The sequence below is a fragment of the Typopeltis vanoorti genome, chromosome 14, assembly GCF_054136105.1.
Source record: "Typopeltis vanoorti isolate ZY-2024b chromosome 14, IOZ_Tvanoo_1.0, whole genome shotgun sequence".
In the NCBI taxonomy this organism is placed as follows: domain Eukaryota; kingdom Metazoa; phylum Arthropoda; class Arachnida; order Uropygi; family Thelyphonidae; genus Typopeltis; species Typopeltis vanoorti.
The window spans coordinates 9,736,040-9,808,128 of record NC_143562.1 but is presented as its reverse complement, the minus strand read 5'-3'; the positions used below and the strand labels follow the sequence as shown (position 1 = coordinate 9,808,128).

Sequence of the window (72,089 nt, the reverse complement as noted above, 5' to 3'; positions counted from 1 at the left end):
CCACAATTACATCAACGCCTGTGCATGAATTTAGTTATTGTCATGCATGATGGAAATCTACCACACATCTGTCGATTGGTGCAGGAGTTTGTTCGAGAAAATTTCACGGAAGCGAGAGTGATCAGTCGTTGCGTTTCCCACTTCACGATCGCCTCGTTTTTCTGATCTGACCCTGTGTGACTTCCGGCCCTGGAGATTTCTCAATGATAGGGTTTATTGTGATCATGCTGATAACTTGCCAATATTGAAAGAAAGTACAACGCATCATGGGCATAACATCCGTCTCGACCAACTGCGTTCTGCCGTCGAACACACTGTGCAAAGGATGCAGTTTGTGGCGTACCGAAAAGGACATCACAATAAACAGTACAGCCCAGAAATTTTTATTTTTTTTTAATTTTTTTATTATCTCATGGTATCATTACACCAGATCATAGAGGTAAAGTTCATGTATTTTATATAGCACCTTTTCTGGGCTGTTATAGAATTCACATTTGGAAATATTCATACAGTTTAGCAAATGCATTGGTGATGCTTCCTCGATGTTACAGATTTTGCAGGTGGGGAAGACTTTTATGCCATTGCTAAACTTGATTGGTCGTGTGTGGCCAGTCTTGAGGCGAGAGATCATGGTAGTGGCACTTCGATTAAACTTGTAGTTGATGGTAGCTCCTGGATTTTCTGCTAAGTACCAGTGGTGAGTCATGCCCTGAATAATTGTTCTTTTCATGTTTTCTTTTTGGGTGGTTTTAAAAAGATCGAAATCTGTGGTATCACTTGATGTTGCAGCCATTTTTGCTACTTCATCTGCAGTTTCGTTGCCCTTTAATTCCACATGGGATGTGATCCATTGGAAGATTATTTCGGAATCCTTATGTAGTTTGTTCATGTTTTTGGTATGTCTCTAAGTAATTCTTGATGGCTAGTGTAGCAGTTCTTAATAGCTTGAAGGGCTGCTAAGGAATCTATGAAAAATACAAACTCCATCGGGTTTTGTTCCAAATATTGCAGTGCTGTGTTAATGGCTATTAATTCTGCATGGTATGAGTTGCGTCCAATAGTGTTAGTTGTTTTTAGTTCTATATTATGAGAGCCATAGATGAGTACGCCACTCCTAGAATTGCCATTTGGATTTTTGGAGCCATCTGTGTAGCTCTTTATTGAGTCAGGTCCATATTACATTATTTGTGAAAGGGCTAATGATCTCAAGATTTCAGGGTTTTCTAGGCTTTTTTCCCTAATGTTTCCCTATTTCAGAGTTGATAACTATATTTTTCCTGTCTTGATTTGGAGGAAATACTGGGTAGTCGGCTATTTTATTTGGACAATCCAATGCAATTTTATTTTCTGTGATTTCATGCATTGTTGATTTTTTCTTTCTGTTTGTTGGTTTCCAGTTTTTAAAAGTTCACTTGTTCTATGATGTGCAAGGTTAGCTTTTTTTTCTACAAATTTGGTAAGATTTTCTTGCCACCTAATTTTTAAAGGAACAAGGTTGGATTCGAATTCAGTTATTTTTCCAGGAGTTGTATTCCTTAGTCCACATATGATTTTAGCTGCATTTTTCTGAATTTTTATAAGCTTATCTGAACTGGTTTGTGATGTTTGCATCCAGACAGGTGAAGCATATTCCATTATGGAACTGATAATAGAGGTATATGTGACTTTTAAGGTTTTAGCATCGGCTCTCCAATCTTTACCTCAGATACTTTTCATGATATTTAGTCTTCTTTTTGCTCTGACTGCAACATTGTTGATATGTTTATTGAAGCTTAGCGATGGATCCAGAGTAACGCCAAGGTATTTGGGGTTTTCATTAAATGTAATTAGTTGACTGTTTAGCTTAATCTTTGGTCTCCATTTTCTGAGGTGGTTATTAATAGTAAAAACACAGATTTCTGATTTAGTAGGGTTAATTTTGATTTTTTGGTTTTCATATTATGTAGCTAAACTTACAATGCCTTTGTTTAAGTGACCTTCTGCTGTTTCTAGGTTATTGTGAGCTGAGAATAGGACCAAATCATCAGCAAACATAGCTATCTTTGTTTCTTTATTTATATTTTTATCTAAGTCATTTAAGTAAATGGGAAAAAGGAGTGGGCTCAAAATGCTACCTTGAGTGAGTCCCTATCTTATTTTCACTTTCTTGGAAAAGATATTATTAATTTTAACTCGAATTGTTCTATTTCATAGAAAGTCAAAGATCCAGTTAAGAACTTTACCTTCTCTTCTAATATGGCAAAGTTTGGAAAAGAGTTTCTGCATCCACACCTTGTCAAAGGCATTGCTAAAATCTATAAAAGCTGCAATGGTGGATTTGGTAGCTTTGGTCTCGAAGTTATCTTGAATTGACTGGGTTAAGTAGAAATGTTGATCAGTTGTTGAGTGATTTCTTCTAAAGGCAGCCTAAAAATGTGGTAGTATACTATTTTTGTTTAGATAGTAATTCAAACGTTGGAGTATCATTTTTTCCATTAATTTGCCTGGAGAAGTCAGTGAAATTGGTCTATAACTTCCTGGTTAGTCTTGCGGTTTGTTAGGGTTTAAGATTGGTATGATTGTGGCTGTCTTCCAGTCTTTTGGAACTTTTCCTTGTTTTAGGCTATTGTTGTATAGGCGAAGTAGCCAATCTAGGGCTAGGGAAGGAAGATGTTTGATCATAATTCCTTGTATGTTATCTGGTCCACATGATTTATTTATATCTAGTCTCTCGAAGGCGTCTCCCAATTTAGAGATTGTAAATGGATCCCAGAATAGTTTGTTTTGATGTTTTTTCAGGAAGTTTGCAGCATTTTTCTACTGTCGAGCCTGTTTTGATATTTGATGGTCTTTCCTAGTATTCATCTCTAATTTGCTTATATTTTGAAAATGAAAGACCAAGGTATTTGAGATCTCCCTATCTCCAATTTTGATATTTCCATCTGGATCTTTCAGTGTGTTAGTCTCACTTGCCTTTGGTAGGTCTCTTTGTAAATTAGCAGTCACTTTCCAAAGTTTGGTATCCGAAATGTTTGGATTTAAGTTGTGGCAAAATTCTTGCCACCTAGTTCTTTGTAATGTATTATATATATTTTTTTAATTTCAGGCATTTATCTTGTTGTACTCGGTCCTGGTTTCTGGAGAGCTTCCAATTTTTAAGATGTTAAATTACTCATTTCGTTTAGTTATTTTACTGGAAAGTTCCTGGTGAACCTTTGTGTAGTTTGAAATAACTTTTCTCCTGTAGCCCTTTGGGATACTTTTCTTTGCTGCATTTAGGATAGTATTCTTCCAAGTTATATAGTCTTTGTCCAAGTCATCATGGTATGTGTGATCTTTCAGCATTTTACTTACTTCAGCCTTGTATTTCTCCCAATTTGCCTTCTGGTAGTTCCAATGATATTTTCTTTTTTGGGTTGGTCTAGTCATTTTTGGGTTCGGATTGATTAAAATTGGAGTATGATCGCTTCCTACTGGTTCCAAAACAGACCAAATAGCTTTGTCGTGAAGATCAGGAGACACTGCAGTGATATGTAGGGCATCTTTTGTACCATAAAAATGAGACAGATAAGCAGGTTCTCCACTGTTTAGAGTTATTAGTCCTGTTTCATCTAAAAAATTACTGAGGTTTTCTCCTCTTGGGTTTATTTCCCCAGAACCCCATAACAGGTGTTTGGTATTCATGTCTCCTAAGATAATGGAGTTTTCTTCAATGAGATGGAATAGGTTGAAAAGATTCGGTCCAGGTTTGTCAGGAGGATGATAACAATTGAATATGTTTAATGGCTTTTTACTTGGTTCCAGTGTTTGGATTCCTTGTATTTCAGTTCCTTCTGATACTATGTCTAACTCAACAACTTTATATGACAAGTTTCGGATTAGTGTCAGAAGTTCCCCTCCATTTTGGTCCGTAGGCCTTCCTGGTCTTATGATTTCATAGTTTTTAATGTTTAGTCTGTTGGTTTGTCGAAGTTTGGTTGCAGATAATATCAGCATCATGTTTGCCAGCTCATAGTAATAGTTAATTTAGTTTTTCTTTGCTTGCTTGGGTAACGATACCATTTAAATTACATTGGATAATATTAATATTTTTTGTAATGGGTGCAATGATTTGCTCATTTCTCAACTCTGACATCATTTCCAAATCAAGAGTCGCGTCGGCTTCCCCGTACGCAGTAGCATAAGTATAATCACTGAAATTTGTCTCCATAACGGGAAAAAGAAGAATGCTGCTGTCGTTAGATCATCCATAGAGCACCACGAGGAGGGGACAGTCAGACTTTGTCCTCCACAGCCCAGGAATGCATAATGGAAGTGAATAAAATGTTATTTATGTTATTTCCTACACACACACACACACACACACACACACACACACACACACACACACACACACACACACACACACACACACACACACACACACACACTCACACACACACACACACACACACACACACACACACACACACACACACACACACACACACACACACACACCGAAATATTACGATATTTACATTCCAAACATCATACAGCGTCCAGGATGGGGAATCTTGGAACTCCAGTTTTCTCGGCCATGACTTCCCATGACACACATTGTATTCCTGCAAACGTTCGCAGCATTTGGATCAGAGGGTGATGCTCCACAAGGTCTAAACATGGATATTTTGATTTTTATCACCATGTACGTTAATTACCTTTGTGATCACAAACGTTTTACCATAGTGATTTCTTTCGCTGATGTAACTGCATTAATAAATACAGAAACGACAATTGAGGATTTAAAGAATCGGATTCACCATGATATGTTTAAATTATATTCGAATAATAAATAGGGTAGGGGTCAAATGGATGTGTAATCTTATTAAGCAACAGATTCGTAAGAAAAGGATGATGTAGAAGGAAAACCTTAAACATTAGGAGGACGTCCTTTATGAATGTTATAAGCAGCTGGCTAGAATAGTCACAACTGCTCTACGGATAGCAAAGTCTGAGTATCAAAAGAAACTGGCTCTGCGTGCTAAAGACAACCCACAAGAATTCTATCTTATGCTGCAAGTAAAATGAAACAATGAATATGAAAGTGTAACTCTTCTAAATCCAGATGACGTGACGGTTCGAGAAACAGAAATGGTTGTTCAGCTCATGAGTGCCCATTTTGTTAAAGCTATTAACCTTGTTTACGCAACTTTGAGCTCAGTACTACCTCTTTCAGAAATCATTCAGAAATGGATTGACAATGAATCTCTACTTTGAAATGATCAGCATGGGTTACTAAGGGAAAGTCATGTTTTAGCAACTTGCTCGCATTCTATGACAATGCTAGCATTGAACAAGACAAGGGGAAAGGATACACCATAATACTGTTGAATTTTGCTAAGGCTTTTGACAGAATACAGCATGGTATAAATTTACATAAATTGTTGAAATATGGGTTTAGGTTATAGAATATAAGCATGGATAAGAGGATCTGCAATCCCCTTATCCATGACAGATATCGAAAAGTGGTATACGGGGGATGTGCGTCTGCAAGATTTAAGATAATAAGTGGTGCATAACATAATAAGTGGTGCTTGGTCCGCTGTTATTCAATCTGTACATTAATGATATTGGGAAGGGTTTGACAAGCGACATATAGCAATTTTCTAATGATGCAAAGATAGGTAAGGTAGTCTGGACTGCTGGTGATATGCAATACTTGTTGAATGATTTGAATACGCTGGACTTGTGGGTCTGGGAAAATAGGTGTCAGTTTAATGTCAGTAAATGTGAAGTCATTAACTTCGGCGTGATTAGATATCCAATGTCGTATTATATTGGTGGGATTATGCTTGAAGAAGGTGGTGAGGCTAGGGATCTTGGAGTGTTATTAGATATGAAGTTGAGGTGTAGGGTCCAAGTGGCAAAGATTGCAAATACAACTCAAAAGATAATTGCAATGCAGAAACGAACGTTCATATGTAAAGATACGGATGCCATTTTCCCTCTTTACAATGTCTTCATACACCTCACTTGGACTCTTGTGCACAGGACTGGTTTCCTGGTTTCCGTTGTGATTCTGATATATTGGAGAGTGTGGAAAGGAGAGTGCTAAAAATGTTATCAGGATTGTGGAAAACTGATTATGAAGACAGAGTGAGAATTTGTAGATTGCAGATACTAGCAAACAGGAGAAAGATGGGGTGATATGATTGAAACTTACAAACTTTTGAAAGGGTCATACAGGATTTCATTTTATGGAATTTTTCAATTTATGGAGAGTGGTGATAGGACATTCTTGGAACCTGAGAATGAAGTCCGTTAAGAACGTGGTGAGTGCTAGATTTTTCTCTGAAAGTGTATTGTTAGGGATGGATTGCCTTTGGAAGTGGTGAGTGCAAGCAGCGTGAATGAATTCAAGAATAATTATGAAAGCTGGTGTGTTTAGTATGTGACCTCCCTCGATTAGTCTTTAACTCCATGGAGATCTCTCTTAATAATAATAATAATAATAATAATAATAATAATAATAATAATAATAATAATAATAATAATAATATTTGTTTAGTATTAATGGTTTTGAAATCAATACTGATGAAACTAAATGTGTAGAGTTTAACTTAACACGTCAGCTCAATCACAATGCCGCTGTTTAATTGCATGAAACAAATTATGATGCTATTTAAAATTCTAGCTATTCAATCAAAAGAAAAATATCGTAATGTATTTGGGTCTCGATATGTCAGCCAGAAATGAAACTGCTATATTTCATTTTTGGCAACTAAGCTGAAATTCGGAATTAATGGAATATATTAAACTGGTGATGGTATTCTTGGATAAATTCTTTACTTCAATATGGTACGCCTATTAATGAAGATCAGTTCAACAATCTTCTTGCTTTGACACGAACACAAAATAGAGTAAGCAGTTATAAACATTACGGATTTTTTCGCATATTCAACTAGTGACCTGTTTGCATTTCTTAACATTTTCCATTATAGAAACTATTTATATAATAGTACAGTATGCTATACAATAGGAAAGAATAACATACTAAATTTCTTTGTATATAAGGTAGTTCTATACAAAGGTTATATAAATACTATATGAAAAGTTCTATATATATATATACCGGGTTAACATAGAAGGTTTTCAGAAAGCTTTTGAGTAGTTACGACCGATACCTATAGCAAGCACGAAACAGTGTGTAACTTCAAACATACTTCTAGAAAAATAATGAGAGACTACCTGACGACACTAATCAAAGTTGACTTTTATTTTGCGCGTATATCATCAGATGCCACTCGAAACGTTATATATTTTTCTCAAGTATATGCTGTTTGTTACGTGTGCGTGCCCACATAAAGAAAAAGTTTAATTATGCAGTGACTGCCAACATTTGTATTTTTATGGTAACCATTATGGCACCAGCTCTTGGTTACACATATTGCTCACTATCTTTTAGCCTATTTCCGTTTTCCTTTCTTCATTTGTAAGCCTTTTCATTAACCTGTCAATCTCTACAGGACCACTGAAGTGTGATTATAATATTATTTATAATATATGTAATATTACTTTTACTATCTGCTATTGTCTTTTATTGTTATATTCATCATGTGTAATCACCACTCTTGTACTCATTTGTACTACTTGTTCAGCTCAAATAAACTTTCAACTTCAGAAATGATAGTCGTTAGTGCGACTTATTTGTGAAAGAAAGTTGTAGTAAGTGATCTGATGTGAAGATATATTGCATTTCCAGAAAGGATGCAGAGAAAATAGAAAAGGCCATATATACCAAAATTAGAGACTTCACAGGACAGCAGTGTATGGTGGGTGTGGTGCTATTGAGACTTTCGTATGTGAGATAAACGTGAATGTGGCAAAAGATATAAACTTGAGTGCCAGCACCAGGTGAGAACGAAGTAGGGGTAGTAGATTGCTTTAGCATTTTAGCACAAATGAGCACATGGCGTTAAATTATCATGTAAGACTTTACGTATGATGATATAGACGAGAAAGACGGAAGATCATGTGGAGAAAGATTGTAAAATAGAATTTATGCAACTGAAATCGAATGTGTAGCGTAATTGGAAGAACTGCATAATATTAGTTCTTTGAGAGAAAATAATTGGCGTTGATTTTCATTTTAACGAGAGGAATGTTTTAGCGAGTTTTCTGAAGTGAGGTGATTTTTCAATCTTATAGAGAAGTAGCATTTATTTATGTGTTTTTTTTCTTCTATATTCTTTTAAATTCCGCATACAGAGAGATTCTGACCTAGTGCCAGATAATATTACTGCCAGCAGATGGTACAGTTGTTGAAATGTGGTATGGTTCGATGGAGGTTTAAGTAGTGGAAAATGCGTACATTGAAATTCCCTACCGTATAGTGTCTCTTGGACTAGAGGTGTTACCTTGTAATAAAAAGTATTTAATAGAGAACGTTTTGGAGAGGACTGGTTTGAGTGCTATGACCTGTAAGCTTTATTTATGAAGGGTTCCACATAAGAATATCCAACAAATCAGAATAAAAAGAATTTGAATTGCAAATGGAATCTTATAAGAATGCATTCATAAAAATTTGCATAGTCTTCTGTTTTACATTTTCATAAACAAAGCGTTTTATAAATAAATCTAAGGTTTAATATTTATAGCTTATACTAAATTATAAATTTGTATTCATTACTAAAGTGACGACGGTGTGAAAATGAACACAATTACTGATCGTTCTCATTAAAATCCAGAGATTCTTTTGCTTAAACACTGTAATGAATTGAAAACAAATCATTTATGCAGATTTTGAATAACCGAATATCGTAATTAAGCTTGAATGGTCATTTTAATTAATACATTGGACTTGTTTAATTATGATATGTAAAACGTTATGTGTTTGAACTTTGTGTAAAAGGAACAATATTCCAAAGCCCATTTTGGTAAAAGTAATTTTTGTGTGCATTATAACTATTTATTGTAATTTTTTGTGGGAAAAAATAAACAAATTGAACGGTCTCTGATACCGGCAAAGAAAAAACGCTGTAGGTGCTCTCCTTCTGACAATACCAGTGTACAAATTATTTTACAAATTCCTCTTATTGTGAAAAACTTTATATGAAAAACTAGTCACAATAACTTACGCAAAATTAATTGTGTAAAAAATATCCATTGCAGATCATATGGTAATAATTCATTTCAAGAACTACAAAAACAAATTTTTTAATGCATGCTGAAGAAAACATTATGTTTTCTTCACCTACGTATGGATTCATTAGCTTTGGTAGCTAATGAATCCATACGTAGGTTGTGCAGCAAGAATGACGTAGGATTTTTTGTATCTGTGGACTGTGTTTGACGAAAGGAAAGATTTGTATTATTCTGATGTGTTCCACCTAAGCATTTTGGTGTTAGGTGTCTAGAGAAAGCTTTGTTCACTGAGCATGCTGAAGCACAAATTCATCAAAATATAAGCAATTATGATTGAAGCAAGTGAGTTTGTGTGAAGGTACCAATGAGGCAAGTGAGTGTTAGAATTACTAAGTGTGCAATCCAGTTTCTAAAGCAAAAATATTGAATAGGTTATTCAATTCATAAAGTTACAGTGAGTGGGGCCTAAAGGTATGCCGCATTTTTATGTATACTATTACCAGAGGTATCAGAAACAACTCGGAGGAGTTTTATGCCATTAGTTAGAGAAAAGTCTTGCCGAACGTTAAAGGCATGAGTGAGACTTGGCTAACAACAGATGATGTACTTACAGGAACATAAATTGAAGGATTTAATGTTTTTAGGGAAGGTAGGATTGGATTGGATAAGATCGAACAACAATTTAACGAATGGCAATTCATCGAAATGTCAATGTCTAGAATTAACAGTTCGTCAAACGGCAGTTCATCGCACGTCAATTCGTCGCGAATGCAATTGATCGAAAATACGATTTGATAATTTTTCGTTCACTTCTGTGATAATTCAATGAAAAGTAATTTACTTGCGAAATATTGCTTATAAGTATTCTATAATAAAACCTAATGTTACTTAAGATACAGACAACCTATGTAATTAGCCAGTGAAACGTAATACTTATTTTGTATTTGAGGAGAAAATTTCTTAAGTATACATACTGCTTCATCGTGTTCGTAGTGATTTATCTCTAAACTTCGTTCTACCCAATTTTTTTCACAGCAACAATCGTCAAATTGAAACTAAAAGTGTCAAATTTCAATATAAATCTGAACTATAAAATTTCATTAAATTTCTTTCAGCCAGAGTAGAATTGCCAATCTCATTTCGAAACGTTTTCACGAAAATATTATAATAAAAGTGATCCAATTGGAACTAAAAGTGAACCGTTCAGACAACTTCTACAGACGTCTTCGAATTCCACTAAGTCAGAGAATTTGGATGCATTGTCCCTTTGTAATCCCGAATAGAGCTGAACTAAAAAGCAGAACGGTTTGACAAATTTTTATAAAAATTTTAAATACGATGCCTGAGTAAAATTCATCCGTATAACTGGTGTATGTGTGTGCGTGCGTTATTAATATTATTATTAATAATAATATTAATAATAATTAATGTCTTGGTAGTTCAATTGGTATAAACGAAGTGCTTTAGTTGAAAGTCTTGGATTCGAATTCCGTCTATGTCACGAATAACTATTACAGTCCTTTTCAACCGAAGGTGAGTAAGCAGGCCTCATACAGAGTATGGTAGGTTTTTCTCCTGGGGAAACAGGCAAACCAGTCCCAGAAACACCCATATTTACAGAGAGGAAACAATTCTCAGACATGTAAGACAAGAGGAAACATTATTACTCACTAGAAATGTAATACTGCTATCCCACACCAACCGTCAGGTTGATGAGAGAGTATTATGAGGTGATAATAATAACCATTATTATTATTATTACTACTAATAACAATAATAATTCACCTACTATTAATATTAGTAGTAAATAGAAGTAATAGGTGCCTCTAATTAGGAACGTAAGAACTGCATGAGATAAATAATGTTCATATAAGGATTTTTTACATAATCTTATCCAAATTGCGTTAAACACACTTAAAATACACGAAACGCATATACTGACAGAAGGGAATTTATCTCAGAGAAAAAAGAAGAGAAATTCCACACACATCGAATATATATAAAGGGAATATCATGCTAAACTTCAACTGTTTTTGAATTGTGTTTTCGATAAATTATCTTTCGATGTATCAATTTTGGTGAATTTTCTGGATATCAAGAGAACATGTACAGTATTTGTGTAAAAGAGCAAATGGGGATGGTTCTTTAAAGTCATTAATGTCATTTCAAATATTTCTCAGTAACGAGTATGAAATCGTAATTTATTCTTCTGAAAACAATTTTTAAATTGCATACACATGTTCTCACTTGAGTGAGTCTGTTACATTCTGTTTTATTCTGATTCTATTCTGTTACATTCTGATCTATTTTATTGATAATTAAACTGATCAATAAAATATTACTTTCACTGTATAAGAATAAAAATATTATGAATATCTAATTAAAATCTAAATAATTAAACGCCTCCATAGCGCAATTTGAAGAACGACGGTAAATTGCGCCCTTCGATTGGAATATGCCTAAGTTCGAGTCTCGTCGCGACGGGAGGAATCTTTATGTGGACGATTTTCAATCGAAAGTGAGTTAACCGATCTCATACGGAGGTAGCAGGGTTTTTCTCCCGGAAACTCGGTTTTTCATCCCGCATAACAGACAAATCGTCCCTTTAGAACACACGCAGTTAACAGACAAAAAAATACTAATTGTGGTGGGCGGTAGATGGCGTTGATGGAGATGATTGGAAGTAGAGGTTCGGCGTAACGGTTGAGACAGTTGTATGGTAGTGGGTGTCCTCCCGCGATGAGTCTTCGGACTCCTTGGAAGTGTCACGAATAATAATAATAATAATAATAATAATAATAATAATAATAATAATAAATAATACAGAGATCTTTCTCTCTTTTACTTTTACGGTGTTCAGGTATATATTCCTTATAACTGCAACCGTTATACGAAGATCAGGTGGTTTGCACTATGCCTCCCAGTGTATTCTGTGTCTGTAGAAGCGTTATGTTCTCAACGCTGGTTGCCTGCTTGCGGGAGAAAAAACACCAGATAAACTGGGCAGAAAATCCCTGCAGTCCTCGCCCAAGACCGGCTAACGTGGCTGTGTCTGAAAAAGATCCTAAGCCCCTCACATCAGCGATGGGAATCGAACCGAGGACACTTCTTTCCCAGGTATATGGTTTCGAAGCAACCAGCCACTCGTCTAAACGCGCGGACTAAATAGATACATAATAACATTATTTTTATGAAATTTATCTTGCGCTGCATTTACTTTTAATATATCGGTACCAATGCAATATCATTAAATTTTCAGCGAATTTTTTCCGCGATCAATAGTTTGCGCGATGAATTTCCATTGCGATGATGTTTCCTCTCTATGAATTTTCCACTCGATGAATTTTCCCTCAATGAATTGTCCGTGAACTAGTCCAGAGCAGGGTTCATGTATAATGGACTGCCCTTATATGCAATGAAAAAACAGCCGACGTTCCCTCTGATTTTGCTTCCGTCAGTATATATATGGAATTCTTCACTTTCAGAGCTTTCCTTCTTCTTAATATATGACATCTTTTCTGGGTGAGGCCACCTACTGTACTGAAGCGGGCGTTCGTAGCAATTTGGATCAATGTTGTAATTTTCGTTATATCTTCTGCAAGTGACTTCATACATGAGAGAGGCTTCTTGTATTTTTAGGCAGATTGGTGTTAGAGCTGTAATAACACAAGCTGACTGAAAAGATATCGTCCTGTACCCTTTACTTGTTCTAGATATCTAGGGAATTAGTTAGACAGACTGTTAAATCAAACAACAAAGCGAATAAGAATAGTAGAAAATATTCAATAGGAGAACATTAATAGAGACGTGGAAAAATGCATCAGAAATATGAAATATAAAAAGACAGCTGAAGTAGATGATATTCAACCAGGAATGTCCATATATCTTCTGCTGCTTCTTTTCACTATTGAGCATAAATGCTTTGTCTTCGTTTTCAAAGACCATTTCACCATCTTTTCCTTGGTCTTCCTCTGTTTCTTTTCCCCTTTGGTATTCAGTTCTTTCCTTTCTTTTCCCATTTGTTATTCTGCATTCTTTCTATTTCCTTTTCCCATTCTTCTTTCGGTTTCTTGGATCCCATTATTTATTGGCTGTATTTTATAATTTTCTCTGATTTGTGAGTTCCGAATTTTGTTCAATATTTTTAAATCTTCGATCTTTCTTGACATTTTCATTTCGGCCACTACAAAAACGAGAACAGGTTGTCCGGCTGACTACTTCTTAATGCCCAAATCTTAAGTGTGCCTTATCGTGGTATGGAGTTTAAAGGATGATGTAGGCGAAACACACCGTAAGTGAATACTTCCAGAATGGCCACCCTAGGTATGAAGGTACATCAGTATACCTGGCTAAGAGAGGGTGCATTTCTGCACGGTTAGCAGCTCGCCAGAACATTAAACCGAGTTGCAAAAAGGAACCAAAATTTCAAAATTTCTCGAAAACTAAAAAATTTCAAAAACTAAACAGTAAATACTGAGAACTGGCACTTGGAATGTACGATCCTTGACAGGAAAAGAGAATTAACTGAAGAACTTGAAATTCTTTAAGATATGAGAATCATCAGTGGCAAATATAAATGTCAAGGGTATAAACCGATTGGAACTACATATCAACATATAGTGGAGAGAAAAACATTAAAGGACACAAAATGAGTTGGAATAATGATAGGTAAAGATATGAGAGAACAATTACAAGAACACAGAATAAAGGGGAAAATTCTTGAATATTATTCGTGTATATAGTCCAGAAGAAGGGAAACCAGAACGAGAAATAGAAGAATTTTTATGCCCAAATATGGTGATATAAAACCTTTATGGTGGCTGCAATTCATGTAAAATATGCACTCTATGCAAAATAATGTTATACAATAAAATAAATTCTGCATAGGTTTGGGGGATTCTTTTACTAAATTGATATTTTTTCAATTTATATTTTTATAAATATTTCCTAAATATTTTCATTTTAAGATGATTCTACCAATGACGCCATTTATTGTTTTCCCGAATTTTTCTCACAACTCATCTGTGGCTTCAGTACAATGACAGCCTTTGCTAATTCTATTTTCAGTGACCATATTTAATCTTCCACCTTCACAAAAATTTGTGTCTAAATAGCTGAAATCTTTAACATGTTATATCGTTTACTTTAATAACAAGAAACGTGGTGTATTTAATGTTTAAACCTATCTTCGTGTGTTATCATTTTCTTGCTGATTTCAATATCGAGTTAGTTATCGCAGTTATTAGTGGTTATGAAAAAATGGTTATCAACCCAATACTATCAAAAAATCCTCCACACACCTCCTACAAGCATCTCACAGAAACAAGATTTCAAAAACGCCATCACGCTTCCATATATCAAGAATGTTACAGGCAAGATGACTAAATTACTAAACAAACACATCATTAAAGTAGCCTTTCTGCAGCTGGAAAAAATTTCAAGATTTCTATATCCCCCGAAACCTCCACATCATCCTTTAAAAAAAAAAAACCATGTGTTTATAAAATTTATTGTTCTTGCGGCATCTGCTACATATGAACAGACAGGAAGATCTGGGGAAATACGCATGAACGAACACCAGAAGGATATACAAAACAGAAGAGAACACAAATCAGGTCTAGCTTTCCAAACCACTTCCATTGGCCACAATGTATTCTGGCAGAAAACAAACATGTCTTATATAGAAAAAAACTGTTACAAAAGGAAATTTAAAGAAGCTGCAAACATGCTTAGAATTCCAACACAATGCAATGAAATCCAAGGCTTAATTCTACACCAAGTTTGGTCAGCTTTGATAAAAAATATACCTCAGTCAGACCTCGGACATTATGATCATGAACAACAGAACGTGGCATCATCCAGCATTGTTTAAACTTAGCACTGCTTTGAATCTGCATTCTGATTTTTTTAATTTTATGACCAGTCAGACAGCTACAACTGTATAGTATGAACCATTAATTTCTATTTTTTGTTGTTTTAACTTTCAGTTACCTTTTACCCCTGAAGATGTAAGTTAAACGACTTACGAAACTTGTCGGGTTTTATTTCTTTATTGTGCTGTTAGCTTAATAAAAAAATGTGGTCAAATTACCGGAATATGCCTTATGAACTTCTAAACCACAGAAACCTCCACTTACATCATCCATGTTTAAGACCTTGTGGCTTCATAAATTGATCGAAATGCTTCAGAACGTTACAGGAATATGTTGGGCGTCACACTGAAGCGACATGTGAGAAAGAAAAAAAAAATATAGTTCCAAATTTCCACCGCCAAGGGCATTGAAATCATCAAATACATGGAATTTGCATATCACTTAACTCAGCAGGTGCGAGGAGGATTTAAAACGATGGACACCGGATTTTCCCCCTTGATTCTGGTTAATACTCTCCCCAGTGATGGCACTAACCTGTCCCAACGTGCTTTGCTCGTGAAGTTGAACTACCCAACAACTGTAATGCTGCTGATGCACTCCACAAATTTCGTCGCCTGAACAATGTCGACGAGATCCACTAAATCCCTCTTCTCTGCGACGAACGATTAGTCGTTTTGATGAAACTGGATCGTTGGGACTTTGACCTGGGAGAGGTCACAAGCAAACTGTTCACAACCAGAGAATGAAGTTTGCTGCTGCAGTTGGAGTCGGCCAAGAAAAACAATGTTGGTTTTCAGTGCACGAACAAAATTTTGATGTGGATTTGCCTTACACAACTGTGTGGAAAATTCTAGGAAAGATTCTGCATTTCTACCCATTTAAGGTAGCAGCGACACAGAAGTTGCGCCCGCAGGACTGAAAGTTGACTGACATTCTCTTTAACATTCCTTGCTCGAGTGGACGATGCGTTGTCGCAGGTGATATTGTAGGGAAATAAGGCTCACTTTTCCCTAAACGGAGTTGTGAATACCCACAACGTCTGGGTGTGGGCAACGCAAAACCAGCATGCAATCCTAAAAATTCTTTTGCATTCAAAGTTACTATCTAGTGAGGATTTACAGCTTCGTTAATCATCGGACCATATTTCTTTGAGAATATTCGCCAGTCATATCTTGTAACCTGCTCAATTGCTACTGAGAGGTATTGCGATACGATGAACAAGTTTGCTGCGTCACAACTGCAGCAGCGCCTGTGCATGATTTTTGTTATTACTGTCAGGTAGGATGCGGACCTACCACACATCTGTCGATTGGTGTAGGAGGTCCTTCCAGAAAATTTCACGGAAGCCAGAGTGATCAGCCGTATGTTTCCCGCTGCATGGACGCCTCATTCATCTGATCTGACCCGCTGTGACTTCTGGCTCTGGGGATTTCTCAAAGATAGGGTTTATCGGGATCATCCAGATAACTTTTCAACATTGAAAGAAATTATAACGCATCATGTGTGCAAAATTAGTCCCGACCAGCTGTGTTCTACCCCCCCCCCCCCCAACACACTGTCCAAAGTTGCAGCTTGTAGCATGCCGGGAAGGACATCACGCTAAACAGTACAGCCCGTGAACAGACGCATGACGCACAATGTATTCCTGCAAAGTTTAGCATCATTTGGATCCCTGGGTCCATTCCACTCTACAATTCCTAAACAGAGATATTTTAATTTTGCTGGTGTTAATTTTTAATTATACTGGTATTTAAAATTGCTCCCGTTTCTTATTCAAAAGAGAAAAATAAATCAGTAATGTATTTTTGGTTCTCCATATCGACAGCCACCCTTATCTCATTTTCGACAACTAAGGTGAAATTCGCAATTAGCAGAATGTATTAAAATACTGTCCGCACGGTTAGCCTAGTGGCTTTGCGCTTCGCAACCATATGCCTGGGGAAGGAGTGTCCCAGGTTCGATTCCCGTCGAAGACATGAGGAGCTTAAGGATCTTCCTCAGCCATAGCCAAGTTAGCTGGTCTTGGGCAGCAGGGTTTTCCCCCCAGTTTATCCTGGGTTTTTCATCCCCCAAACAGGCAAACCGGGCCAGTGAACACACGGATCTACAGCCATTAAAAAAAAAAAAAAATACTTAATCCTCCATGAGGGGGTTCAACTCTCCCCAATAGGGACGGGGGAGAAAAGGGAGGGAACTCCATACTAATAAATAAATAAATTAAAATGCTAATACTATTCTTGGGTAAATTCTTTACTTCAATAGGGTATGCCTGTTAATGAAGATTACTACAACAATCTTCTTTCTTTGATACAAACACAAAATAGAATAATCAGAGTTATAGCCATTAAAAATGTATTCACATATTCAACTAGTGACCTGTTTGCCATTCTTAACATTTTGCTATTATAGAAACTAATTATACAATAGTACAGTATACTATACCAGTGCTTCCCAAACTTCTGGATGCCAAACCTTTGAAAAAAATTAAAATATTTCACTGCCCCCTCGAAAAAAAATCGTAATAGATTAATCGTAATAAATATTATAATATTTATTGTATTTATATTCAATACAAAACATACACAGCGAATATTGCAAAAATCAAATGCATATATTACATTTTTAGCATCTTACATACACATTTGACATGGCACATTATCTCATATTTTTATATAGATAGATATGTTATTATTGTACATTTGCAAGCACATGAAACGTAAAACGATTAGTAATAAAGAAAGAATTAAAAACATAAAAGAAGTTTAATAACAATTTAATGTGATGGATGTGTTTCAATACTGCTACACCAATATCAGGTGAAATATTTAAACTGCAATTCTTAGATTTCTGCTTTGAAATGAAACTTATATGAATAAGCAGATATTTACTAATATTCATTAAGCGCTGAAATACGCAGTAAGCAAAATTTGTGAACCAACACCAATGTGTGATTCTTTTCCATTAAAATATAAAAAATAGAAAAAGAAATAATAAATAAAAATTAAATATGTTTCTTTTAAGATAAAAAATTCTACTTAGTCTTAAAACATTTTAAATTTGTTTTCATTATTTCATGCCCCCCCCTCAACAAAACTTATGGCCCCAAAGGGGGCCTCGGCCCACAGTTTGGGAAGCGCTGTACTATACCATAATAGTGTTATATAGGAAAGAATAACATGATAAATATCGTTGTATATAACGTAGTTCTCAAGTTTTCACAAAACGTTTGAGTAGTTAGGACAAAGTACTTATAGCAATCAAGAAATAGTGTGTAAATTCAGAACATACTTTTAGGAAAAGATCGAGAGACTATCTAGCGGCACTAAATCAAGTTGACTTTTATTTTAAACGTATATTATAAGATACCACACGAAAGGTAATATATTTTTCTCAAGTATGTGCTGTTTGTTACGCGTGCGCACCCTCCTAAAGAAAAAGTTTAATTTTATAGTGACTGCCTACATTTGTATTTGTATAGTAACTAGTATTGCATACTTCCCTGTAATCTATTTCCATTTTTTTTCTTCATTCGTAAGTCTTTTCTTTACCTTTCAATCTCTATGTTACCACTGAAATGTAACTGTAGTATTTTTTTTAAATATATGTAGTTAATTTTATTATCTGCTATATTCACTTTTATTTTTATATTCATCATGTATAATTATCACTCTTGTATTCATTTCTACTATTTCTTCAGAACAAATAAACTTTCAACTTAAGATATTATAGCCGTTAGTGCGACTTGTTTGGCAAACGAAGTTGTCGTAAGAGGGATCTCGTGTGAACAATATTGCATTTTTATATAGGATGCAGAGAAGATGCAAATAGAAGATATGACATGTACAAATTCAGAAGCTTAACATGACAACAATGTATGGTTGTGTGCAGGGCGAGGCCTTGCTCCATCGCCCCAACCTGAATCGTAATGACTGTATATCTATATCAAAAATCTGGGAAAGTCTAATCAAGATTACTCATTAATTATTTTTTTTATATTTTTTTTTTAAATAGCAAATTCAATCATGTTTGTACTTCAAAATATTCCGTTTCATACTTAGTGATTTAACATCACGCGGCGTGTTCTAATTTTAACGATCTATTGTTAGTATTCTAGCTTGTATTTTTAAACTGTTCTTGTATTACCACTGACGATGGTCTGCTATTTCCAGACCGAAATATTTGGTTAAATAAATATCTTTCTTGTGATTACGTGATTATATCATTCAATATCACACGGAAGTAGTGTGCGTGGTAGGGATGGGGGAGAATGAAAAAATTGTGACATTTTGCGAGAATGAAATATTATTCATCATGAAATGATATTAAACAAATCAAAGTATTTTTTAGAAATGTCATAGATTTTTCCGATTATGAAAAGAATGCTATTTGAACTGATTTATAATTTTTATGTTTAGACTATTTCTATTTAGTTTACCAACCTCGTTGTCATAGTAGAATTATGCAACATGTGGTCTCATTTTGTGTAGTTTACTAGGACTAATTTTGTCTATTTTTAATGTTCGTATATAACTACACTACTCTCATTAGGCAGATTTTAATAAAAGCATTAAGGATCTTTGCTTACATTAAACGAATAATATTTATCCGCATTTTTAACTAAAATTTCCAAGCCATTTCAGTTTTTGTTTATATCTAATAGCTATAGCAACTCAATATCTGAAATTATATATTAATACGCAGAGAGCGTTAAGTTACTGCGATCCTTGTATGACGTCACTCTGTAAAATGACGTCCTTCACCATCGGTGCCATTGAAGGTTTTGAATATTATTTTAATACAGAATTTGTGCGACGGAATTTTCTAGCATATCTTAGATACATAATATAGAAGAATCACATAGCTTGATGAAATATTAATATTAATACGAATTAATTAATATTAATTATTAGAATCAATTAATATTAATATTAATTAATAACGAGATAATAAACTGTGCAATTAATTCAAAATAGCAGACGATTTCAACTTAACTCTATTTTTCCTTACGTTTTGGGGGTGGGGGGGGGGGGGGGTGGGGGGGGGGGGGGGTGGGGGGGGGGGGGGGTGGGGGGGGGGGGGGGTGGGGGGGGGGGGGGGTGGGGGGGGGGGGGGGTGGGGGGGGGGGGGGGTGGGGGGGGGGGGGGGTGGGGGGGGGGGGGGGTGGGGGGGGGGGGGGGTGGGGGGGGGGGGGGGTGGGGGGGGGGGGGGGTGGGGGGGGGGGGGGGTGGGGGGGGGGGGGGGTGGGGGGGGGGGGGGGTGGGGGGGGGGGGGGGTGGGGGGGGGGGGGGGTGGGGGGGGGGGGGGGTGGGGGGGGGGGGGGGTGGGGGGGGGGGGGGGTGGGGGGGGGGGGGGGTGGGGGGGGGGGGGGGTGGGGGGGGGGGGGGGTGGGGGGGGGGGGGGGTGGGGGGGGGGGGGGGTGGGGGGGGGGGGGGGTGGGGGGGGGGGGGGGTGGGGGGGGGGGGGGGTGGGGGGGGGGGGGGGTGGGGGGGGGGGGGGGTGGGGGGGGGGGGGGAAATATTTTGTTGATATATAGTTAATATTATCTGTAATAATCTTGTTGTCACGCATCTTCATATAATGTATCGAGGTGGATATCAACTACCTGATGCTGACTATGGGGGGGGGGGGGTCCAGTTGCTCTACCGTTTGCAAAAGGTTACGGTAAAAGAGCTCCACCTATTTCCTTTGAAGCTTACCCAAAAATCTTTTTGCTCCCAAATGAAACAAAAAACGAACAACAATAGTGCTTCCAACAATGGAGACTTGTGAAGAATTTTTAAAGTTCTTTACATGCACAAATTTTCAAGTGTAAATATTACATCCTGTGACATCACAAATATTTCAACAAAGAAGGGGAACTATAAAAATAGGCATCGGTGGCTGATTTATACGCGGTTGACTGGTGGATCTTGAAGGGCATTGTAAAGACATCGTGTTGAATAGATCGCGAAAGTTACCACTAGAGTGCACTGTTGTTGGTTTTTCCGCTTCAGCACTTCTCTACTGGGATCCAAATAAATATTTAAGGATCGGTGAATTCGATTTATCCGATTCTTCCATTGCTCAAGAGTCGGTTTTTTTTTGTTTTTTTTTTGTAATTGTACTTGTCACAGCGTTGACCTCTGACAAGTACGTCTGAGGCAGGATTAATTAATCAGGATGCAAGTAATATTTGACATGCTTCTCGAGAAGCCCGGATAGACTCAGAGCGCAATCTCTATATAGTTCTCTAATGTTATGAACAGGGTATAACTCTAAACTCTACAGACGGCGAAAGATGGGCATCTCCGTAGCACAGTCGTAAGATTAACCCTTCAATTTCAAAGACAATAATCTAGTATCCTCTACTTAGATTGCGAGGACCTTGATAAGGGTTTTACACATTTCGTAAAACACAAACCTGTCGGCATACACATGAATTTATAACAAAATACACTGACATTATAATAGTCTTAGCTGCTACTTTGGCCGTAATTCCAACTCATCCCGTGGGTATTGTGGGGGATACTCCTTGGCATTAGAGAAGGCGGTGGAGCAGCTATATTAGATCATCCAGTCACTGGTGGTGGTGGCGTAACTAAGGACGGCTCGTGTCTATCGCGAATGCAAAAATTACTTGCATACTGTAGTACAAAGGGTACGACGGTGGGATGAGCGTTAATAAGATGAGGCTGGGTATCTTTAAATGTGTGTTCGTCGTGAGCAAGGATGCAAGTAATATTTGACATGCTTCTTGGGAAGTCCGGATACACAGAGCGCAATCTAGATAGTTCTCTAATGTTATAAACAGGGTATCCCTGTAAATACGACAGGAGGAAGATGAGCATCTCTGTAGAGCAGTCAAGATCGCGTCCCAAGATTAAATCTTTATTTTGAAAGAAAACCGAACATTGTCCCATTTAGGATGATTGCCTTTATAAGAGCTTTACAAGTGAAGATGATTAACCGGTTTCATATGTAATTGCAGGGTTACCCCCCCCCCCCGAATCTCTGTTTTTAATCCTGCAAAATACGCAAACCGGACGGCACACACATGCATTGCCAACATAATACACTGCTGTTATTATTATCATTATTCTATGAAGAACTCCATGGAGTACAAAGATTCATCGCGGAACACATTTAGGTATTTATTTATTCGTGTCAGAAGCAACACAGTGTACGGAGAAGTTGCTTCATACCTCTCCTTGAACCCATAACCAGAAAAAGCACTCACAGCTGACTCTGGCAACCCATTCCACTCATTCACTGCAAGCAAAAATCTAGTCCTCACACCCCTACTAATCACACCTTTATTCAACTTACAGGGATGACCCCTAGCTCCGGACTCTCTAGCCAAGTGCTGAAACATTACCCCTGCATCTATCCTATAAAATCCTTGAAGCCACTCAAATGTTTCTATCGCATCCCCACTTTTTCTCCTATCATCCAACTCCTGCAATCCACACACCCTCAATCTGTCTTCATAAGGAATATTCCACAGACCACTCACCAGTTTGGTCGCTCTCTTCTGAACTTCTCCACCAATTCGTCATTCTCAAGAAACCCAGGAAAACAGGATTTGCTAATTTTTTTTTTTTTATGGTCGATCTTTATTATTCCTTCGGATCACCTATTTCATTCTTTTTCAACCCTGCTTAACTCTCGCCGCTTCTGCTATTTTTCAGTTTTGCGTTTTGTCGTATGAAGAATAACATTCAAGCGCGCTATTTCTTTAATCCCATTTGTTTTTCATCTTTTTCCACGGCAGCGCATTCGACATTAATTCCAATATTTTCCATCCTACCGTCGACATAGCCCACTCTACTAACATTTGCTGCGTTCTCGTCACCAATAAGAGACTCACTTTTGAAACATTTCACACACACACACATACAGTGCACTGCACAGTATCCAGCAAATTCAAATCACCCCCACAACGTGGTTTTTACCGCATTGTTCTACCATGCATTAGCACCATCATACCGGCAATATCGCATGTAAACAACAACAACAACAAAAATATATATATATATATATACAAGGTTTACTTTCAAACTAAATAACTCAATCACTCACCTGTTTATAAAAAACTACAATCAGTTAACCTAATATTATCAACAACATCATAATCATACGTATCAAGGATTTAGGCCTAGTATGGCTGTTCCGGCCTTAGAAGTCATCGTTGAATCGTTTAAGAGGACGTCCTGGTTTTCTTTTTCCTAATGGCTTGTACTTTAAGGCTTGTTTTGGTAATCTTTCTGTTTTCATTCTTTGAACGTGTTCCATCCATCTATGTTTATATTTTTTAATTTTTTCTATTACTGGTTCTTGGTTTAATTCTTTCATAATTTCTTCGTTTCTTTTGTGATCAAATAGGGTATACTTTGCAGTTTTTCTCATAAACTTCATTTCTGCTGTTGTTAATCTTTGTTTGTCTTTTTGTTTTATTGTCCAGATTTCGCTTCCATACATTAAGACCGGTAGAGCTAATGTATTGTATACTTTAGCCTGGTTTGTTTTTGAACTAGGTTTGGTTTAAATATAGAGTTAATTACTCCTGTTATTTTTAAATATTTTGCATTTTTATGTTTATATCTTTTTCATTTTCATAAGTGATCATACATCCTAGGTAGTTAAATGAATTCACCTGTTCTAAGATCTTGTTATCTAATACTATTTTAGTTCTTGCTGGATCTTGTCCTTTAAAGTTTATCAACAACAAAGTTAGTAATCCTTCCTTAGTGTTAATAACCACACAATACGCCACTTGACGGGCCGAGAGTTATAGCAGTTACTTTGGCCGTAATTCCAACTCATCCCCTGGGTACTGTGGGGGATACTCCATGGCATTAGAGAAGGTGGTGGAGCAGCTATATTAGATCGTCCAGTTACTGGTGGAGACGGCGTAACTAAGGACGGCTCGTGTCTATCGCGAATGCAAAAATTACTTGCATACTGTTCAAAGGGATGTGACGACGGGATACGAATATTAATAAGATGCAGCGGAGGTATCTTTCAATGCGTGTTCGTCGGAGCAAAGATGCAAGTACATTTGGCATGCTTTTTGGGAAGCCCGGATACACAGAGCGCAATCTAGATAGTTCTCTAATGTTATAAACAGGGTATCTCTCTAAATACTACAGGTGAAAGATGGGCATCTCCGTAGCACAGTCGCAAGAAGTCTCTGCCAGAATATTGTCTTCAATTTTAAAGACAAAAATCGAATATCTTCTACCTCGGTTGCGAGGATCGTTTTAAGGGTTTTACACAAACCTGTCGGCGTACTCATGATTTTTTAACAAAATACACTGACGTTATTGTAGTCTTAGCTGCTACTTTGGCCGTAACTAGGGATGGCTCGTAACTAAGGATGGCTCATCCCCTGGGTACTGTGGGGGATACTCCTTGGCATTAGAGAAGGTGGTGGAGCAGCTATATTAGATCATCCAGTTACTGGTGGCGGCGGCGTAACTAAGGACGGCTCGTGTCTATCGCGAATGCAAAAATTACTTGCTAACTGTACAAAGGGTACGACGACGGGATACGAATATTAATAAGATGCAGCGGGGATATCTTTCAATGCGTATTCGTCGTGAGCAAGGATTCAAGTAATATTTGGCATGCTTCTTGGGAAGCCCGGATACACAGAGCGCAATCTAGATAGTTCTCTAATGTTATGAACAGGGTATCTCTCTATATACGACAGGCGAAAGATGACCATCTCTGTAGGGCAAGCAAGATCGAGTCCCAAGATTAAATCTTTATTTTGAAAGAAAATCGAATATTCTCCCATTTAGGATGAGGGTCTTTATAAGAGCTTTACAAGTGAAGGTTAGTAACCGATTTCTTATGTGATTGCAAGGCTATCCCCCCCCCCGGATCTATGTTTTTAATACTGCAAAATACGCAAACTGGTCAGCATACACATGAATTTCACTGGATAATACACCTGAAACATGTACACTGGTGTTATTATTATTATTATTGTATGAGTAACTCCACGGAGTACAAAGACTCATCGCGATACACCTTTATGTATTTATTTATTCGTGTCAGAAGCAACATAGTTTGCGTAAAAGTTGATTCTGGAGCGGAAGGATCAGTAGGTGTTAACACCGTTGCCGAGGCAACGCCCGAATGCATAAATCACACATTCTACTAGGAGGCACCTTTTATGTCCTCCTAAACTATCCACTCAATCTCTCATACCTATCCTTGAACCCATTAACAGACAAAGTACTCACAGCTGACTCTGGAACCCATTCCATTCATTCACAACTCTCCAAGCAAAAATCTATTCATCACAACCCTACTAACCACACCTTTATTCAACGGTCAGGGATGAGCCCTTGTTCTGGCCCCTCTAGCCTGCATCTCTCGTAGAAAAACCTTGAAGCAACTCAAAAGTGTTTATTATATCCCTGCTCTTTCTCCTATCATCCAACTTCTGCAAACCACATATCTTCAATTTATCCTCATAGGGAATATTCCACAGACCACTTACCATCTTGGTCCCTCGATTCTAAATCTTCTCCACCACTTCCTCATCCTCAAGAAACTCAGGATACCGGAGCACAGTAAACCAGATGTGGACATAACAAGGCCTTATAAAAAATAACAAGTTCCATATCTCTTCTTGTTGTTCAATAGCCAAGTAAACTTATGGGTACCTTACCAATCTTAGCAACATACCTCTGAACGTTAACTTCGTCTTACCTGCCACATAACGCAAGAATTTGGGATTTCCTTTGGCCTGCTCGCATAATTCTTCTCATAATCAGATTTTGTCTTTTTTGCCATGGTGGTCACGTTTCATGCCTGAGCCTTATACTTTTCGTGAGTTTGCTGGTCATCTTTCTCTTTATATACCCTCCACGGCAATTTCTTCTACAGCTCGTGCTTAATGATATTACTCGTCTATCTGACTCCTACCCGACTAATCTTCCTTGTCCTAGGTCTACAATTTAACACTGCTTCCTCTAGATGATCCTTAACTATATCTCATGCGCTACTAACATGCTAACCCTGCAGTGTGTTATGCGATTGCAGACATTTAAGCTTCCTCCTAAGCTTGCTATAATCACCTGCCTTGTAGTTCCACAAATGCCTCTTAAAGACAGAATATTCCCCATGTTATTTCAATTTCTCAAGTGAAGGCAATATGGCCACTTTGGACATGGATACCTCTTCTGAACCTACAACCAGGTCTGGTAATCTCTCATCCCTAGTCCTCTCCATCACATGCTGCATAAACTAATTATCTCTCAATAGGAGTATAAATTCCATTTTTTTTCCTGCCATGGAATCTTGCTTCCTTCCTTCCAATCTGTATCTCCGTAGTTGAAGCCCCCCATAATAATCACTTGACCCGTACTCCTACTAATTTTCTTATGCATGCCTTCCAGATCATCTGTGGAATTTCCTGGCCTATAGCAGCAACGAACTTATATTTTGTCTTACTGGCCTTAATCTCACACTAGATTGTTTCAAATGAACAGCACCCTCCCGCTTGTCTCCTTTTCTTTTTGGCTGCATTTCATTTGCTATAATTAACAGTACTCCTTCCCTATCTTCCCTGAAAATATTAAATCCTTCACATTCAATCCCTGTAATTACATCGTCTGCTGTTAGCCAAGCCTCACTAATGCCTATAACTTTTGGCGAGGTTGCACTAATCAATGTCAAAAACTCTTCCTTCTTGTTCCTGATATTTCTGGCATTAGTGTATAGAAACAGCAACATCCCTTTATTCCATCACCTACATTTTTATTCTGAATTGACTACCCATTACCCTGTTCAGTATTTTTACTTTGAGAGACTAGATTTCTCACTTGGTCATTTTCACACACTCGCTTCCCGCAAACTAATTTGTTTCCAACCTAATTGCTTACGTTTCCCTGAATTTGCGCTTCAGCATGCTCGGTGAACAAAGCTCTCTCCAGACACCTAATACCAAAACCATTCAGATGCAGTCCATCAGCATTGTACAAATCCTTCTTTCCAGAGACCACAGATCCACCAATTCTACATCATTCCTTTTGCACAATCTACAAATAGACTCATTGGTTATCAATGCCTTCCTACTCAGTTCACCTCTGTCATAACATGGTAGGAGAGTTATAATCTTCACCTTCCCACTCATCAGTTTTGCCTCTTCTAACTCCTTCGTAGAATACTTCTCACCTCTAAAATCTTTTGTACCAATCAAGACAATCATTTCCTTCGACTTACCTTTTTGTATTCGGATGGGGTGGCTAATATGGTCAATTTTTGCCCAGGGAAACACGATTTTGTCACGCTTTCATTAAGTACTCTCATGATCATCGAGTCTCCGTACATAATTTTCTATTTAACTTGTTTTTCGTTTTTGTTCTCTCGGTCTTTATTACTACATCTTGCTGGCAGCTCATATCTCTTCTCGGCTCTGCTAATTTCTTGCAGCTTCTTCAATTTCGCTTTATCCTATGAAGGATAACATTCAAGCGTCCCGTTTCTTTATTAATGCCCATTTCATTCTCCACTTTTTCCACGGCTGCACGTTCGACATTAATATCAATATTTTCCATCGTACTGTGTTGATACTGTAGATTCTACTAACATTTTGCTGCGTTCCCATCACGTAATAAGCACTCACTTTTGAAACATTTCAGACTCTCTCTCCAGTTTCCTTCCAGATATCCTTTAATTTTCGCAACCATTACATTTCACACACACACACACACACACACACACACACACATTGCAGTGCACAAAATCCCGCAAATTCGAATCACCCCACAACGTGGTCTTTGCCGCTATTCCGACGATATCGTATTTTAACAAACAGAAGAAAAAATGCAAGGTTTACTTACAAACTAAATAACTCAATCACACGCCCGTTTATAACAAAAACTACAATCAGTTAACCTAATATTATAAACTAAAATACAAAAAAGTTACTTATCCTTCAGGAATGCTAATAACCACTCTACACACACACAATACGCCTCCTAACGATTCGATAGATAGTACCCTTAGCTACTGCTTTGGCCGTAATTCTAACTCACCCACTGGGTATTGTGGGGGATACTCCTTGATATTAGAGAAGGTGGTGGAGCAGCTATATTAGATCATCCAGTTACTGGTGGCGGCGGCGTAACTAAGGACGGCTCGTGTCTATCGCGAATGCAAAAGTTACTTGCATACTGTAGTACAAAGGGTACGACGACGGGATGAGCATTAATAAGATGAGGCTGGGTATCTTTAAATGTGTGTTCGTCGTGAGCAAGGATGCAAGTAATATTTGACCTGCTTCTTGGGAAGTCCGGATACACAGAGCGCAATCTAGATAGTTCTCTAATGTTATAAACAGGGTATCCCTCTAAATACGACAGGCGAAAGATGAGCATCTCTGTAGGGCAGTCATGATCGCGCCCTGAGATTAACTCTTTATTTGGAAAGAAGATCGAATATTCTCCCAGTTAGGATGCGAGGGCCTTTATAACAGCTTTACAAAAGAAAATGAGTAACCGGCCTCATAAGGTGATTGCAGGGCTACCCCCCCCCCCCTCCCATGAATCTCTGTTTGTTTTCAGTCCTACAAAATACGCAAACCGGTCGGGCATACATATGAATTTCCAACACAATAAACTGGTCTCATTATTATTGCACGAGAACCTTCATGGAGTACAAAGACTCATCGCGAGACACCTTTATGTATTTATTTATTCGTGTCAGAAGCAACATAGTTTGCGTAAAAGTTGATTATGGAGCGGAAGGATCAGAAGGTGTTAACACCTTTGCCGAGGGGACGCCCGAATGCATAAATCACACAATCTGCTAGGAGGCACCTTTCATGTCCCCCTAAACTATCCACACAATCCCTCATATCTCTCAATGAACCCATTAACAGACAAAGCACTCACAACTGACTCTGACAATCCAATCCACTCACTCACCACGCACAAATTCTAGTTCTCATACCCCTACTGACCACACAATTATTCAACTTCCAGGGATAACCCCTTATTCTGGCGCCTTTAGCCAAATGCTGAAACATTTCCCCTGCATCTATTTTATAAAACCCTTGAAGCAACTTAAATGTTTCTATCATATCCTCTCTTTCTCTCCTATCAACGAACTTCTGAAATCCACACACCTTCAATCTATCCTCATTGAGAACATTCTACAGGCCACTCACCATCTTGGTTGATCGCGTCTAAATCTTCTCCACCACTTCATCCGCAAGAAATCCAGGATACAAGTCTTGAGCACAGTAACCCACATGTGGACGTATCAAGGCCTAATAAAGATTAACAACTTCCTTATCTCTACTTGTTAATGTGTTCTTCAGTAGCCAAGTAATCTTATGGACTACCTTAGCAACCTTAGCGATATATCCTCTAAACTTTAACTCTCTCCCTCTACCACTACCGTAAATCTTTAGCTTCATCTATTTCTTGGAGTTCAGTACCATCAATGTGATACAAGGCTTGTAATCTATTTATCTCAAAATCACAACTGTATATTTCTCCATATTAATCTGACAACCATTACTTCTGCCCATACTGACAGCCTCTCACTTTTATGCATATCAAAGCTTACCAATATGTCTGTATTATGGTAAACAATCTCCTCATTGTTTACCAATATTCCCTTAACTGACACTTTCTCTCTTAGAAAACGTTTTTCCCTCCGACATCTTAGATCTCTTTTTCTTTGCCATCACCTCTGGGTATTTCTCTTGGAAGAACAAAATCTACAAGCAGATAGAGGGAACCGCCATGGGTCCCCCCCCCTCTCACCCCCCCTTGCCAATTTTTATATGGAAGATTTCGAAAAACGAGCCTTAGACTCAGCCCTACTCAAACCGTCTATCTGGCTAAGATATGTAGATGACGTGTTCTCTATTTGGCCTCATGGCCCAGACACGTTAGACTCCTTCCTCAGTCATCTGAATAGCCTACATCCAAGAATCCAGTTTACTATGGAAAAGAAAAAGAACAATTGTTTACCCTTCCTAGACACTTTAGTCACACGCCTGCCTAATGATACACTTGCCTTCACTGTATACAAAAAACCCACACACACAGGTAGATACATTCACACACTCTCCCACCACCACCCCTCGCAACAGTATGGCATCATTAAAACTCTTACCAAGAGAGCCCACAATCTTTGTTCCAGTGGAACTTCCCTCACTACTGAGCTTAACCACATACACAGAACTTTCCTCTCCAATGGCTACAGCGAACACAGTATCAAAAAAATAATCAATTCCTCCCACATTCCCTGTCCCTCTCATCAACAAGATTTTAAAAATGCCATCACCATACCCTACATCCGTGGCACTTCGGAAAAATAGCCAAGATACTAAAAAAGTATAACCTACACACAGCATATAAGCCCTACCGCAAACTTGCTACCCTTATCCGGTATACGAAAGATCAGCTCCCTCCTCTCTCTCTCTGCCTGGAGTTTACAAAGTACCCTGTTCCTGTAAGCTTGAGTACTTTGGACAGACAGGCAGATCAGCATCCATCCGCCTGGAGGAACACAAGTCGTACATCGTTAAACACAACTATGGCCATTCAGGCTTGGCTGACCATGTGTTGGACACTACCCACAGAGTATCATGGAAGAAAACCACCATGCTCCACCACAGCAAATTCAAGAGAGACTTTTCTTAGAAGCAGCAGCAGCTCTCAAAAACCAACCAAATCTAAATAAATACGGTTGCATTAAGCTTCCGAAGATTTGGGAAACACTCATCACCAGAGGTCCCACCTTACATTCCAGGCCATCTACGACCTCCCTTAGAGGGCGCTCCACCTAGATAGGACTTTAGTGTCACCCACGTGGTTGGGCTTAGTATTGTAAGTTTTTGTGTGCATGTTACATTAATTGTTTTGTAATCCCCGTAGATGTCCTAGTGACTAGGACGAAATATAGGAAGTATTAAATTCTATTTTAATTCTTTTTGAGTGTTGTAAAAAATCCATTAAACCTCCAACATAATGTCCTCACAGCACTTAAGCCTCTACACAGGATAGCTGAATGAGTAGGAAAGATCATATGATTCAGGATGAGTTTTAATTCTGTATTCAAAGATTTCGGCTCAAATGCAATGGCATATGACTTAAAGACTTGTTTGGGATTCAAGCTGTTCACAGGATTCTTTGGATTTTCTTCTTTTTTTTTTTCTGACAAAAGACTAGAAAAGATAGAGTGAACTGCTTTGGGCTTTGTAGAAGACAATTTGCCAATGTTATCTAAGTAGGAATTGAAGAATAATACCCAGACCAAACATATTTTAGGTACTGTTAAAATGATACAATCTGGAGAGAGGTTAAAGGATGGAAGGAGTGAAATTACATCCAACTGCCTTGACAAAACATGAAAAGGCTGAACTGCCATTTGAGAGGAGAAAGTTGTCTTCATTTTGACTTTCAATATCAATTTGGTGCAATTGCTGCAAGTTAGTGATAGGCTGAGGATGATGTTGGAATTTTGGTTTCAAGCCAATTGAGATATTCAGAAATATTGCAGGCTACCTTCACAGAATTCAAAAAGCCAAGGTTTTTCTGGTGTGTGTATGTTATATGCAATGAAAATGTCTGCAACTTGATATGAGTGGATAGGCTAATTGACCTACAAGTAATAATTCCTTTTCAAAGTTTCCCATGTCTTAGAATGGATCCAAACTTAGATCTTGCAAAAGAAATTTGGACTTTTTTCTTAAATTAGCTTGGGAAACCTACTGACGAATCAACTGTCTAAGCGCTATTTGATTCTGAGGGATGAAAAAGCCTATCACTTCTATGTGAAAATGGTTCTCACCTTCAACTGAAAATCTCTTGTTACAGTTCTTAAGATTATAACTTGGATTTTTCCAAAGTGCCAAAAGCCATTTCACCCTTCCTACCATGTTATGGAACTGCTTGAAGGTGTTACAGACTTTATTTGAAATTATGAGTTGCATTTGACTATCTTTCTGCTTTTCCTTTATCACAAAGTGCAATAATTTTGAAGTAACATTCATTTTGTTGCTCAAAAAGATTCAACATCAACAGTTGCAATAATAATGGATAAATTATAATAGACAAGAAATTATATTCCTGTTTAATCCTTTATCCAATTGCAAGCAAACAATGCTTAGGCAGAATATATATACATGGAAGATATGTGCAAAATATCTTTATGACTAGTCTACCTACATAAAGATATATATCTGAGTTAACATCAAATTACCCTTGTATCCCATAATGCAATGTAATTTCCTTCCAGACAAGTTACTATACTAGACAGATATTACTATGCATTATCGAAAGGATACCCAGAGAGATTTCAACCTTTATTTTGGTCTTCTAAATGAGAGCAAGATTTGTGAAGGTCCTGAAAGCTAAATCAATTCAAAAATATTCATCACAAAAAAAATTAAAAAAAAGAATTAGAACAAGAACATGATATGGCTATTATAATTTATCTTTATAACCAAGTGAAAAAAACCTCCTACCAAGTTTATAATAATTCATCATCATCATCAAATTCCTGCCATGTACCCTCAAGGGGTGTACAGGATATGATAGTACATGAAAAAAATTACATCATTACTAACTTCCTATCTACAATTTTCCTCCAAATCAGTTTGTTACTTGTCAAAACTCCAACATTATCAGATCTTATATTTCTATCGTCTAAGGCACTTTGTACCATATCAATCCACCTATATCTTGGTCTTCCTCTGGGTCGTTTTGCTGCCAACCTGGCAGAGAACACATGTTTTGCTAATCTTTCTTCGCCCATTCTGTTTAAGTGATCATACCACCTGAGATTAGCTCTGCTAATGCATTCCTGAATGCTGACAATGTCAAGTTCTTTCCTAATATCCTTGTTTTTAATATGATATTGCCATTGATGCCATCTGTTCATGCCTATAATCTTTCTCAGGACTCTCATATCTGCAGTCTCTAGTCTTTGGTCAAGTGTTTTACTTCTGACCCAGCTCTCAGATCCATAAGTTAAAACTGGTTTGAACACTGTCTTGTATACAGCTAATTTAGTGTTCCGACTAATTTTTCTCTTATTCCATATGAATTTATACAATTGATTTCCTACCATACCAGCTTTGCTGATTCTGTTGTCCATTTCTATATTTAATTTACCATGTTCAGTAAAAATCGTGCCTAAGTAGCTGAAATGTTTTACTTGTTCCACAGGTTCTCCATTCACAACACAGTTGACATTTTCAATGATTCTGCCTATTTTCATTGTCTTTGTCTTTTTATTGCTGACCTTCATACCATATCTATTACAACAGTTATTCAATTTAGTCAGAGAATCTTGCAGACTTGTAGTGGATTTATTTAGAAGTATAACATCATCTGCATAAAGCAAAGAGCTGACATTAACATCTCCAATTTTGATATCATGTTTAATACCACTTTCCTTCATAATGTGATCCATATAGATAATGAATAACAGAGGGGATAATGTACATCCTTGTCTCACACCAGATTTCACATTAAACCATCTTCCTGTACTTCCTTCAATTCTAACTGCTGACTTACAACTCAAATAAAGACTAAGTATTGCTTGATATAATGCCCCATTGACACCATATAACTGTAGCGTATTGAATAGCTTCTCTCTTGGCACCTTGTCATATGCCTTTTCCAAATCGACAAAACTTGAATACAGATCTTAGTTGAGAAAGCATGGGAATATAACAATTTGTCGTAAAGTGAAGATCTGATCCTGACAGCCTCTATTTGACCTGAATCCAGCTTGTTCTTCACCAAGCTTTTCTTCCACAATTCTTCTCAACTGTTTCTCAAGTATACTTGCATAGATTTTTCCAGGTATACTGAGTAGGGAAATACCTACTCAGGCAGTTTTATTTCCCTTTTAATATATGGGTACTATGAGAGCTCTACTCCAATCATCGGGATTCATCCCTCTGTCCAGGCTTTCTGAACTATGTAGTGCAGCCACTGTAAGACTCCTATACCACCATACTTCAGCATTTCTAGTCGAATATAATCTACTCCTGCTGACTTTCCACATTTCAAGCCTTTGATGGCTTCAAGTATGGATATATATTCCTGACTGCATTCCTGGTCAGTGTTTTTTACCACTGTGCTGTCATCACTGCTTGTTTCATTAAACAGCCTTTCAAAGTAATTACTCCATACTTCAAGGATATCTTTTTCTCCTGTTTTCATTTCACATTTATCATCTCTAACTCCTTTTACAGCACTCTTTAATTCATTCCTAAGCTTCTTCAACAACTTCCAGAATATCTTACCACCTTCTTGATATTTATTTTCTATGTTAGTGCCAAAGTCCTCCCATGACTTTTGTTTAGCTAGTTTTACACAGTGTTTAGCATTCTTGAATTTGTCTCTGTATTCTCTAAGAGCACAAGCTGACTTATTTGCCAGGAACTTTTGATATGCTTTCTTCTTTTCCTTCACTGCCTCTTTAACTTCCGGTGTCCACCAGGGAGTTGTGATTTTCTTTATCCTTGCAGACAACCTCACCAAATGCCTCTCTGGCAGAATCAATCAATGTTTTCTTCAGAGTTTGCCACTGAATCTCCAAGGTTTAATTCCTGTTCTCAAACTCTTTCATTTTTTCTTCAATAATCTTTGTGTATTTTAGTCTACAGTTCACATCTGAGAGCTGCTCAACTTTTATTCGCTTTAAAACTTTCTTACATGTTATTCTTTTCAATATGAAATTCAATTTTATCCTGCTCAAGACTAAATAGTGATCAGTTCCAATTTCAAATCCTCTGTACACTCTGGTGTCCCGCACCAGGGAGAAAACATCACTATCAACAATAACATAGTCAATGAGGCTTTTCTTATTCCTTGCCTCTTCTTTCCATGTGAATTTGTGCATATTTTTATGTTGGAACATGGTGTTAGCAATAATCAGTCCATGTCCTGAGCAGAAATCCAACAGATATTTGCCATTATTATTAGCTTTGCTCTTTTCTCCAAATTTTCCCAAAATATTTTTGTATGTCTCACAATCATTTCCTACTCTGCTATTTAGATCCCCAACAAGGACCAACTTTTTCTTTTTCATTGTGTCAGTTGCTTTTTCTAAAGCCTCAAAAATTTCCTCTACTTCTACCTTAGTAGAACCTTTTGTGGGACCATAGGCACAAATAAGTCTCATTGTCCAGTTCCCCATTCTCATATTTGCCCAGATTACTCTACTTGAGACTGATTGCCATTCAAGAAGATTAGCCTTGTATTTTGTGTTGAATACTATGGCTACTCCTTCTTTTCCTAGATTGTCATTGCCTGAATATAACATTTTGTATTTATTGCTCAGAAAGATCTCACCAGTTTTTGTCTTTTTTGTTTCAGTCAGCCCTATTATGTCGATCTGGTACTTATCTAATTCCTCAGCTAGCTCCATTTCTTTGCCATTCAGGCTTCTTTTGTTGATAGTACCGATCTTTAACTCTGGTGATGTTGAGTTGGAGTTTGTTTTCAGATTTGTTCCAGTAGCTGACTTTTTGCTGTTAGCCCTGGTTCCCTGGCGAAAACGGGAGCCTTGTTTAACTGGGCGACACCCCAGCCGGCATGAAATTTTGTCATGTTATACCATCATTTTTTATTTTGGTTTATCCAATAAGAATACAATTTGGTCGACTAAATCCCAAATTGCCAGCCCATCCTCATTTGTTCAGTATCCAATCCTCACCTTCTCGTGGTGCACTACAAGAAGGTGAGGATTGGACATTAGGTCAGAACCACTGGTTGGTTCTTCACATTCCTTTAAAGGCTATGTGGAGGTCTCCTCTCAGTTATACAGCTTTGAACCTTAAGCACCCCGTTTATGATAATTTAGAGTTTTAATAACCTACAGATATCTTAAGATTTAGATTTATAATATTACTGTTTCATTAACTGTTTTACAATAAACTAATGATTATTGACATTTCTTTGACAGACACAATATTTCTGCATAATTAATTCAATGATTTATCTTTTACCAATGACCACTCATTTATTTATAATTGATAATACTGAAAAATATATAATTTCTTATGGTGTATTGCTAGCATGGGATAGTTTTTTAGATAGCTATTTGATCTATTTAGAGTTTTGTCTGAAGCAACTGTCTGTTAATTGTATGTTTTGCAAAATGAAATGCACTAATTTCCTGGAGGGGACATCCACTTCTCCATACATCAGATAGCATTCCTGCTTTCCTATATAAAGGAGTGAGTTTCAATCCACTGTGGCATGATTCACATATTTAGGCAGCAGATGATTCCCAATAATAAATATGTTGCAACTACCATGCTTAGTGGAGGTATAAGTGGTTTGCAAATGTATTAATATCACTGTGTCTACAGAACACAATTTCAAGAATATACCGAATGCATTCACAGTATAACAGTACATACATACAGTACAGGTTTATAAGCTTTTAGTTGAATAGGACCGTGAAAAAAAGTATCATTTTTCTATTCATTGAAGGAAGCAACATTTATTTATATAAAAATAAAACATTAATTACACAACTAAAACGTTCAGCTACACAGGTTAATGGTTATTACAATGCCCTTTTTCTGGATAGATGCAAGTACAAATTCCATCAAGGATGCATTATACTGCTTTCATAAACTGAAGGCAAATTAAATGATCTTGTACTGAGGTAGTAGAATTTTTCTCCCAAAAATGTAGGATTTTATTTGTGCAAAACAGGCAAACTGGTCAGAACTCACATAATTAACAGAGCAAAAAACATTTGCAGATAGAATGAGGAGATGATCATGTGGTACAGATCAGCAGGTGGGATGGGGTGTGCTAAAGGTAGATTAGAGTGTGGAATAATAAAGTGTATAGTGGTCATTGTGATAAATGTTTTAACTCCATGGAAGTAATGTTTAATGACTATTTTTTATAATAAGCAAATCAATGAGTTTTTATTGTGATTATAAATTATTCCATCATTTGAGTGCATAATTTTTTTGAACTGCTAATGGAGTTAATCATAGTTTCCACTTGGTTACTATTCTAATCAACAAATGCTTATGAGAGTATTCCCTACATCCACAGATAATCAAACCTTAGTGGTCAAATATGTCTGAGAGATACTCAAACTGGTGAAACAATAATAAAATTATATCAGTAACAAGTCAATTGATTTATGTTTTGCACTTTGATGAATTTTTTAATTTACAAAAATTCATTATCAGTAAAAATATTTAAAAAGAATAAACTTTCAAAGTAATTCTAAGCAAGTTCATTTTCATATATACCAAGAGTCAAAACAATGTTATACAGAATTACAAGAAATCATTTTTAAAAAATTTGTCCCAAAATAATTTATTTTTAGTTCACTGGTAAAATTATGTGCAAGTGAAATCTTGAATGTGAATGACATTTTCTTCTATTCTATTCTAAATTTATTCACAATGGGTTTCACATCATTATAAACTTTAGATTAATTATAAGCTACAAATACATAGCAAACATATCTGTGCTTGCTTAGATCATAATTCTGAAGTGGTTTCTGAGAGGTGAGCTTCTAAAATGATTTATATGAAGTAACAGTTTTACATTGCTGTGCACTTTTATGTACATTAAGATTGGAAGCATGTGACAATGATTTACCACTAATTTCACAACTAAAATATTTCTCATTAGTGCGAACTCATCATTTTTAAGATGAGAAGAGTGAGAAAATGATTTTAAATATCACTTGTAAAGGGCTTCTCTTTAGTGTGGAGTCTTATGTGTACTTTAAGATAGGAAGCAGCTGAATATGATTTACCACAAATTTCACACCTGAAACGCTTCTCCTTAGTGTGAACTTTTTTATGATCTTTAAGATGATGGGACTGAGAAAATGATTTTCCACATATTTCACACATGAAAGATTTCTTATTAGTGTGAATCACAGAATGTTTCTTAAGATAGAACATTTGTGAAAATGATTTACCACAAGTTACACAGGTGAAGGGTTTTTCATCAGTGTGGACTTTTGCATGTTTTTTAAGATAGGAAGCATGAGAAAATAATTTTCCACAAATTTGACAACTAAAAGATTTCTCACTAGTGTGAATTTTTGTATGATCTTTAAGATGATGTGACTGGGAAAATGATTTTCCACATATTTCACACATAAATGGCTTCTCATTAGTGTGAATAATAGAATGTTTCTTAAGATATAATATTTGTGAAAATGATTTACCACAAGTTACACATGTGAAAGGTTTTTGATCAGTGTGGCATTTGGTGTGTACTTCAAGATAACAAGCATGAGAAAACGATTTTCCACAGCTTTCACAAATAAAGGGTTTTTCCTTAATGTGAAGTCCTGTGTGCACTTTAAGATTTGATACTGTTGAAAAGGATTTACCACAAGTTTCACAAATAAAAGGTTTCTCATTTGTGTGAGTTCTTTTATGATCTTCAAGATGGTGAGAATAAGAAAATGATTTTCCACATGTTTCACATGTAAAGGGTTTCTCATTAGAATGCAATCTTGAGTGTACTTTAAGATAAGAAGCTTGAGAAAAGGATTTACCACAAATATCACACCTGAAAGGTTTCTCATTGGTGTGTACCCAAGTGTGTGTTTTAAGACGTGAGCTGTTTGAAAATGATTTACCACAAGTTTCACAACTAAAAAGTTTCTCATTAGTGTGAATTCTTATATGATCTTTAAGATGATGACAATGAGAAAATGATTTCAAACAAATTTCACATGTGAAGAGTTTCTCATTAGTGTGAAGTCTTGTGTGTACTTTAAGACAGGAAGCAGCTGAATATGATTTACCACAAGTTTCACACCTGAAATGCTTCTCCTTAGCGTGAACTTTCTTATGATCTTTAAGATGATGGGACCAAGAAAATGATTTTCCACATATTTCACACATAAATGGCCTCTTGTTAGTGTGAATCATTGAATGTTTCTTAAGATATAACATTTGTGAAAATGACTTACCACAAGTTTCACATGTAAAGGGTTTTTCATCAGTGTGGAGTCTTGCATGTACTTTAAGATAGGAAGCATGAGAAAATAATTTTCCACAAGTTTCACAACAAAAAGATTTCTCACTAGTGTGAACTTTTGCATGATCTTTAAGATGTGACTGCAAAAACGATTCACCACATATTATGCAAATAAAGGATTTGTCATTAGTGTGGAGCATTGTATGTTTTTTTTAATGTAAAATTTGTGAAAATCATAATACAGGTTACACATTTAAAGTTTCTCATTTTTTTTAGTGTGAAGTCTTGTATGAACATCCATGTCTCTTTAGATAAATATGACATGATTTATAATACCTATTACAGTTTCTTGTGTTATGATTAATAGAGACGAAAATAAAATCTGAGGTGGAAAGTATTGCTAATAAACATGAAATCTCTTTAGAGCTAAAAGTTTTCTGTTTAGCATGCTGATTTAAAATTTTAAAACTATTATATTCTCACCTACCAAAGGTTTTACTAACAAAAGTTTTCTCAGGAATGGAAAGTAAATACTGCTTCATTATTTCAAAAGATTTCCAAAGAGTCTGAAAGATTCTTCAGAAAAGATTACTATGTTTTATTTTGTGCTATGAAAGGAGATTCATTGATAACATTCAGTAATAATTACAATTAAAAATATGATGTTTAAATAGAATTTCAATGTCTCTTGTCCATGAAGTATGATCAATCTCTGAAAGGAGAAAAATTATTAGGTTAGTATTCATATAATTAATATAAGAAAAAAAAACACAACACTTACTAATAAATGAACTTCATTATTATTATTATTACATACCAATAACAGTACATAAAATGTTAATAAAAAGAATGCAATTAATAAATAAATAATTTGATTGATTCTCTTCCATCAAGACAAGTACTTAATGAGTATATCTTCATTCTTCTCTAAATAAAGTCTTTCTTGAAAGATCTTGAAGACTGTTGACCTTAGTAACTTTCTTAATATTAGTGATCTGACTTATCCTTGGTCTGCCCTTTGTCTGTTCGGTAGTTTCCATCCCTGAAGGAGTAATGTAACGTAATCTCTGTTGAATCATTCTGCTTACAGAATGATATTATTTTAATTTATTTTTACTCAGTTTGTCTAATATTAGTTCTTTGTAATTTAGTTCACTCCTCACTATTTGATTGGTCTTTTTCTCAGTCCATTTAGGTGGGTTTATTTTTCATAAGCATTTGGATTCAAATGCTTGTAATTTTATTTCTTTCTTTTTCTTTGTTATTCAACTTTCACATCCTTAGAGCAGTGCTTCCCAAACTTATGGATGTGAAGGCCCCCTTGAAAAAATTAAAATATTTCATGGTCCCCATTAAAAAACAATCGTAATACAGACATATTATAATATTTATTGTATTTATATTCAATCCGAAACATATACAGCGAATATCACAAAAATCAAATGCAAATATGGCATTTTTAGTATCTTACATACACATTTGACATGGCACACAGTCTTAAACATTTTAAATTTCTTTTCATTATTTCATGGCCCCTCAACAAAACTAATGGCCCCCAAGGGGGCCGCGGTTCACAGTTTGGGAAGCGCTGCCTTAGACGACCATAGTCAATATCATTGAGTTTTATATTTTTAGTTTCAGCTGTTTACTTATTTTATTACTGTTCCAAATTTTATTTAGCTTTCTTATTACAGACCAGCCTAAACATATTCTATAATTTATTGTTTTCACATAATTTACATCTTCCATAATAAGTGATCCCAAATAGTTAAACTGAGATACTTGTTCAATAGATTTATTATCAATATCAATGTTAACTAGTTTCTTTTCTTTCCCTATTGTCATTATTTTAGTTTTAGTGAAATTTATTCTCATCTGTATACTTGATATTGGTGATGTTGGTTCCATTTACTGAGAAGCTAGTACATAGTACATTGAGGAAGCTTCTAGAGCTTCCTCAATGACATTACTAATATATATATTAAATAAATATGGTGAGAGTGGACAGCCTTACATAACTCCTTTTACAATATATATTTCTTCTGTTTCTACTTTGTTAAATTTCACTATTGCTTTTGTACCTTGATAATTCAGCTTAATGAGATTAATAATATAGAGATCTATGATAGTTTTTTCAAGGAATTTGATCATGTATTTTCTACCTATTGCATTAAAAGCCTGTTTATAATCAAGGAAAGATCAATAAAGAACAAATTGTTTTCTATTGTAAGGTCTGCTAGTCTCTGTATTACAAAAACTGCTTGTTCTTGTCGAAGTTTTCTTCATAGATAGATTTAATTTGGTTTTGTATAATACAGATGAAAATCTTGAAACCAAAATTTAGTAGAGAGATAGGCCTATTGTTAGCACACAATCTTTTTTTGCCTTTTTTTTATGCAATGGAATTAGTTTTGATATCTTCCAATCTTTAGGAAATTTCTCTTCAATAATTATTTTGTTAATTAGTTTTCTTAGGTAATTTATGGGGTGTATGGAGAGGTAGCACCTTAGTATCGATGTCAGCCGCTGATCTCAGGGTCAGAATGTTGGGCTCTGGTGGAATGGTCAAGATGGCAGAAGAATCAATACTGACTGATCAATGGCATCAAGAGCATAACAGCAAGATGTGTGGTACATCGAGGGCACACTCCTGACATCTAAGGGACTTGTGGCCAGTCGTCATGGAAGAGATCGGAGCCTCACCACGTATTTATCCATTGTCAACCATGAAGCACACCATGTCACAATATGAAGTTAGAGATGTGGTCGAGACCCCTGCAACCATCAGCTCTTATAGCTACAGGGAAGAAGAGCTTGAACCCAGGAATTGTAAGACAAGAACTACTAGGGTAGTGTATGAAGATAATATCCCAAACCCTCCAGGGAGGATATTCTCAGATGTCCCTTATCTGAAAACCAGGAGCAATCTCTTGAAAATAGTAACATGGAAAGTCAGAAAACACTCTACGAGGCAGGCAAATTAGATAACCTACTCCAGGAATTAGAAGTGATGATGGCCGATATTGCAGGTATCAGTGAAGTGAGGCGGACAGATACAGGCATAATAAGAAAAAATCACACTATAATCTACTCTGGCAGTGACTTACACCTTAATGGAGTAGCACTTGTCCTAAGTAATAGAATTGCAAAATCTCTACAGGAATATTGGCCCATAAATGACAGAATCATAACAGCCAAAATAACTGCACAACCATTCAACCTGTATATTATCCAAGCATATGCGCCAACCCAAGATCACCCAGATGAAGAGTTGGAACAACTCTTCATCTGGGTGATCTTGGGTTCATCTGACTTAGCACTGGGCAATCTCCAGTGCTAAGTCAGATAATGTTATAATAATGAGCGACCTAAATGCAAAAGTGGGCTCAGAAAAAATCTCATTTTGCATGGGAAACCAATGACCTAATAATTGCCAACATATTATTTAAACATCCTCCCAGAGGACTATATACCTGGAAAAGCCCTGGGGACATCTACAGAAACCAAACTGACTATATAATAATAAGCAAAAGATTCCAAAATGCAATAACACAAACAAAAACACATCCTGGAGCAGACATAGGATCAGACCACAACCCAGTGATTGCAAAAATCAAAATAAAACTTAAGATATCAAGCCAACCATTCATAAGAGAAACTTATAATTCAGACTCACTTAACAATCAAGAAGCTAAAGACTGCTTTATAAAAGAATTCACAAAATCCCTTAACAAGTCTGACACCACAACTCACACAGAAAATAGAACACCAATTGATGAAATTAACATGAACTGGCAAACATTCAAGAATAGCATCAATGAAGCAGCCACAAATACACTCCCACAATTGAAAAGTAAAAGGAATAAACCCTAGATGAATGAAAAAATACTGATGTTGATGGAACAAAGAAAAAAGTTAAAGAACAAACCTGAATATAAAAGCATGAATAAAGAAATAAAAAAAGAATACAGGAAAGCCAAAGAGGAATGGATTAAATATAAATGTGTAGATATAGAAAACCTTGATAGAAAACACAGAAGCAGAGAAATGCATGAAAAGATCAGAGAAATGACAAGCAGGACAAATACAGCAAACCATGCAAGTGTCATTAGAGACTCAAGAGACCATATTCTAATGGATAAAAAAGAAATCATGGAAAGATGGATTGAATACACAAGGAAATTATATGAACAACAAAGAAATGATATTCCTGAACAGACTGATTTAGAAGGACCATCCATTTTACTCTATGAAGCTGAAAATGCCATGAGAAAACTAAAACCACATAAAGCTGCAGGAATAGATAACATCTTGGCAGAATGGTTGAGGGCTCTCGAAGGAGGACTGAAATCACTAACAAAATTATGCAATAAAATATACGAGACTGGATTTCTACCAAAAGATATTAATCACTCAATTTTCGTTCCAATTCCCAAAAAAACAAAAGCTACAAGATGTAAAGAGTTCAGGACAATCAGCCTCATCAGTAAGTATCAAAAGTCCTCCTATACATTATTCTTGAAAGAAATAAAAGAAAAATAAACATAGAAATAAATGATACACAAAGTGGCTTCAATGAAAATGTAGGTGCAAGAGAAGGTATTTTCAATGTCAGAACCATCATAGAAAGATATCTAGAAAAACAAAAAGATGTGTACCTCTGCTTTATAGATTACAAAAAGGCATTCGACAATGTCCAACATGAACAATTAATTGAAATCCTTTCAAAAATATGCATAGATGGGAAAGACATTAGGCTATTAACTAATCTTTACTGCGAACAGACTATATCTTTGAGAATAAATAGAGAGCTCAGAAGAATTTCCAGTTCAGAAAGGTGTGAGACAAGGCTGTGTCTTTTCTCCGATTCTCTTTAACCTGTACACAGAAAAAATATTTAATAAAATTAGTAACCTCAAAGGAATCACTTTTGGGGAGGCAGAAATATTAATAACCTAAGATATGCAGATGACACGGTTCTTCTAGCTGAAAACAAATATAACCTCAAAACTCTTATAGATGAAACCCTCAAGTATAGCGAACAGTATGGCCTCAGTTTCAACTTTAAAAAGACAAAAATCATGAAAATTTCAAGAGAAAAGAAAATACCAAAAATATGCATCAATATAAAAGGAAATAAATTAGGACAGGTGCAAAAATACATATACCTCGGACACTTGATTACAGAAAATGGCAGGACAGAAGTTGAAATTAGAAAAGGACTGAAATTGCAAGGTCAACTTTCAACAGGATGAAAAATCTACTAACATCTAGAGAATTAAATCTGAAAACAAGACTAAGAATCTCCAAATGCTACATATGGTCTACATTATTATATGGAGTAGAGACATGGACACTCTCCAATCTCAGTGTGAAAAAACTGGAGGCCTTTGAAATGTGGATGCTGCGAAGAATTATGAGAATATCATGGAAAGACAAAAAGACAAATGAAGAGGTACTAGAGATGGCAGGCGTAAACAGGAGCCTGATGAAATTAAAATTAAGAAATTAAAAAGAGAAAAGTCAGATATTTTGGACATATTCTGAGACATAACTGCCTACAAAGGACACTTCTTGAAGGAACTGTTGAGGGAAAGAGAAAGAGAGGAAGACAAAGACTGGAGTGGATGAAAAATATAGAAGACTGGACCTATCTCTCATATGAGGAATGCAGCAGAGAGGCACAGAATAGGACATGGTGGAGACACACATGGTAGTCAATCTCCTGGAGGGAGAAGACACCTGACAGGACAGGACAGGAGGTAATTTATAACTCTTTCTCCACCTTCTTTCCATAATTATTTTGGAATATTATCAAAACCAGTAGCTTTCTCATTCATCATCTTTCATTTTGTTGAGTGCTTTACGTATTTCTTCATCAAGAAATGAATAATAATATGAGAATAATGAACTTGGTATTTGTATGTAAATACACAAATGTACACGATCAGACAAAGGATATATGACAATTATTATAAATTTTAAGACAGCCGAGTTAATTCTATATGTAAGAACACACAGAAGTTTTGAATTAAATTCTGTTTTCACAAGGTCATGGCAAAAAATGTGATTTAAATCAAATGGTTAAAAATAAATAAGATGGAAAACAAAAAGCCTATAAAAAATACATGGAAAACCAAAAAGCTATAAATAAAATTGAAAGTTTTTTCACTTGGTTAGATGTAAAAGCTGCCAAGCAAAGTAAAGATGCCAAGAAAATATATATTCTTGACATCTTTACTTTGTTTAATCCTTTATCCAAGTGTAAGCAAACAAAAATTTTGGCATGAAGTCACTTCACAACTGGGCCACTTGTATTTAGAGGCTAATGGTCTCACATCAATTGCCTTAGTATACTATAATACAATGCATATATTGATACGAACATGAATAATGCTATGCATTATGGGAAGGGCCACTACCCGGAAGTGATAACAAAGTTGAAGTGATTCAGAAGCCATATTTCCATATACAAGTAATCAAAGTGAAAGCCAAGAAAGTCAAGTTAAAAAACTTTCAACATCTATGTCTAATTAAGAGTATTTTAGTAATAAGTTGCGACACCTTTTGACTGCTTGTATATGGAATTTTTTACTTCTGCATCACTTCAACCTTGGCGTCACTTCTGGGAGGGCCGTTGTCAGATTAGATCATGTCCTGAGGCAAACAATTAAATATCACCCGTGATAGATTATAAGACAAAAATATAAGAAAATCTCCAATTGCTATTTTGTTTTATTACAAGTGTTAGATCTGAAATGGGCAACTTCATTCACAATGAAGTCCCATCCAGATTCTAACAGAATATGCCCCACTAAGAAAGCATACTTGTCGTTTCAGCAATTAAGTTCATGTCATAGAAGAATTAATATCATGATCAATAAGATGAACGAAATACTTAGTATGTGTTTTGACAGATCTAAATTAGAATTGTAGATGTAAGATAATCAAAGAGCATATGTAGAGATAATTACTAGCAATTTATAACTACACATACAAGAGTGTCAGTACACCACCTAAGAAAGGGCAAAGGTTGCTCAAATACCACCATAATATTGTAAGCGCCCATGGGTGCTGTTCATGGAAAATATCTAGAGGCATGCGTTCCCGAAAATGGAAAGCCCTGTATGGCGGTGCAATGAGGTCACCCAGTCGGGGACGAATCAGAGGGCAGAATATGCAAAATCTAACTCGAAAAGAGGGTGCTGGAAGGGGAGAATATATGCAGCAACACAGGTCTGGATCCCCCCCATTTGTTTGTTCCGGTTTTCTCTCCGTGTGCTCCTCAGTGGTCAACGATGTCAAACTCCTACGTTCCCAGAGTTCACTACCGTAGGTCCCGGCAAGGCATCACAGCAGAGTATGGCAGATAAAATTGCAGGCCATCGGCAAAGAAAGTGCACCGATGTAATTCTTGAAGAAGCAAGTGCCAGACTCTAAGAATACACGTGATTCCCACGTGGTAGCAAACCTTGAACAACAAAGTTTTCCACTACAAGGGAAAGATGGAAGGAATCCCGAAAACCTGTGCAATGAAGATAAGTACTTTACATATTCTTTGTCCCTTAAACATTAGGATGATTGTGAACGGAAGAAATTTTGTGTTTCAGAATGTAAAATGAACTTTGAAGAATAAGCAGATTATAGGACATTTTAAATCTCATTAGACTGACTGTCCGAGAACCATGAATTTGTTAAGAACCAATGTTTTAACCCATACGAAAAGGAAACAAGGTGTGTTTGTGTCCATCGAGCACCTGATCAACTGTATATAGTATTTTAACCATTTGAAGGAAACATTCTATGTAATGAGAAATTGTATATTTAAGATATGAGGGAGTGAGTGAAACCTTAGATGATTTTAATTTAGTATTGCTTACATAATGTCTTACATAATGTGTCTTGTATTACTTATGAGTTCATTAAATATGTTTCATTGTTTCATATGTGTGTGATCTGACCATGCAGACTGACTCTTACCACTCATAAAAATTACGAGCCTGCTGATCTGTATTTGCACACGGGGATACCCAAAGTAAGTTAAGAAGAAAGGGCTAAACTGCAAGAGTAGAACACCTACGGCCTCTGATTTAGTTGTAACCACATTAGTGGCATCTAATTTCTGTGACCCTCCCTAGGTTGAGATATACTCTGTACCTAAGCTCAGGCTGACACAGTATATAAATTCGTCTGAGGAAAAAGGGGATGCCTCACACAAGTTAGAGAGTAGGTAATCCCTACATAGTATTTCATAGACAAAGTTTAGAGAAAAATTTTAAGAAAAGAATTAGAGCGAGGGGCCACAAACAACAACACACGTAGTATAAGAACAAAATATATAAAGAACACAAAAGAAGAAAATATAACACAAGAGAAACATTAATGCAAAATGATCACATAATAATATTAATTAAATGTTTCCCCTGCAAGGATATTGCACAATAAAACTGTTTATAAGCTCTTCTAAATTTAAATTATAAGCAATGTCTGCCTCCATCGATATAGTTGCTAGACCAACCAATCTTTCTTGGGTCATTGCTGTTTGCAAATAATTTTTAATGAGTTTAAACTTAGAAAAACTTCTTCCACACTTGCTACGCTAACAGGATAGTGGCAGCAACTCCCACAATATGGCTGAATGAGCACCTTATTAAGCCACGCAGTGAGGCAGGCTGCCTCTATGCTACACCTTGTTGATGGTACTGCTTCTGGGTCTGGCTCCCACTGATGAGACCACAATGGGGGAGAGGGGGGGTCAAAACAAGTCTGGGCAGTGGCCATTCCCATAGGATATGTGCATAGTATTTTGACATACTAAGGCAATTTATATGAGGTCATTAGCCTCCATATACAAATTCTCACAGTCATGAAGTGACTTCACGGCAAACTTTTGTTTGCTCACACTTGGATAAAGAATTAAACCAAGAATATAATTTCTTGGGATCTTTAATTTACTATAAATAAAATACATGGAAAACCAAAAACCTATAAATAAAATACAGGGAACAAAGAAATAAAAGAAAAGGCAAAAATAAAGACAATACTTTGAAAAATGGGTAACCTATTTTAAAAATCTCTGGATAATAAAGGAGTAAAATTTTATAAAAGAAAGAATAATCTAACATAAAATATTAAGATATCAGAACTAAAAATACAATGAATAAAATGAAAAATAGGAAAAGATCAAACAAAAACAAAAAAACAAAACAAAACAAAAAGAAGTATGGAAATGAATAAAAATGTCGGTGAATTATTGAGACTCCTAAAATTGAAGAATAAAGTTTGAATTTGTTGAAAGTTTTTCACTTGGTTATATTATAAATTAAAGATACCAAGAAGTTATACACTTGGTTTAATCCATTATCCAAGTGTAAGCAAACAAAGTTTGTGCCTGAAGTATTTTCAGGACTGGAGCAACTCGTGGCAAAGGTGGTATAAATTCTCATCATTTGCTTTAGTATCCCATAAGGTCACTGGGTAGACACCATTCCCTTAATCCACAGCATTATACATGTCCGTAAGGAGATGCGCTTTGCATTATGGGATACTAAGGCAAGTGATGAGAAGTTATTTGCCACGAGTTGCACCAGTCCTGAAAGATACTTCAGGTGTAAACTTTGTTTGCTTACACTTGGATAATGGATTAAACCAAGTACATAATTTCTTGGTATCTTCAATTTATGAGGTTTGAATTTGTTGTTGAAATTTTTTCCACATGGTTATACTATAAATTAAATATACCAAGAAATTATATACTTGGTTTAATCCTTTATACAAGTGTAGCAAACAAAAGAAAGATTCCAGTATTGTGACCACATGTTTATTAAGATAAATAAAAAATAAATTTATGTTTATTTTTATTTATCTTAATAAACATGTGATCGCAATACCAGAATCTTTCTTTTGAACTGCTAAACCACGGAAACCTATGCCTACAAGTAAGCAAACAAAGTTTGCACCTAAAGTATTTTCAGGACTGGGGGCCCTTCCCATAATGCATTGCATTATGGGATACTAAGGCAAGTGATCTGAAGTCATACCACCTTTACCACGAGTTGCCCAAATCCTGAAAATACTTCAGGCGCAAACAGGGCCAGATTTAGACTTGCTGAGGCCCTAAGCTATACAAAATCCAGAGGCCCCTACTGTTTTAAATTACATCAGCTGGTCTTTTTGTTTTTTTATTTGAGGCCCCGGCAGATTGCGAGGCCCTAAGCTGTAGCTTTTTTTAGCTTATACATAAATACGGCACTGGGCGCAAACTTTGTTTGCTTACACTTGGATAAAGGATTAGACCAAGTATACAATTTCTTGGTATCTTTAATTTAAGGTTTGAATTTCTCGAAAGCTCCTAATTCTTAGACAATAGCACTCATTATTCCAAGTTAGAAAAACAGCAAATAATAATGTCTACAATAGCCATAGGAATTTTCTTGGAATCTTTACATTTATAGTATAATTAAGTGGGAAAAAAAAACTTTCAATAACTATAAGAGAATTATTCCATTAACTGTAGAGTATAAAATATAAGTTGGGATATTAAAAGAGAAGCTGAACAATATTGTAGAAGACAAACCATAAGAAGAACAAAATGGATTCGAAAGAGACCTATCTTGAATAGACTCAATGTTTATTCAAAAAAAAGTTAAAAAAGAGAAAAGAATTTTAAAAAAAAGAAAAAAGTATTTATTGATTATAAACAAGCTTTTGATAAAATTAACGAATAAAATAATTCAAAATATTAGCACCGATTTAACTATTTAACAATACAGCCTGTTCATAAATATATACATAAATATATAATGGAAATAAAATAGCATTCAAATTAGAATGAATATCAGAGCTGCAAGACATATCAACAGGAATATGTCAAGAATGTATCTCATTACCTCTACTTTTTAATATAGATATAAATAAAATCATAACAATCTGTAATGAGCATAGCTCATTTGGTATACAAAGGAACTTACAAATGAAGATAGACACACGATTATTTGAAGATGGTCAAATAGTATTAGCTACATACAGTTAAATTCAACCAGGGCAATCAGGGGCCTGGCCCCAGAACTTTTTTATGCACCGGACCCAGACCATTTCTGTTTTGTGACTTGTCCCTTTAAGGTAATTAAGCCTAACACAAAACACACAGCAATGTCAGGTTATTAAGACATGCATATGATTGGTGTGCTATTAACAAAAGATCATGCGACTCAAAGACAAAAGCAAGCCGACAATTGAGTTGAAATGTTAACTCTCTTTAACCGAATTATAATAATATGTGAAACTGCCATAACAACATTCACTATATATATTTCTCAGTTTTAACACATTTATGAATTTTAACATGTTTGGTTGAATTTTACTGCTGTTTTGCAGTGAGTGAACTTGCACACATCTAATTAATAACAATAGATTTTAGCTAGATACTGTGTTTGCCAGTACAACTTGGTTTTGCTTGAGTCTATACAGCATAGTTTCTGTATGAGGAGACATGTGATTCATTAGTGTCAATTTTATCCAATTGTCTCTAATTGCACTATTTGTTGAGAAATATATTACACAGAGTGCTTATATCTTATTAACTGACATGATAAAAATACTTGTTTTTCTTGCCTCTATTTGGGAGTATAGTGGCTATTTGGGAGGGTATGCTATTTACCATGGGAGCAAGTTACTATCGCCCCAATGTGAATGTGTTTAAGCTTTTTTTCATGTGCAAAGTATATGTAAAACTTTTTAATTTCTTTTTTCAAAAAGTAAAATCAGTGATGCTCACACTTGGATAAAGTTATATACGAGGTTATATACGTTATATAGAGTTATATACGAGGGCGAGTTATATTCAAGTAAGTATGGTATTTCAACTATGGATAAATACATTGGTACCTTGCTCAAATAACAGTGATAATGAAAATGAGTTTATAATGACAGTTTGTTTGTAATTTCTGAAGAGAAAAAGGTCTCTAACAAATCCACAGAAACACAGAATTCCCATCAGTTGCAATGTGATAATACTAATATGTTGAATGAAAGGAAAGATTTGCTGACTGGACACTAGACCAGTGGATCGCATTCAAAGGTAAATACAACTGGTTATTTTGTAGGAACATTTTTCTGTTTTGTGACTTTTCTTCCTTCATGGTAATTATGCATACATTATCGTGTTATTATTCAACAGTTGTATACAGTTTTGAATGTGTATATAAGGTCAATATCAATAGTTGCCTGGTTACGAATGCATGGTGGGACAGGGAGGTTTGGAGCTTCCCCGGATATCATTCAAAGGTAAATACAATTGATTATTTTGTATAGGGCCCGGAACTTAATCGTTTAGAATTTAACCACTGGCTACATCAGAAAAGTATTTTTGAGGATCACTAAACTACTTATTAAATGAAATCTCAGAACAATATAATATGAGAATGTCTAAAGAGAAAACAAAAATAATGCCTTTCAAAAGAGAGAACAAATAAATACATTCATATACTTAAGATGTGAATAATACTAAGTACCTGAAATTATATTTTTTCATATGTAGCTCAAAAAGACAGACATTTAAATATCAAATATCATTACAGTAAATAATAGATTTAAGCCATCCCTGCAAAAACTATATTAAGATCAGACTGTATAACGTCTAATTTGTACAATAGCAAACTACCATAATTAATGGATGGATATGAAATAAAGAGGATCAAAAGAGAACTGCAAGATTGAAAAAGCAACAGAAAGTTTGAATCTAGCCATGGCAGGAGGAATCTTTATATGGATTTTTTCAATTGAAGGTGAGTTAGCCGATCTCATATAGAGGTAGCAGGATTTTTTCTCCCAGAAATTCGGTTTTTCATCCCACATACAGATAAATCATCCCTTTAGAAAACGTAATTTAAAGACAAAAAAATCCTAGTAATGGTGGGCAGTAGATAACAATGTAGATGATGATGGCAATAGAGGTTTGGCGTGGTGGCAGAGACAGAGAGATATGGAGCAGGTGTGATGAAATAATATCACCCACACATCAAGAAAATTAAGAATTTTTATTAACTGTATGTTAATAAAACTAACTACCTACCTACCAACTATGCTCAAGCTGTTCACTGCAATCACAGCAAATTCCATATACCATTACTTATCAGATAATCAGATTTATCCGATTGAACAAAAAGTCAATTTTCAAATATCCAGAGGAACAAAAGACCAGATCCTAATTAATAAAATGATTCTCAGAAATTCAAAAACTGGAAAACTAACTTAAACATGGCACGGATAGAATATAAGAAAGCATTCAATTCCCTCCCACACTCCTGGATCCTAAAATCACTACAAATATTTGGAATTAGCAAAAAACATATGTTTCTTTCTAGCTGCTGCTATGAAATCATGGAAAACACCTTTAATAGTAAATAATGAACGATTTGGAGATATCAGCATTAAGCGTGGAATTTTCCAAGGTGATTCCTTGCCACTATTGCTCTTCAACATTTCTTTTATACCTTTATCTATGATCTGAATAAAACAAGGATATGAAATTCCTAAATGTAATATTAAAATTTCCCATCTATTGTATATGGATGACTTGAAGTTATAAGGAAAATCAGCCCAGCAAATAGACTCTTTACTAAACACAATTTGTATTTTCAGTCAGGACATCAAAATGGAATTTGGTTTAGATAAATGCATAATTTTATCTATTAAACGAGGAAAAATTAATGACACTAGCAAAGTTTATTTTTGATCGAGAGAAATATATAAAAGCAATTTCGGCTCACGAACACTATAATTACTTAGGAATATTAGAAGCCAGTGACATTCTCCACTAGAAAGTTAAACAGGCATCAGCAGAATACACCAAAAGAGTTAGAAATATCCTGAAAACAAAACTAAATGGATTAAACGCAATTAGAGCAATGAATTCTTGGGCTATACCAGTGTTTCGATAAAGAGCTGGCATAATAGATCGGACAAAAGAAGACATGGACAAATTGGACCGCAAAACTAGAAAACTAATGACTATGCATCATGCATTACATCCACAAAGTGATCTTGACCAGTTGTACCTACCAAGGAGAATAGGTGGATGAGGTCTGCTGCAAGTGAGACAGACTGTGGAAAGCTTAAAAAGTTACATCAACAATAGCTCTGAGCAAATGCTTCAAGCCGTTACACAAGAGGGTCTTCTGAAAGCAACAGGAAACAAATGCGATTACAAAAAGAAACAGCAAAATAACCGATATGTGCACTGGAAAAATAAACCTTTGCATGGCCAATTTTTTAGAGATAATACTGAGGACAAAATTGACATGAACAAGATGTGGCAATGGCTACAATATAGATATATTAAAAAAGAAACATAAGGATTTATTCTAGCAGCTCATTCAAGAACTCATTCATTCACTCAAGAACAGCCATTACAAACTAATGCAATGAAAGCAAAAATTTTGAACATCGATAATAACAGCAAATGGAGATTATGCAATCAGAAAGATGAGACTGTAGAACATCTAATCAGTGCCTGCAGCAAGATATCTCAAACTGACTATAAATACAACCATGATCAAGTGGCCAAAATAATTCATTGGCAGGTATGCAAAAAATATGGGTTTCCTGCATCTGTTAACTGTTGGCAGCATAAAATAGAGACAGTATTGGAAAACGAAACAGCAAAAGTTCTCTGAGACTTTCGAATACAAACTGATCGGCATTTGGAACATAATAGACCTGATATCACAATCATCGAACATCGACAGGTTTGGATTATCGATATCGCAGTACCCAGTGATAACAACATTAACAACAAAGAACTGGAAAAAATTACTAAATATCGAAATCTGGCAATCGAAGTTGGCAGGCTGTGGCTTAAACACATTAAAGTTATCCCAATAGTCATCGGTGTACTTAGCACAATTTCAAAGAAGCTATCCAACTATTTACAGCATTAAACATCAAAGTAGTGACCCCATATAAACTACAAAATCATAATCATAATCAATATCATAAAGGACTTTGTGGCATGCAGTACTTGCGGCATGTATGCTTCTCGGGAATTACATATGTGGCTTGTTAAAGAGAGTGGAGAGCGTATGTGCGCCAAATGCAGGCAGTTGGAGGAAATAAATACATTAGATATATCGATATCCGACTTTGTTGCTCCAGGAACGGAGAATAGGAAGACAAGTAGTATGATAGGAGCGAATGAGAAAATAATAGTTGATAGTGTAGAAGGTGTGAGTGACTGTGGAAGTTTAGGAGATGGTTTTGTATGGGAGAGTGAATTTAGATTAAGAGTGACTGACCTGCAGAGGGAGATAGATGAGTTGAAAGAGGAGGTGGAATGTCTAGTGAATGAGAGCAGAAGTATGAAAGATAAGATTAGGAGAATGGAAGAGATAAATGCAAGGCAAATCAGAGTAGGAGAGAGAGAGAATTTAAGGAGTATGAGTGAGAGGTATGGGGGTGCTAGAAGAGGAGAGAATGGAAACAGTAGAAGAGAGGGAATGAGAGAGAGGTATGGGAATGCTAGCAGACGAGAGGATGGAAACAGTAGGAGAGACGGAATGAGAGAGAGATATGGAAGTGCTAGAAGAGGAGAGAATGGAAACGGTAGGAGAGATGGAATGAGAGAGAGGTATGGGAATGCTAGAAGACGAGCGGATGGAAACAGTAGTAGGAGAGACAGAATGAGAGAGGGATATGGAAGTGTTAGAAGTGGAGAAAATGGAAACAGTAGGAGAGAGGGAATGAGAGAGATGTATGGGAGTGCTAGAAGAGGAGAGAATGGAAACAGTAGCAGAGAGAGGTATGGGAATGAAAGAAGAGAGAATGGAAACAATAGGAGCGAGGGAATGGTAAGAGGTATAATGTATGGCGACTCAATGATCCGTGGTGTTCAAGATAGGATGCATGAGGAGTGTTTGCCAGGAGGAACAATAGAAAGGGTGGCTATGGCAATTAAGAGAGGTGAAAGGGTGGATGAGATGATTGTGATGGTAGGAACGAATGACTTGAGTGGTAATGTAAGTCGGGCAGCGAGAGATATGAGATTTTTGCTTGAGACTGTACGGAAGAAGACAGAGAGAGGAAAAATAGTGTGTGTGTTGCCTAGGTATGATAATGATGAGCTGAGCAGAAGAGCGGTGATATTGAATGGCATAATAGCGAGAATGTGTGACAAGAGAGGACTGGTATATGTGGATGCTTGGAGTGCGTTTGAGGAAAGAGAGGAGTTGTATGCGAGAGACCGTTTACATTTGAATGAGGAAGGGCGTAGGCATCTGGAGAGATTGCTGTTCTGAACGAGTCAGTGTGTCCCAGGGAGGATGATAGCAGGGGTGGCCTCTTGTGGGAATGGATACTTGGGAGAAGGGAGACAATGTCAGGTAACACTGAGCCCAGTGGAGTCTAGAAGGGATAAGGCTGGGTATAGAAACAATGGCATTTATATGCTGTATACTAATGCCATGAGTATCCAGAATAAGGGAGAGGAATTGGTGGCGCAGATAGCATCAGCCTGGCCAAAAATTATTGCGATCACTGAGACGTGGTTGACAGAAGAGGATATAAAAACAGAAATAGAAGTCGCTGGGTATAGCATTTTTCGTCAGGATAGGAGGGGAAAGCGTGGTGGTGGGGTGCTGCTTATGATAAGTGATGACCTATGTCCTCTAAGAGTGGAGAATTTGGAAGGAAGTGAGACAAATGATTTTGAGAGCGTATGGTGTGAGCTAGAGGTAGGCAAGACAGGATATTTAGTGGGGTGTTGCTACAGACCCAGGAGCACGGAGGATGGGGACCAGGAGATGTTTAGACAGCTAAGTTTGGCAAGTGCAAGAAGAATGATTGTTATGGGAGATTTTAACTTCAGTAGTATAAATTGGAGAGAGGAACATGCATGTAACAATAGGGGAATGGAATTTCTAGAATTCTTGAGGGACAAATGTCTTAGGCAACATGTAACAGAGGGAACAAGAGGTTCAAAAATTTTGGATTTGGTTATAGCATCAGAAGAGTTGATAATAACTGAGTTGACGTCTCTCCCACCAGTTGGAGAGAGTGACCATATGGTGTTGACATGGAAAATGAATAGACATGCAGGAGTATCAAAGAGACGGGAACTTATGTGGAATTATAAGGCAGGTGATTATAATAGTCTTAGACGTCAACTTCGGGAAGTTTCATGGAGGGAGGAATTGGACGGCCGGGATATCACCAGTGCGTGGGAAATTGTGAAAGAATATTTGTTATCAGCAATGGTAAGTTGTATACCACGAGTGAAGAAGCGGGTGCAATTTGGAGTAAAGTGGATGACAAACAACATTAAACAGGAACTGCATGCGAAAAAGAGGCTATGGAAGAGATATAAGGAGACATGTGAAGAGAGGATGGGTGAAGAATATAAGACACAGGCCAGAAGAGTGACTCGTGTGGTAAGGAAAGCGAAACTGGAATATGAGAGGAGATTGGCCCTAAGATCCAAAGAAAATCCTAGGGAATTTTTTAGCTATGTGGCCAGTAGGAGGAGAAATGACTGTGGAAGAATGATATTGTGGGATAAAAATGGGAATAGAGTGACTGATGCAGAGGACATAGTGGAATTGTTCAATGAACACTTTATTGGAGTATTTCATCCTAGAGGAGTCAGTTTTAATGCTAGAGGGATAGGACTGGTACGAGGTCTGGAGGTACAGGAGGAGAGTGTGTTTCAGATACTGAGTACTCTGGATGTCAGTAAAGCTGTGGGACTGGATGGTATTTCGCCACGAGTTTTGAGAGAATGTGCTAGCGAATTGACAATACCTTTAACGTGGCTTTACAATGAAAGTCTGGCTTTGGCAAAGGTGCCCAGGGAATGGAAGGAAGGTAAGATAGTGCCATTGCATAAGGGTGGTAACAGACTGGAAGTGTCTAATTATAGGCCAGTCTGTGTGTCATCAGTAGTTGTTAAGATCTTGGAGAAAGTAGTGAGGGACCGTGTACAGCATTGGGCAGATGAGGGTAATGTTATCTGTGAGAATCAACATGGATTTGTGAAAGGACGCTCTTGTTTTAGCAATATGCTAGCCTTTTATAATAAAGTTACAAGAGCATTAGATGAGGGAAAGGCATATACTGCAATTTTCTTAGACTTGGCGAAGGCATTTGACAGGGTGCCACATGATAAGCTGATATTTAAGTTGCAGCACATGGGTCTGGATGTCAGATTGGTCAACTGGATTCAGGATTGGCTGTCTGATAGGTATCAGAGAGTTGTGTATGGTGGAGCAGTTTCCAGGAGGCAGAGGGTTACAAGTGGGGTCCCACAGGGCTCGGTACTAGGACCTATATTGTTTAACCTTTATATCAATGACATAGCCAGTGGATTGCAGGGGGATATTCAGTTGTTTGCGGATGATGCGAAGCTGGGAAGGATTATTAGTAATAGCGCAGATGTGGTAGCCCTGCAAGAGGATTTAAATAAGCTAGATAGATGGGTAAATGAATGGGGGTGTCAGTTTAATGCAGCAAAATGTAAGGTCTTGAGGTTTGGGAAACATCGATGGGATGCTGCATACTCTCTGGGAGGAGTTATACTGGAGGAAGTAGGGGAGACAAGAGATCTGGGGTTGATGATTGATAGAAACCTGAAGTTTAGGGGACATATTGCAAAGGTGGTGAAGGTAACACAGAGGATTGCTGCTATTATGAGAAGGACACTGACCTGCAGAGATAAGAGGGTTATCATTCCGTTGTATAAGTCTCTGATCAGACCACACTTGGACTATTGTTATCAGATTTGGTCCCCAGGATTTGAAGGGGATAAATTAACTGTGGAAAGGATACAAAGACGGATGACAAAGATGGTTTCAGGACTGTACAATGATAGTTATGAGGATCGGCTGAGAGAATGTGGACTGCAGAGTTTGGCAGATAGAAGAAGGAGAGGTGATATGATTGAGACTTTTAAACTGTTGAGAGGTGGTTACAGGGTTGACACTGGGGAGTTCTTTCGCTTGGTTGATCAGCGGGAAGGAGTGATGACAAGAGGCCATCCCTGGAAGTTACGAAAGGAAACTGTGAGCAAGAGGGTAAGGAGTGGTTTCTTTGTGTGGAGGGTGGTTGAGCCGTGGAATGCATTGCCTGATGGAGTGGTGGGAGCGAGAACGGTCAGTGACTTTAAAGAGTGGTATGATAAACTTTGTGTTTCTCAGGGGGGGGCCTCCCCTCGATGAGTCTTGACAGACTTTATGTCTTAGGAAGGACCTCCCTCGATGAGTCTTTTGACTCCTTGGAGGCCTGAATAATAATAATAATAATAAAAAAACAGCATTACTTGGAACAGTCCATATTTTACGATGCTACCTGACAGACTATTCTTAGATTCTTGAGTAGAATCTGAATTTCTGTATCACCAGTCAAATTGTTGTTTAAATCTTGTTTCGACTGTGTATCAATTATGTGAATAAATAATAATATCACCCACACATCAAAAAAATTAAGAAATTTTATTGTTGGTCCTAGGCAACTAATTTTTTTAAAATTGTCGATCCTGAAAGTGTTATTATCATTATCATCATTATTATTTGACACTTCCAGGAGTCCAAAGACTCATCGAGGGAGAGTGTGCCAACAGCATCGAACGATTGTTCCCCTTCCAACTACTAACCAACTACTACTGTTAAAACACAGAAAGTATTAGAATTACTTCTAAGCCTCTATGGAGTCCAAAGACTCATCGTGAAAGTTCGAACTCATAGTCCACTATAACATTCAAATTATGTCTTCAAACATTCAGTGCTGGGGCTCTCACCATTCACTTTTGCAACATATTCTACTCATTCACCTCACGCCATGAAAAAGGAAATTTCGTTTTCACTTTCTTACATGATATTTGTACTAAATTTACTAATTTGTACTAGATTCATTTGACAAAGCCTACTCTACACAACTCACAGAGCATCAACCACCACTGCGCTTAATTCTGACCTCCAAGCCATCCTCCAATGAGCTCAGATAACCTTGTCAACTTCATTGCTAGTAAAACCCAGTTCTCTCTTATCTCTCACAAAAAAGAACCTTTTTCCCCCAGCATTATTTTCGATAACACTCATATTCCAAGACAAGATGAGATTTCTCTTCTCAGAATTACCCTGACATCAAGCCTCTCCTGGCATAAACACATCACAACCATTGCATCCTCAGCTTCCAAAAAACTAGGTTTCCTCTTTCACTCAAGACATTACTTCACCTCTAAACAGCTGTTAACCTTATACAAATCACAAATCCGCCCAGCTATCAAATACTGCTCTCACATTTGGAGTGGAACTCCTAAAAGCTCGCTCAAAATGCTCAACTCAATACAGAGAAGAGCAATTAGACTGATAAATGACACATCTCTTACCAACTCACTCCTCTCACATAGACATTTGGTCTCTGCAATTTGTATATTCTATAAATATTTCCATGGGAAATGTTCATCTGGAACAGCATCAATAATTTCCCCCACTCTGTGCTAAGCCCACTTAGTACAGAGTGGGGACATGTACAGCTTTTAAGGTGTACTGGAACATGTACAGCTGCCATCCAACATCCTTTCACAGTACACCTTAAAACCCACAGAACAAGTTCCTTTTCCTCCCTTCATCCCTGTTACTGCTGTACTAACATATTTCCCAAGGAATACAACATACAGGCCTTTACAAATGTAAAAAACTTTCTCCTTTCCCAACCTCACTACCCATATACAGCACTAATGTACTATCGGTTGACCAGCTAACCTCTCGTATATGGGCCCAACATAATAAACTCTCTGCGGAAAGGGAATTTGCAACTGAACACTGCATTTAGCAGAAGGCTTCACTCCCAAAACCCATTCAGATACAGGAGTAACTATAGTGAATCAAAATGAATAACTAACTAGCAGACAATTTAATATCTCCTCTCATCACTCAAGAAATGGTAGATAAAAATATGATACTGTATGAGGGACAACGTGGTTAGTGGCGTGTCGCAAGATTCAGTGCTGGGACCATTGCTGTTTAATTTGTATATAAATGATATAGGAAATAACCTGAAAGGAAATATTCAGTTGTTTGTTGGTGATGCAAAATTAGGTAGAGTCACACGATGTGGAAAGATTGCAGAACAATTTAAATACGATGTCAGCATAGGCAAAAGTTTATGGATGTCAGTTTAATGTCGAGGACAGATTACACACCATGTATCACATTGATGGCACTGTACTCCAGGAAATAGATAAAACTAGAAATTTAGGGGTGGTCGTAGACAGAGAACTAAAGCTTAGAGGATATATTGCTAAGGTTGCCCATAAGATTACTTGGCTATTGAAGAACACATTAGCAAGTAGATATAAGGAAGTTGTTATTTCTCTTTATAAGGTCTTGATATGCCCACATCTGGATTACAGTACTCAAGTATGGTCGCCTGGGTTTCTTAGGGATGAGAAAGCATTGGAAAGGATTCAGAGGTAAGTGACCTGTGGAATGTTCCCTATGTGGAGAGATTGAAGGTGTGGATTGGTTGATAGGAGAAAAAGAGGGGATATGATAGATGTTAGTAAGGAATAGGGAATATGAGGGATAGATTTTTTGCTTGGTCAGTTGTGAATGAGTGGAATGGGTTCCCAGAGTCAGTTGTGAGTGCTTTGTCTGTTAATGAGTTCAAAGAGCAGTATGATAGATTGGGCCTCCCATGATGAGTCATTGGACTCCATGGAGGTGCCCATATAATAATAATAGTAAATTAAAGAACAATGGTCTCAGAACCCTTCCTTTTTGGGGACACTGAACAACCCCTTCTCACACACACCTCACTATCCATTAGTCAACCCTATAACCAAACTACCGACTATATGAGGAGGAAAAATAAGATTAGATATTTTCTAAATTCAAATTCAACAATTATGTGAAATATTATCATTGTGGAAATGACAATAAACAGAGCATCATTAGTAAAAGTACACAATTATAGTAGTAAAATTTGACAAAATTCAAATCAATTCAATTCTGTTCTTTTTTTTTTTTTTTCTTTCTTTGTGATCATTCCATCACAAAATTTTTATTCAGACTTAAGAATGCAAGTGATCTAGAAACTGCAGGTAAACAAAATGGTCATACATAATTTCATGACATGGGGTTCTAATTCGGTTAAGGACTGTGATTTATGGCCAAAGAAAGGCCAGTAAGCTATATCTGCTAACTGTGTTATTCCAGTCAGTTTCCTATTTTGTGGGATGAAAAACCTTGATATCTCCATATGAAACTGGATAACCAACATCAGCCAGTTTTGTATCTCCATATGAAACTGGCTGATTTGGGCTAAAGAGTGGGTGCATCATTAGCTGCTATCATATGCAGGTAGAACATCTGTCATTTGACAAAACAGACAAACCATCCAGAACACACATAATTAGCAGATGTAAAATACTGGTCTCATGACGATATACTCACCACCTAAATGTTAGATTCTTCAGCTGGAATTCTATGCAGCCTAAACCTTTAAACAATAGGCTGTGGGTTCAAGTTCCATGATAGCATAAATGACTGGGAAAGTCTTCAGGAGATAGAATATTTTTTGTTAGTAGATGTGAAACTATCTGCCTGCTTATCAAGGGCTCCAAAAAATAACATGTTCGATCATTAGACCAGAAGAATTAGATTATCTAACTAAAAGGTTTCACAGCCTTATCTGTGTACTATACTGTGTATAGTACACAGTACATTACTGTCTGATGCAACACACACACACACATATATACAAAACTTTCCAAATCTCTATAACTATCTTGTTCTATCAACTCCTCCAAATCTTTCGTGACACTTTCATAAAACTCTGAGTTTCACCACAATCTATTTCAATCACTGAATTTGCATTATACTCATATATGATTATGAGCATATGTGATTATTAATCAAATATGCAAGTGATGCTGATGTTGAATCTTTGAAGTTAAAAAAAATTTAAATCAACTCTTAGCTTGGCTAGATGAGTGGAGTTGCTGTTTCATGTTAACAGCCACAAGATGGTGATAGTTAGTGAAGAAGTGTAAAGCTGTGTACTGTATTGGTGAAAGTATAATCCAAGAGGCTAATGAGATTCAGAATAAGGAGCTGAAGACTGTAAGAGTTGCAAAGATGATACAGTGGGCAGCTGCTATGAGAAGGACATTGACAAGTAGAGAATCTGTGATCAGAATGGTTAGAGAAGTGAATAGTGTATATGCTCTCCAACCAACAGGATGTGGTTATGAATCCCACGATTGAAACTCATGTTTGGGAATGACTTTAGTTGACAGACAATTTTCATTGCTCAGAGAAAGAAAATCACCTCGTTTACTAGAGATCTGATGGGGATTTAAAATGTTTAATGTTTGCACTGCATAGCAAAAAACCTAGATAATCTTACCTTAACCTTCCCATGATACTCAAATGTATGACAATTTCACAAACTTTTGTGGATGGGGTAGCAGGTTGTGAATGATGTTTGGGAGAAGCTGCTCAAAATATATGTGTCCGTACATTCAGGATTTGACAAAGACAAATAAAGATATTAGTATCAAGATGTTTCTAGCTAAAGCCTTGGAGGTTGACAATGAAGATAGAGCATTTGTTAGAATCCTTGAAGAAGAGCTCTCAAATGAAAAGATTAAAACAGCTAGAAGCACATAGACTTTCAGAATAAAAAGAAGGAGGCTCAATCCCCCCCCCCCCCCCCAAAAAAAAGTTTAGTTTGCCTCTTAACATGGTAACACAGTTTGGTTGCTTGAGGAAATAGACCTCAATACAGAGATTTAGCAGAGTAGATGGAATGATAAAAAGTTTTGTGTCAATGAACTTATACCATTTTCAGTGCATCGGTCTTGAAGTATTCTTTCCTTTTTTGTGAGATACATCACAACTAGGTAAATAGTTGACAAATTTAAAAATATACATCGACTATGCAGGTCTGTTTGTACTGTACTGTATGAGTGCAACCTATTCACTGAGTGCCATGTATAGCATGTTAGAACATGAAACAAGATGAAAAACTTGTTTTTCATCTTGTTTCATGATTCTATAATTTTTTTCATCTGTAACTTGTTTCATCTGTAATTTCTCTGCGACTAAATGTAAGCAAAACCAAACCACTAACTGTGGCTGCAAAATAATACATTGTGATGATACTGGTTATATTTATTTCATGATATGCATTCTTGTAGATAAGTACTGTGGATTACTCCCAAGTAAATCTGTCAATAATAAGTGTTATTAGTGTAAAGCAATAGTATCACGTTAAGCTGATGCTGTGTGTGCGTGCATGCGTGTCCTCCATAAAGATTTATTCAAAAAAAAAAAAAAAAAAATCCAAAAGGCAGGGTTAACAATTTTGGTGTGATGTTTAATTATTAACTGAACAGACTTCAAAACTAAACAGACAGAATAGATATGGCAGTTTATTATGTTTGTAATTCACATATTTCATTTCACTATTGAAAAAGAACTTAATTACCCACATCAACCCTTACCTAGTTCCTGTACAACAGATAAAACAATCATCCTGTTTTTGAAAGTTTATTTTTCACTTGGTTAGACTATGATAAATTTAGTTTAATCATTTATCCAAGTGTGAGCAAACAAAGTTTGTGCCTGAAAGTATCTTCAGGACTGGTGTTGTACCACTTTATCCCAGTCCTGAAGATACTTTCAGGTGCAAACTTTGTTTGCTCACACTTGGATAAAGGATTAAACTAAATTTATTATAATCTAACCAAGTGAAAAATAAACTTTCAACATCTTTCTCTAAATCCAGAGTAATTTAATAAAAAGGTGGCACACCGTTTGGCAACTCCTTATAGGTAGAGATGACTTTGCTAATGCTTCTGCCTAGTATATCCAATTTCCAATTGGACCTGGCTCCCACTGAAGAGACCTCAATAAAGGTCAAAACTAGTCTGGGTAGTGGCCCTTCCCTTAATGCATAACATTATACATATCTGCAAGATGTGTTTTGCATTATGGGAGATACTGAGATAGGAGTGTTGGTAGCTTGCTCCACCTTTGCAAGGAGTTGCCTGGTGTTGTACCACTTTACCTCAGTCCTGAAGATACTTTCAGCTGCAAACTTTGTTTGCTCACACTTGGATAAAGGATTAAACTAAATTTATTATAATCATCCTGTTTTTTTCTCTCCAGGGTGTTTCCAAAAATAAAGTGTTAAAATACTAAATAAATATATGTTTCCAAAAATAAAGTGTTAAAGTACTAAATAAATATCTGCTCAGCACTTCTGAACAACACACACACATCAAACAAACAAACAACCTTTACCCTAACATTTCTGCAAGCATTTGGGAAAGGTTGCTGCAGTTGAAAGAGATGTGAAGTACAATAATATTCACTGAAAAGAGAAATCATCATATTATAATAAAACTAATTATCTGGAATTCTTGCAAGAAAATTATTTCAAGTGATCACAAGTGTGCCTGGAGCTATCTAGTTGCAAAGCTGTCATTAAACTAGTATGTTGAGGATTTACTCCCCAGAACAGTCCATTAAAACATGCAGCACTATACCTTGAAGTTTTATCACTTTATGTCCTTTCACCATTCACCTTGCTGATCAATAAATACTTCAACTATATCTTTAGAAGCACTTGTCTACCATTAACTGGCTATATATGCTCCCATAATTTTTTCCATTGGCAACATGCTGAATTTTTTTTTTGTCCTGATTTCCTTAGCACCACTCATACTGTTTATCTTTTTCTAACTAAAGGTGTCACCTTCCTATTCTTAACTTCTTAACTTAACTTCTTGTTACAGACCTTATAAAAAATTGGTATCCCTTATCCGCTCCACTAAAGACCAATCTCCCACCTAGACCTACCTGGTGTACACCAAGTCCCTTGCAGCTGTAAGCTGTCCTACTATGGCCAAACAGGCAGGACAGCTAATATCAGAATTTCAGAACACAAGGACTATATCCGGTTTCACCAATACAGCCACTCTGGTCTTGCAGACCATGCACTGGATTCCCACCATAGAATACTGGTGGAAGAAAGCCATGATAATACACCATAGTAAATTCAAATACCAAAGGCTATTCATGGAATCAGCCACAGCCCTAAGAAACAATCCAAACCTAAACAAATTTGGTTGCATTAGACTGCCCCAAATTTGGGAAACCTACATCAGAAGACTTTCAGCCCAATCGGCCAAGAATACCAACACTGCCCACTAGGGGGCAACATCAGGACTTTTAGGAGAAAGAATAGCTTCCTGCTTCGTTCCTCATTTACTGTGTGTTGTGCTTACGTGCACGTGTCTTGTATTTAAGTTCCTGTGATAATGGCAACGTGACGTTGCCGAAATATTGAAAGTGTATTAAAATTTATTTTAATGTATATTCTATTGTACGTTGTAATTTCCTTAAGATATTTAGTAAGAATGTATAACCAACGTCTAAGCCTTTCCACAAGAACCTTCATATTCTGTTCTTTATATATATATATATATATATATATATATATCAGGGATGTATGTTCAGGTTATGCTAAGAACTTATAATTTCCTATATTAAATTTCTCATTTATTCATTTTAAAGACTCTCCTAATGGTTTCCTGGCTTCACATGATTAAACTAAAACATAATAGACGAAAATTAAATCTAATGCTTCATATGAGGACATTTTTTGAAACATGTACACTGCATCACATGCATGTTAATAACGCAGGAATGCAGTCACAAATACGTACGTACACCTTTGAGTCCTTTGACCAGAAGTACAGATGGCATAGGAGGTCAAATTCTCAGATTCCAGTGATTTTACACCACTGAGAAGGCGAGACAGGGGATGTGCACTAAAACAATAGCCCAGAAATCACTGGCTGTGATTTGTTATTGTAACAACCAATCCAAATGAACAGTGTCATTTGTCTTGAGTTGCTGTTTTGTCTTCTGAGTTTCATCTGTTCCATGCATAAAGTGTTAACTGATGGGTTTAGGACAACGACAGACAAGTTTTTAATATATAATTTTCTATAAATAATTTATAACTTTTTTGTCCATATTTACAATGGCGAAACAGTGTTGATGATCTACTTAATGGCCTGTTTTCTGGAATTTTCTGTAAGAGCTATTGAGGATTGTATAGGAGGTAAGCCTCTCCTCCTCTTCCAAATTACACCTTTGATTAATTTAAATAAACCAACCAAATATAGTGGTGTGATAGACAGTGAGAATAATGAGTGGAATATAAATGAAAAAATAAGAGTGGGGAGTGTGGAAGGCTTGAACGATTGTGAAGTTTTCGGAGATTGTCTTGACTGGGAAGATGAATGGCGAGCAAGAGTGGCAAGCTTGCAGAGAGAGAGAGAGACAGATGAGCTGAAAGAGGAGGTGGAATGTCTTGGGAATGAGATGAGAAGTATGACAGATAAGATTAGGCAAATCAGAATAGAAGAGAGAGAGAGAGAGTTATGAGATTGACAGAAGAGGAGAGAATAGAAACAGTAGTAGAAGAGAGGAAATGAAAGAGAGTTATGGGAATGATGCAAAAGGAGAGAACGGAAACAGTCGGAGAGAGGGAATGAGAAGAATGCTAGGGAGTGCTGGAACCAGGGATAGAGTGATGCCAGGACTGCAGGTAAGTAGGGGAACACAGAGAGAAAAGGTTAGCGGAGAGAGAGAGAGAGAGAGGGATGCAGGTGAGCAATCAAGGAACAGAGCGGTGAGAGGTATGATGTATGGAAACTCGATCCGTCGTGTGCAAGACAGGATGCCAGAGGAGTGTTTGCTTGGACGAATAATAGAAAGTGTGGCTATGGCAATTAATCTAAATGAAAGCATGGATGAGATGCTTTGTGATGGTGAACACAAATGACTTGAGAGGCTGTGTAAATCGGGTGGCCAGAGATCTGAAATTCATGCTTGAGGTTGTACAAAAGAAAATGCAGAGAGGAAAGGCAGTATGTGTGTTATCCAGAAATGATAATGATAAACTGAGCAGAAGAGAAGTAATAATGAATAGCATAATAGCCAGAATTTGTCAAAAGAGAGGATTGGAATATGTGGATGCTTGAAGAGCATTTGAGGACAGAAAGCAGCTATATGCGAGAGACCACTTGCATTTGAATGAGGAAGGACGTAGGCATCTGGAGAGGCTGCTGTTTTCTGAATGAGTCGGTGTGTCAATGCAGAGAAACTAGAATTCCCAGGGTGGATGGTACCAGGGTGGCCTCTTGTGGGAATGGGTGCTTGGGTGAAGAAGAGACGACGACAGGTAACAATGAGTCTAGTGGAGTCTGGAGGGGATAATGATAAGTATACAAGCAGTGACATTTTTATGCTTTATACTAATGCCAAGAGTATCCAGAATAAAGGAGATGAATTGGTGGCATTGATAGCATCAGCCTGGCCAAATATTATTGGGATCTCTGAGACATGGTTGATGGAAGATGATATAACAACAGGAATAGAAGTAGTAGGGTACAGCATTTTTTAGCAGGATAGGAAGGGAAAACGCAGTGGTGGAGTACTGCTTATGATAAGTGATGACTTATGTCCTCTAAGAGTGGAGGCTTTTGAAGCAGTGACACTAATGGTTTTGAAAGCATATGAGGTGAGGCAGAGGTGGGCAAAACATGATATTTAGTGGGATGTTGATACAAGCCAAGGAGCACAGGAGATATTTAGGCAGTTGAGCTTGGCAAGTGCAAGAAGAATTATTATTATTTGAGATTTTAACTACAGCAGTATAAGTTGGAAGAGGAAAATTCATGTAGTGATAAAGGAATGGAATTTCTGGAAATTCTTGAGGGACAGATGTACTGGGCAACATGTAATAGAGGGAACATGAGGTTCAAGAGTTTTGGATTTGGTTATAGCATCAGAAGAGCTGATAATAACTGAGATGACATCTCTCCCCCCCCCCTATTGGAGAGTGGCCATGTGGTTTTGACTTGGAAGATGAATAGACATAAAGGAGTATCAAAGAAAAGGGAATGTATTTGGAATTATAAGACTGGTGATTATAATAGTCTTAGCTATCAACTTGGAGCAGTTACATGGAGGACAGAATTGGAAGGCCGGGATATCATTAGTGCATGGGAAATTGTGAACATCTGTTAGCAAAAATAGTAGAGGACATAGTGGAGTTATTCAATAAACACTTTATTGGACTATTTCATTCTATAGAAGTAAGTTTTAATGCTAGAGGGATAGGGCAGGTTTGAGGTTTAGAGGTGCAAAAGGAGAATGTGTTCCAAATACTAAGTACCCTGGATGTCAGCAAAGCTGTGGGACTGGATGGTATTTCACCTCAGGTTTTGAGAGAATGTGTTAAAGGAATGACAGCTCCATTGACCTGGCTTTTTCAATGAAAGTCTGGCTATGGGAAAGGTACCCAAGGAATGGAAGGAAGGTAAGATAGTGCCATTGCATAAGGACGGTAGCAGACTGGATGTGTTTAACTCTAGGCCAGTTTGTGTTTCATCAGTAGTTGTAAAGATCTTGGAGAAATTAGTGAGGGACTATATATACAGCATTGGGCAGATGACGGTAATATTATCTGTGAGAATCATCATGGATTTGTTAAGGAGCACTCTTGCTTTAGTAATATGATTGCCTTTTATAATAAAGTGACAAGAGCAGTTGATGATGGAAAGGCATATACTACCATTTTTTTGGATTTTGTAAAGGCATTTGACAGGGTGCCACATGATAAGCTGATATTTATGTTGCAGCACATAGGTTTAGATGTCGGGTTAGTCAAATGGATTCAGGATTGGCTGTCTGATAGGTATCAGAAAGTTGTGTGGTGGGACAATTTCAAAGAGGCAGAAGGTTACAAGTGGGGTCCCACAGGGCTCAGTACTGGGACCTATGTTGTTTAACGTTTATATCAATGATTACATTGTCAATGGATCGCAGGGGGACATTTAGTTGTTTGCAGATGATTTGAAGCTGGGAAAGGTTATTAGTAATAATGCACATGGAGCAGCCCTGCAAGCAGATTTGAATAAGCTAGACAGATGGGCTAATGAATGGGGTTTCAGTTTAATGCAGCAAAATGTAAAATCTTTAAGTTTGGGATACATCGATGGGAGACTGCATACTCGATTGGAGGAGGAGCTGTACTGGAGGAATTAGGGGAGACAAGGGGATGATGATTGATAGAAAACTGAAATTCAGGGAGCATATTGCAAAGGTGGTGAAGGTAACCCAGAGGATTGCTGCAATACCGAGGACGCTGACCTGCAGAGATAAAAGAGTTATTATTCTGTTGTATAAGACCACACATACTTTTGTTCTCAAATTTGGTGCCCAGGATTTGAAGGGGATAAATTAACTGTGGAAAGGGTACAGAGGCAGAAAACAAAGATAGTTTCAGGACTGCAGAGCTTGGTAGATAGGAGGTGATAGAAAAAATAATCCTTCAAAGCTGATGCTCTGAAGTATTAATTGGATAATCCTTTTGGACAAACTGGGCAATGTGAAATCATTAACGAATTCTTCAGATTCAAGATTTGCATCAAAACATTCCGAGGATGGTTCACTACATGCATAACTTATGGAAGGTCCAGACTCATCTTCAATGGGTGAGATGATAGCAAGGTTTCTTTAAAAATTTGTACATTGCTTCCAACTTAGTGCACAATGGTCACCTTTTCTTTACAGTTTACAGTTCTCTGTAGCAGTTGCACACTCAGAATTTAATCTTGGGAGTGAGCACTCAATATTTAATGTTGGGGGGGGGGGGGCAAGTTGAGTAGATGATTTTAAAATCCACACTACACATTGCATACGACCTATGACTGAGCATCTGCAGTGATCGCCAATACATGATACCTGTGATCTCCTCTGGTCCAGATCGGGTAAATGAAGTAGCATTCAGTCCACCCGAGCACTACTTCGTTCACCGTGCATTCACAGCGGCTGTGATTCCCAAGAGCTATGGAGTATTTCCACCTTATGTAAATTGTAATTCATAAGTAGTATAGAAACATAAGACACCACACAAATAAAAAAATGAATTTTAATTAGGAAAAGATTTTTTGAAAATTTTCTAGCGTTTTTTCCCTTTTTCTTTTTGTGGAACAGGGTCCCTTGAGTCCTCCTCCCCTTGGGTGCGCCGCTGCTCTATAATATGCGATTACAGCTTGCAGAATGATGGACGCAATGTTGTAATTGCAAGCTTGAATCGTTCTGTCTGATTCGCTAAATATCTCCTTGATGGTGTGCATTTCTTCTTTCCCAGTACGTCTACTCTTTGGAACATTCTTCCCTGATAATTCTAATCCTGAATTCTTCAAGAAACACATCAACGAATCAACGTCTGCATCGTACAGCCAACTGTGTCACGTGATTTCGTTTATGTACTTTTTTTATATACTAGTTTGTACTATTATTTACTATTGGAGAGCAGGTAATCGCCGTTCAATCACACCATTTCCCTTTATTTAGGATGAATGATAACACTGCAAAGAACATTTCTCGGAGCCATAAGTAGAATTAAATATAAATAAATAATAATAATAATAAACAAAGAAAAAAAATGATTTGGTAGCAGTGTGCACACTGAATTCGCTTCATTTAAAGTCTTATTCCTATACGATCTATAAATAGGTCATTGGGTTTATCAATTGAAATTTCTTACCTTACGTAAAATTAAAAGGGCGCATTATAAACCAATTACCAATAGCCACATATATTCTTGAGCTACAAGCTGATGTCTTCTTGTCAAAAACAGTTCCACTTCTTTCTTTTTATCATTATTTTCACTCCACTTGTTCATTTAATCATCTATGAACACTTGGTGACATTGTTAAAGTGGCTGTTGTTATATACATCACATCATCTTGTTGACAAAATGCCCAGAATGGCACCAATAAGTCATCTATCATTTGTTTTGATCACCGTTTTCCAAGAAGCCTCCACTCACCTAACGGCATAAACAGAAAGCTCGCACTGTTTTCAGCTATTCAGCTATTCAGCAAGAGCAAAATGGATTGAATAATATTTGTCAGAAATGAACACGAGATGAACTAAAGCGAATACCACCACATCACCTAACAACAAACGACAACAAATACCTCATACTGATGAAATTTAATAATTTGAATCATTCCTGGGAGTATTCAGAAATACACAACTTCAGGATTCCGATCCACTAAATGTTGTTGTGGTTATTATTAATATTATTAAAAATCCTCCACAGAGTTAAAGACTCATCGCAGGAGGTTCCACTATTACACACAGTTTATCATATCGCGCCTTAAATATGTTCACTGTCTCCGTGCTCACCACACTCTCGGGCAACGCATTCCAATCACTTACCACTCTCTATGAAAAAAAATACCTCTTCTTCACCCCCTTGCTCACACTCCACACTCTCCTTGTACAGCTTCCAGGGATGACTTCTTCTCTCCCTATCTTCACTCATTCTCTGCAAAACTTCCCTGACATTAATCTGGTGATAACCTCTTAAAAGCTTATATGTATTGATCATATCCTATCTCCTTCTCCTCCTAACCACCAATATCTGCCATTTGCATTTTATCAACCTGTTTTCATACTCGACTTTAGTCATTGTCTTTCTGCCTTTTCAAGACAAAAGCAGAAATACAAATGACTCCATCGACTCACATGCTACATGATTCCATTCTCCAATTTAAATTTTCCTGCTCACCAGTAATCAGTAGCGTACGTTTTGGCATTCTTTGGACATCGGCGTCCTTGGATTCTTTTCAGTGCCGTAGCGTTCCGATGCTAGTCCCAACAATCCCATAATTTCTTCATTATCCCATAATAGGAAGTATTGAGATACTTCATATGGATATTGTATCAAGCAAATCAAGTAAGTTCCCATTTATCTATCCAACAGCATAACAAACAACGCTCGACGCCCATCTCTTTTCATCTTATTTCGTTTCCTTCTTGGTAATACAGATGCTATATCTATTTTCAAACCAACAGTCTATTAATTCTAGTCGAAGTAATCGTATAAATCCACTAACACCATCCATTTCCCCATTAGAGTAGTTAGTGCCTTTTACAGTAATACTTCACCATTAGCCAATAACAGCTAACAGCGACAAGACCATTAGTGATTTAGTACGCATCTGAGAAGGAAACTACAGTACATAACTACCGCTATCTAATGGTTCGCATTCTTAACTGTACATATTATT

General features: G+C 36.8%; 1 protein-coding gene across 1 annotated transcript; it reads right to left on the bottom strand.

The window, feature by feature from the left end:
* Positions 1–36,371: 36,371 nt before the first annotated feature.
* On the bottom strand, positions 36,372–70,832 carry LOC150099193 (uncharacterized). Its single transcript, XM_090403780.1, has 2 exons — positions 70,556–70,832; positions 36,372–39,641 (listed from the first exon to the last, which is right to left on the bottom strand). Exon 2 carries the CDS (start codon positions 39,127–39,129, stop codon positions 37,663–37,665), a length of 1,467 nt encoding a protein of 488 aa, XP_090259906.1. The 5' UTR covers positions 39,130–39,641; positions 70,556–70,832; the 3' UTR covers positions 36,372–37,662.
* Positions 70,833–72,089: the final 1,257 nt, after the last annotated feature.

Excerpts from the sequence above, each read along its gene's own strand:
- LOC150099193 (XM_090403780.1), bottom strand. The coding sequence starts at position 39,129 with ATGCTCCACACTAATGACAAATCCTTTATTTGCATAATATGTGGTGAA.